Below are 70,497 nucleotides of genomic sequence, written 5' to 3'. Positions count from 1 at the left end.
CCATCAGCAGCAGACTGAATCTGGAGAAAAACACATTATTTGACCTATTGTTTTTTTTTAATGAAGCAGAGTGCTAGTTATTAAACAAGTCAAGCGGTGCATGAGCATACTCCTGTTCCTGAGGGTAACTGAGCATGGGGAACATATTCCTCTTGATTAACATTAATGACACTCACAAGAGGTTGAGGTTCTACTAAGGCTTTCAGGGAAAAATAGGTAGTTTCCTCAGTCAAATAGTATGGCATTCACCTGCAGCTTTTTCTCATTTTTAGTTTTCAGCTTGAAAACATAAAATGCATTGAGCTTATTCTCCCGTGCTCTCTACTCTGTGGCCGTGTCTACACTAGCCCCAAACTTCGAAATGGCCATGTAAATGGCCATTTCAAAGTTTACTAATGAAGCGCTGAAATACATATTCAGCACCTCATTAGCATGCGGGCGGCCACGGCACTTCGAAATTGATGCGCCTCACCGCCGCGCTGCTCGTCCCAACGGGGCTCCTTTTAGAAAGGACCCCACCTACTTCGAAGTCCCCTTATTCCCATCTGCTCATAGGAATAAGGGGACTTCAAAGTAGCTGGGGTCCTTTAGAAAAGGAGCCCCGTCGGGACGAGCCGCGTCAATTTCGAAGTGCCGCGGCCGCCCGCTTGGTAATGAGGTGCTGAATATGTATTTCAGCACTTCATTAGTAAACTTCGAAATGGCCATTTACATTTAAGTTTGGGGCTAGTGTAGACATAGCTTGTGTGTCATCAAACCAGGGCAAAGTGGGTGTAAAATGTCCTCAAATCAGAATGGAACCAAGTAACACCCATGTAACAAATTGTTGCAAACAGCAAAAAGGGTCAACAGCAAATCAGCCTCCCTATGGTCTGAATAAGAATCACAAAGCCATTCAAGTTACCAGTTTTCTCTCTAACACCAGATAACAACATGGGAAGTGGAGTAATATAAATGGCTAAATAGAAATAGTGTGTTTAAACTAAAAGCTATTGTATAAATTTTACTGCTGGACTAAATTCAAGCCACCCTGGTAGAGAACCAAAATTTTGAGTAATCCACCCTTTTTCCTAGGTGCATTGTTTAAACTTTTTCTGCTTCCATCACAGCCCCAGAGTCCTTGCTTTTTAAGTGTGGATATGAGCAGAGCTGCAGTCAGCCCATGGACCTTCATCTGTCTCTTGAATGCTTTGCTGTTCTGTAATTACCAGAATATGCTTCAGACAAGACACCATATCCATTTTGTTTGGTTTCGTTTGCCTATATACTACTCTATTTCTCCTAAGGAATGTATGTCTGTGCAGTGATAAAAATGTGCTACGTGGATCTTAGTATTTTCACAAACTATTGAGAAGTCCTGTGACCCACTTCATCAGCTTTGCCCACAAAAGCTTATGATCCGTAAATCTGTTACATCTATAAAGTGCCACAGGACTTCTCATTGGTTTTGCAGATACAGATTAACATTCTACCCCCGATTCTTAATATTAAGGCTAATTAATAACTTTTCTTTAATGAGTGTCTTGAATTTCAAAGCTTTCTCTTCGGTAAATATTCACAATCAAAACTAATCTCCATCTGGGCCCAGCCTCACATAGGTAAGCTGCTACTCCCATGAGAATTTCCCTGGGCTTCAGCAGAATTAATCATATGAATTGCTGCTGCTATATTTACCTGCACCTGTGCAGGTAGATGCCATTGCAGCTCCTGTTAGTCATGGATTGCCATTCCTGGACACTGGGAGCTGTGGGAAGTGGTGTGAGACTGCTTCCTGAAGCTCCCATTGGCTGGGGACAGTGATCCATGGCCCATAGGTGCTGCAATCACCTATACCTTCAGAGGCACAGGTAAATACAGCAGTGGTGACTTGCTGGGGCTAAACGTGGGGAACCAGATCCAGCCTATAGGCTGGTATTTGCCTGCACCTGCTCTAGTTATACAACATATCCCCTCCCTATAAAATTTACCTATAAATAACACTTTACTATTCTCTGACAAGAAGGGAACCTGTCTCAGTGGGACATATGCATTTTACTGGAGTAAAATTTTGCTCTTCCTGACCTTATATTTCAATTCAATTTACATACTGAGTACCTATTGAAATAAAAGCTGAGGAAATTCCACATGCCAAAAATTGTTAAACAAAAGTTAATGCAGTTTGCATAGTTCAGGTGATGAGTCCTGGTTACCTGCCAGTTGAGGCACGTGGTATGTCTGCTTAGAGGATCACTGATGGGTAGAGAACTGTCTGGCTACCTTAATCATAGAATACTAGAACTGGGAGTAATCTAGAGAGCTCATCAAGCCCAGTCCCCTGCCTTCATGGCAGAACCAAGCACCATCTAGATCATCCCTGAATGGAGTTTATCTAACCTCCTCTTTCAAATATCCAGTGATGGAGAGTCCATAACTTCCATAGGCATTTTATTCTAATGTTTAGCTAGCCTCACAGATGGCATTTTTTCCCTAATATCCAACCTAAGCCTCCCTTGCTGCTCTTGTCCTATCATCAGGAGTTAACAAGAACATTTTTTCTCCCTCCTTTTTGTACCTTTTAGGTGCTTTAAAGCTGTTGTTATGTTCCCTCTCAGTCTTCTCTTTTGCAGATTAAACAAACCCAATTCTTTCAATTTTCCCTCACAGATTGTGTTTTCTAACCACTTTAGTACCTTTTCTCTGTACTTTCTCCTATTTGTCCACATCTTTCTAGAAATGTGGTGCACAGAACCATACACAATACTCCGGTTGAGATCTAATCATCACAGAGGAGAGATGAAAAAATACTTCTTAGTGCGTATAATAGCAAGGCCATCAGGTGATGGGATCCTGAGGACCAGCAGAGCCTACGATGCTGGCATGCAGCAGCACACCCATGAGACTGGAGGGATCCTGGAGACACAGCAGGACTGCCCCGCCCCCAGGTACTTCCTGGAGGCTGAGACACAGGGCTGGCAAAGCCTTTGTTGGGTTGGCAGCAGGACTGGGCCTCAGGTGCAGGGAGGCTGGGTGCGCAACCTGAGAGTGCTGTAGCACCCCTCCCTTAATGGCTCGAAGTCCATCTTCATGTGGGGTATTGGTATAAAGGGCCTCTGCATCCATGGTGGCCAGAATGGTGTTTTCAGGAAGGTCACCAATGAATCATAGTTTCCTAAGGAAGTCGGTGGTATCTAGAAGAAAGCTGGGAGCGCTGGGACCATAAGGTCCGAGTAGAGAGTCCATATATCCAGGCAATCCTGTAGTGAGAGTGCCAATGCCTGAGATGATGGGGGGTCCGGGAGTCTCAGGTTTATGGATCTTGGTTAGTAGATAGAGTAGGTAGTAGTAGTAGATAGTCTCTCAGCCATGCAGAATGCAATACCATCAACAGTCTTAGAAACAACTCTGACATTATCATCCAAGATGCTGACAAAGGAGGTGCTTTTGTCATCATAAATAGGACAGACTACCAAAAGGAGGCTGCAAGGCAACTCTTCAATACCACATTCTTCCACATTTTCTTTCATGGTTTCATGTTGGTGTGAAAAGAGGGCAACATTCTACAACATAAGAAAAATAAATACATATTTTATCTATGAGCAAATTTGGGTTTCCAACACAGAGAACATAGTCAATATACTCCATTATTATGATTATTATTACTCTTATTATTAAACTACATTTTCACGGTATATGAAGTGGTCAGTAAAGAAATACCACTGATGGATAAAGGAGCTAAATAGACACTTTAGAAGGCTAAAACATCTGACATGCAGAAAATCTGTCCTCGTATATATGCATATAGTGGCATAGGATCTGTAAATATACCATTTAATCTGCAATATATTAGACCAACATTTCTTAAAATATACTCTCATGTATGATTTCATGAGTTATGTTTCTGATTCCTTATTGAAATTTAGGCTGGCACTATTGTGCTATGAAAAGGTGGCTGTGCATATGCATTATATTTTAAGTTACAGCATTGACAGAAAAACCTGCTGCATGTGATGTACTTAAAATGTGCACTGTGCAAAAGTCAGCTGTCTAGTTAAAGATTTTTCTTTGTGATTACAGTGGACTTTGTTTTTTTTCAAGGCATAGCATTTAATTAATGATTACTTCTTCCAGCTTGCTTATCTCTTCAGTTGAAGGTCAGAAGAATTAGAAACAACGTACTTCAAGACATGGATGAGTATCCTGAAACTAGAAATGATACGATCCTGTTTTTATTCAGCATCGCCATTCTAATTATTTCTTTCCAACATGCCATCAGAAGGCTTCTGTGCTCATGATAGTTTTGGTTATCATTTAGAATCATAGAATCACAGATGAACCCAACCCAGACCAGCTGCCAGCCCTGAAGGACGTATGCCCAAAGGTAAGAGTCTGGAAGTCGCCCGGGGCATCTGACCCTGGACTGGCTGAGACAGGGCCCATGTGCCGAGTCAGTGTGTTGCGATTTAGAGCAGTCAATAAACGGTGGCCTCTATCAATCTGCAAATCATGGACAATATTGTAAAATTAGCTCTATTTACATGTTTGAAGTCTACATTTCCATTTGTACCTTTAGACCTTGACAACTGTATAATCTGAGTTGTTTTGACTACACCATTTTGACAATTCTTTTCAAAGAAATGGTCTTCCATGGGGAAAATACCAAATTGTCAAAAATGAACTTTTTGTGGAAATGTATGACTTTCAGCTAGGCAGTTTCTCAGATTCAGGACAGAATTTAGGGTCTGTGAGTGGATATCCATCAAAGAATAACCAATACTCTCTATTTACAGGTGAAGTAAGCTGGCCTGGCTCGGTGACCCAAAAGGTGAGGAACCCCTTCCCTGACCCCTGGTGGCAAGCCAAGCCTTGCCCCACACCATCTTCATGGTGGAAGTAAGGAGAGAGGACATGAAGTATAAAAAGCAGGCTGAAGAGTGGCCAGGACCACAAACAGACCCTGACCCATATGAGCCACCACCTGTGAAGGAGGTATGCCCAGAGGTGGAGTTTGGAAGTAGCCGAGGGGTAGCCAACGCTGGTCTGTCTGAGTCAGGGCCTACGTGTTTCTATCAATGGCAGACTGCTCTGTCACCATTACGTTTCTGAGCTGGGGGTGCAATGGAGCAAAAGGCCCTGCATCCCCCCTGCCATTCCCTTCCATGGGTGGCAGTCTCCCCACCCTTCTCTAGCAAACATCTGTGTATGTTGGCTCTCTGCCAGAGCTAGGAGAGCTGACTATTTGCAGTCCTGCCCAGACCTAGGGCCTGGGGTCATTGACTGTTTGCTCTGCCTAAATCTAGGCCTAAGCCCCTGAACTATTCCTGCCTGCCCTGCGTGAGGCCCCAGCCCACTGACTTTGCTCAGCCTGGACATAGGCTGAAGTCCTAAACTATTCCTGCCTGCCTTGAGAGAAGGCCTGGCTTACCGACTGCTCACTCAGCCTAAGTGTAGGCACAAGCCCCTGAACCTATTGCTGCCCACCCTGAGTTAGGGCCTGGGCTTACCAGCTGTGCTTGGCCTGAGTATAGTCCAGAGTCCCTTAAACTGGTTGCTGGCCTGACTGCCCCCAGAGCCTGGACATGCTGACTGTACTGGTGGAATGGACCCTGACAACAGGGTTATACTTGCAACATTAGTCACTCAGCTGATTCCCTGTGTCCTACTGAGCCAGGTGTGTAGTGAGGTAGAGTGGCTGCCCAGAATGGGAAGAACCCCACCCTTCGCCCTGCAGGTGATACCAGGAATGTGCCTCTGCTTGCAGCCACATTTCCATAATGAGATATGCTGACCTGAATTGCTCATTCTCTGCTATCAAACACATCAAAACCTGCTGCAGTTGTCCCCACCCAGACCTGAATGTGGATTAATCCTCCTTTTGCCATACCTAAATGGAGCCATGCTCCAGGGATCTGAACTACAATCTGAGGAGTGCAAAATCTAACTGGGTAGGTCAAGGAATCAAAAGCAAAAACGATTATTTTTTCTGTGTTGCACCCTCAGAGCAGCCACCAAAGAGATACTCCCTTATAGAAAGCTTTAATGAAACCAAGTTGCCATGGAAATATCAAGAACCAAAGCCAAGGCCCAGGCAGAAAGCCACTGTGCACATAGCACTGGATCCTGTGGAACTCTGAAGTTGTGCATGGAGGCTCAGCAGTCTGCCACATTTGGGGATGGTTCCAATGGCCTGTTTTGTAGGGGGCACACATCATGGCTGTAGACACACTGTAGGGAAGGGCCTACTGAAGAATTTTCCATGGACTGAAAAGGTCTAAGTCAATATGTGGAAGTCTGAATTATGAGATACTTAGTTTAAAAGCTCTTTGGGGCTTGGATTATCTTTATATTTGTACAGCCCCAACCCTTCTCCCTGAGGATCCTTCCCTTTCAGGGGGTCTGGAGCCAGCTTCCACAAGGGCAAAGTCTTTTGTCAGCCCTGGGTAAGATGACCATAGAGACATAGTTTGCAGATGGTATAGGCCAGAAGCAGATCACTCTCATGTCTGCAGCAAAGATCAGCAGATACAATTCTTTTCCTGGCACAGTATAGCCACATTCCCACCTCTGCTCTGCACTGTGTTCTACGGTCACAATTTTACCCCAAATGTCTAATTCTTCAGTGTTAAGAAGTTCAGAAATATCCATCCACAATTGGAATACCTTATACTCTGTGTCCCTAAATTGATGTGAACTAGCTGAAGCCTTCAGATATCTAGGGGTGATCTTGGTTCAGAAGAGGTGGCATCTTGGAGGCCATGCCACTCCTGAACAGTGTGTCTTGATCCAAGGATATGTCTAGACTTGAGGGTTTTGTTGACAAAAAGGGACGTTTTGTCAACAAAAAGGGACGTTTTGTCAACAAAACCTATGGAGTGTCCAGATTGCAAAGTGCATTCTGTCGACAGTAAGTCAATAGAACGCTGCACTTTTGTTGACAGCCGTACTCCACTTGCCATGAGGAAGAATGCCGCTGTTGACAGAGATCTGTCAACAAAATGCCAGTCTGGACGTTCCTGGGAGCCTTCTGTTGGCAGAAAATGCCTGCAGGGCACTGCACAGGTGCCCTGGGAGATATCCTGTCGACAGCAAGCAGTGCTGTATGGTTCCCAGCTGTTCTAAAAGCCACAGGAAGCCTGGGAAACCCCTTGGCAGGAAGATGAGTGTGTGTGAGCAGCAGAGCAACGTGCTGCTCCCTAAACACCCTTACAGCCACAGGCACCCACCAAGCTGCAGTGGCAGAGATCTCCCAAGATGCCTCCCAGCCTGAGGGGTTCCAGGACCCACCCCAGAGCTCCAAGAGTTGTACCTCCTTCTGGAGTGGGGCTGAGGTCCAGGCCCTTTTGAACCTGTGGAAGGAGGAGAAGACCCTGCAGGACCCCAAAGCCAAGTGGCAGAACATGTCAATCTACACCAAGATGGCCACCGACCTGGCCAAATGGGGCCATCCCCCTCCAGAATGGAGGGGGCTATCCCCTCCCTCCTCCAGCATGGAGCAGGTCCAGGCCAAGGTAAAGGAGCTGAGGCAGGTCTACATCTGGGCCTGGAACACTGAACGATGCTCCAGGGCAGGACCGGCCACCTGCCCCTATTACTGGGAGCTACGTGGCATCCCTGCTGCGGGGAACACACCCCTCTGCACCATAGCATTGACCCCCACCAAAGTCAGAGCCAGATGCAGAGGCCAGCTGCCTCATCCTAAACCCAGTCTCCAGCAGCCAGGCCACATACCACGCATCTTCAAAGCTGGGCAACGGTCCCTCCGGTAAGTACCCCATGTGTTACACACCCCAGGCCATGAGGAGTGGGTGTAGATGGGGGATGCTGCTAGCATTGGTCAGCTGTCCTCTGTGGGACCTTGTGCTGCAATCCCAATGCATGGAACCACATGGACCAGGAGACAGCCCCTGGGGATGGGCAGCATCCTACTGCCAGCCTCACAGGAGGCCAGACAAGCCACAGGCTGTGGGGGGAAAGGGAAGGCCTCCCAGCACCTACCATGTCTGGAAGCAGGCTAGCCACAAGGGCACCAGCCTGACCCCAGACACACCAAGGAGTGTGGCACCTGGCACAAGGGCACGCTGCAGATGGGCGGCACCACTCACTCCCACAGACAGGGCCAGGAGCTGCAGGGGTGTGGAGGGGCTCCAGGGAGGACCAGGCTGGTCCTGGATCACCCACCAACCATAAGGGAACCCTCTGTGGCCAGACACCCCCCACATGGCCACTAGCCCATCTAGCAGGGGTGGGGGTGCAGCAGTCAGCACAGTCTTGTAGGCACTGCAGAGCCGCCATGTGGCAGAATCTGCTCTGCAGGCCACACAGGGCTCTGCTCCCAGGACATCCCCATCCCTTGGCCTAGGGGGTGTCAGTCCAAGCTCATGGTGCAGGGCATGGCTTCAGGGGCTTCACTACATGAATGACTCACCATCTCTCCTTCTTATCTTCCTTCAGCTACAACTGCACTGACCGAGAGCTGAGCCACCCCCCTGATGTCACCAGGTTCAGTCACCCCCACCTTACCACCAGGCTGACCCTGCAGTCAGAGGGTCTATGAGGACCTCCAGCCAGAACACAATGCCAGCCTGTGGTCCATGATGGGGATAATGTAGAGGTGGCTCAGGGCTGACATGGAGTGGTGGTCAAGGGCCTAGGACCAACTCAAGTCCTGCTTTGACAACATCTTTCACATGCCTTCTTTTGCCCCCCACCCCACCCCCATGCAGAGACTGAGCCCAAGAATGTGTTGAGGAGGGCCCAATGGTAGGCTTCCCCATGCTGAACTGGTTGCCCACTGGGTGGTAGCTGTCAGGGGTTGCGAGCTTCCAGAAGGTGACTGCAACCTGCTTCTCCATGGGGATGGCAAGCCGCAGCCAGGTGTCTTGTCTCCAGAGGGCAGCGATGAGCCAGGCACAGAGCTCCAGGGAGATGGTCTTCCACATTCAGAAGTTCTGGAGCCACTGTTGGTCATCCCACTGCCCCACGACCAGCTGATCCCAACAGTCGTAACTGGTGCGGTGCCTCCTGAGCTGCCTGTGCACCGGGGGGGAAGGGGCAGGAGCAGGAGCAGATGTGAACGTCCTGCAACCATGGTGAGGTTCTTGTAGGTGGTCTCAGATTCGTCCTCCATGAGGAGGAGGATGGCTCTCAGGAGGTTCAGCAGATGTTGTAGCGTCTCTGTGTTGGGCCAGCGCAAGCCCCCAGGGGCAGCGCTGGCAGCATGGCTCCCTGAAATGAGCTGTGTTACCCACCAAGATGTGAAGGCCTGCTGTAGCTATGCTGTCCCTTGAGGAGGTAAGCATGCCCACAGCAGTGGCAGGAAATGGGTGTCAGGGGTGGGAGTGGGCCTTTAAGGGAACATCTCGTCAGGGCTCCCAGAAGGAGCTGGTGACCTGCAACCCTGTCCAAGGTGGTTCCAGGTGGCTGTTTTGCTGGTAGAGCGGCCAGGCAGTCCATCCAGCCTCGGTCGACAGACCACATTGCTCTTTCAATCTGCCTTGCAGTCTGGACTTAATCTGTCAACAGAAGTTTTGTTGCAAGGTATCTTCTAACATAAACTTCTGCCAACAAATCCCTGCAATCTAGCCATAGCCGAAGACATGATACAAAAGGGGTGATGTGGTCCTTTGATAGCTAACTTGACAGTCTGTGTCACCACTTAACATTTCAGGATAGGAGGTACTACAGGGTGATTAGCATCTTATAGAAGAGGTGGAGTCCAGTGGACGTGTAACTTTAACAATTATCTCTTCCCTATTTTGGCTCTACAGTGTGCACTTGAGAAAGAAAGGAGACTCAGAGGCAGACAGGAGGAACATGGAAATGCTGCTGGAGATGGAAAGTAGGGTGCTCAGATACCAAGTGTGAATGATCAGGACAGGATGTGAGAGGTTATGGGTGTCTATATAACAGACCCAAATATTAACATGGTATAAAACTCTATAAAATCAGGACATCTTGTCCTCTTAGTAGAAAGGGAGCAGAAGTAACAAGGAGAGAGCTACAGGAGACCTGGGAGAAAGAAAAAGCTCATGGTGCTAAGAACTGGTTCAGAGAGCTGCTGGACAGAACAGAAGGTGAGGAAGCTCTGACAAGCAGCAAGAGAGCTCATACAGAGGCCCCTGGGCAAAGGGCAAGAACTAGCTTGATTAGAGAACCCGTGTGTGAAAACAGAAGGGCTGTCACTGGCAAGAGGATCCCAGGAGCAGGAGTTGGACTCACAGGCCAGGAGGCCTAGGGAAATAGAAAACCATGAATAGTCCTTTTGCAGAGGGTCTGAATGATGGACTGCAGACAGAACTATCTTGTTTCTGGCTCTTGTTTCTAAGCAAGAAACAAGACAGTTAATTCTGAAGGGCTGGTCCTTGAGCCAGGATAGATATCACAGGAGGGGAGGCCCGGGGCCTGTGACACTCCAGGGAACTCTATTGCAGGAGACCTGACTTGGAGGTGCAGTCAAGTAGCAACTCACGTAACTCTCAAGGTAAATGAGAGAGTGGGGTCCTGGAACAAAGGCAAAAAAACTACAGCCAGATTGTTTACAGCTAGCAGTCCTAAAACAAAGAAATTTCAAAAAATCAAATGGAGAGAGAAGTTTCTGAACTGCAATTTATTTTAAAATTTGACTCCATCAACCAAGGATTAAACAGAGACTGGGAGTGGCTCACCCCTAACAAAAGCAGCTTCTCAGCCCTGGGTGTTAATATCTCCCCATTAGACTCTGACAATGGGCCTGTCTGATCTGACTTGTTTTTTACTCTTTTGATACATACTACTGATAATCAAAACAAAAAAGCAGTCCAGTAAAGACTAACAAAATAATTTATTAGGTGAGCTTTCCTGGGACAGACCCACTTCTTCAGACCATAGCTATATCAGAACAGACACATGGGCATGGTCTGAAGAAGTGGATCTATCCCACGAAAGCTCATCATCTAATAAATTATTTTTTTTTATTTTTTTAAGTGCTACTTGACTACTTTTTTGTTTTGATAGTATATAGACTAGCACGGCTTTCTCTCTGTTACTACTGATAATGGGCCATTTCCACCTTGCTGAATAGACCTTGTCAGCTCTGGCCCTCCCTTTTACTGGGACCCCACTCTTTAAATACCCCTCTGGAGCCTCCCCCACATGTCTGAGGAAGCGGGTCTTTGCCCACGAAAGCTTATGCTCCAAAATATCTATTAGTCTATAAGGTGCCTCAGGACTTCTTGTACAACCAGATTGGACTCTGACAGTCACAGACAACCTGGAAATGGTATCTCTGCAGGAGGCCTGGAAAATTATTGTGAATCTCTTGTGTTTGTGGAATTTGGAAAGAATCTTTTCTATCACAAGAGCTCTGTGGATGTTTGTACAGAAATAAAGTTATGGTCCAAAGTTTAATTTTGAATGGACACCAAAGAGAATCTGTTCCATTTAATAGACAGGCATAGTAGCATGCCGTAGGGGAGTGCTCAAGGTGAAGGTTGCTCTGCTACAGGAAGATTCAGATTTCAGTTTCTGTTTTGGGCCATCCCTAATTTTTACATTTGAGATATATTAGCTAAAGTCATAATATGATCTAAAGTCACTCCATTCTCAGGTCCCATCTTATGGGGTATAAAGTTGCTGTAAGGGGAGCTTAGGAACTGAGTTCCCTGCCTATTCAGTCTTGCTGTCAAAGTATGGTGAGAAGGCATGTGCAGTGTCTGGGTTTGAGCCGTTTCTGCTTTCTTTAGCTCCACATCAGGCAATCAACTGTACAGTACAGAGGGAACACAAATGGCTTCTTGTTTTGCTTGTACTTAGGAGTAGCTATCAGGGCATAATACATGAAACAATACCAAGCATATCAAGGTGAGTGGTTTTATTACACTAATCAAACAAGCCCTGAAAACTGTTGATTGCGATACTCCTGGACAGATAACCAATCTGGTCCCCACCCATTTCTAATTAAAGGATAAAAAGGAAGGAATGTAAAACTGACAACATCGCATCCCAGTTAATTTGTAAATGGGTCTAGTAAAAATAGCTGTCTCTTCCACAGTGTGCTGTCTCTCTGGGTAAAGAATTTGTGAGCATGCATGTTATTAAGGCTACAAACTACACAAACTGCTCTCACTGAAGGTTATTTGAGGATACTTCAGCGACATAAAAAAGTAATGCTTGCTCAACTTTTCCTCTGTGCTCTTAAAAGCATCACAAGCCTAATTTGTGTTTGCCTTTAAATTGTTAATCAGTAGTAAAAATACTTCATGGAACAGCTAAAAGGCATCCACAGTAAAAGGTTTTCATAGAGAACCCTTTTTACTACAGACTTAGGGCTGTTAAGAGGAGACAGCAGTTATATTTAACAGGAGCATTATTAAAACTGTGTAAAAGAAATCTGTATTGCCTTAATACCTGCTTGTGAAAGAGTTCATACATATTTGCAATGCTAGGGCTTCTCTTCCCTTTATGCCATCACGCTAAAGTCAATGGCTGTGTCTACACTAGAGAGTTTTGTTGATAGAAGGGGCCTTCTGCCAACATAACTTGGGGAGCACCAACACCTAAACTACAGTTACACTAATCTGAACTGTCAGCAGCAGTATGCAAATGGGAGGTCTTGAAAATGCAAATGGTTTCTCATTTGAATATTCACTTGCTGGCAGAGGCTGCTGACAGCAGAAAAACAGCAGTGTAAATGTGGTTCTGCCAGCGAAACCCCCTCTTTGTTGGCAGCCTTTTATGCCTGATTTTTTTCTAGGCATAAGAGACTGCCGACAAGGGGGAGACGTCCGGAGGCAGGACAGTCTGGCCGCTCTCTGTTGACAGAGCGGATTGCTCTGTTGGTCTTCTTTTGTGTATAGATGCACTCAGTCAACAGAGTTTATGTCAACACAACTCTGTCGACAGACGCTTCTAGTGTAGACATAGCCAATGGCTTCGCATGGGTACAGCTGAAATTTGGTTTCTAATTTGGTTCTGAAACCCTACCTCTGAAAATGTGTGTGTTAAAAGAAAGTTTGCAGACATACTCAACAAAAGCCCACCGCTTTCAGTAAGCTTTAGATCTGGTCCCATGTTACTAGCGAAGATGAAGTTGAGTCTCCTAACAGATAACAGTTGTGCTAGAGCAGTCATGTTAAAAATTATTTATTTTTATCTCCGCAGTGTGTAGGATTAATGCTTGGCACAAGAGCCGATCCTTCCATTTTATTTCTGTTTGCAGTCACTGGAGTGATCCAGCAGCTAGTTTGTCCTAACATAGCCAACAGTACTTACCTGTCTTCAGACTGACATCTGTGGTTCAGAATCTGCACTGTAGTTCGTAGTTGACCGTGACATGCAATAAAATGTATAGCATTAGTATACAAGATATGCAACTCTATTTATACCATATAGGGAGACCTGGAATAAAATGGGATCAGCCTTTAACAGCATGACAGCTTGGTTATTGTTACCCACATCTTTTACAACTTTCTTCCTGAAGAAGACCAGAAGGGAGAAAGAGGGAGACTGTAATACCTTGAGCATGGGGAAATACAGGTGACTAATCATGGGGCTCTGCACTAAATGGCAGCTTATATTGATGTTATGACTCATTTCATACAGAACAGCAGACAGTGATCTTGCGCCTCCCTTCCTTCCATAAAAACCAACTGAAGTCAAGGGGAGATTTGCGATAGTAGGACTGTGACAAGAGGATTTGTGCCTCCCTTTCTACTCCTAAACTTAAGAGAGATCTGAGCTGAACCCTGGGTGACCCTGTGATATGTCTCTGTCTTCCCCTACCCAGTCCCTCTGTGGTGGTGTACTCATCTGCACTTACATTATAAACCCTTCAAGGCAGATGGGGCTTGAGGATTTGCTCTGTGAAGCATGCTGTATGCCTGTAGAGTTATGCAAAGAACATAAATGAGCACCAGTTCACCAGCCAGTACAACAAATAAAGCCCCTGCAAGCGGCAGTCTGGCAGCATTTGTCATGTTCATCAGGCATAGATTTAATTTTTTAGAAAACAGAATAGTTGAACATAGCTCAAACACCTAAGACTTTCCAAGTGATAGGCAGTAGGATCTCCCTGGCCAAGCGTTCTAACTCAAGAGCATGGAGAAATCCCTTCCCTTTCTAATATGGAAAGACCCTGCTGAAAAAAATGAACCGCTAAATGGGGGCATGTCTCAGGGATCCAAATGGCCTTTTTTGTGTATTCATAAATAATAGCTTCCTGTCTGAAAATTAAAATCTTCCTGCAAGACAGTGTCTAATATTTGCATAGTGAGAGCTGGATAACTGAACATATTACACTCCCCCAGTAAAACTAGATGCTAAAATAAAAGATAACAGCAACCACAAGATGGCAGCCTCTTCATGTTTTAACTACAGCTCAGTACAAAGGTCCTGAGCCATCTCTCAGTGAAGTTAACAAGATATTTGTCATGCATTGGATCATGCCTCATATGAAGATATACTTCTATACCAACTGATAAGACTAGTTTGATCCATTCTGATTCCTATAGGCTGTTTATTTCATAGAGCAGCAAACTGGCTTATTAATAAACTTTTAGACATCATGTGCTGGAACGTTTTTCTGGCTGGCAGCGCAAAGAATGAACACATCATGTTTGTGTTTACCTCCTGCTATCTTGTTTAGTTATTTAATGGCAATAGAGTTTCTCACGCAACGGCAAATGACTCAAATGGCTCATTGCATGTGACTGACTGTTTCTTGCTATATGGGCCTTAATTTTCGCCCTGCTATCTTGGGCTCCCTTTCCCATTTCCTTCAGTTATATCAGCACATACGTTTGGATTGTAAGTGCTTTGGAACCAATACTGGTTGGTCTGTGTGTTTTGTTTTGATTATTAATTATGTGTTGTCACAGAGTACCCCTGGCTCTGGCCAGGGTCCTACGCCTCTCCCTTCAGCTGGAGGGGTTGGCTGCACCCACCTCTGCCAGTCTCGGCCGGCTGGTCAGTCTTTTCCCCTTTTCCACAGCCAGGACTTCAGTCTCCGTGCAGGAGGGGAGCCCAGGCAGTCTCCCATTGAGCTACTCTCTCTCTCTCTCTCTCTCTCGCTGTGTTTTGTAAATGTTGTTTTCTCATCTTCTCTTACCTCAACCACCTCCACTCCCCTACCTTGTGCATCTCCTCTCTCCCCTCTGTCCTGGCTGGGGCACCTTTGGCAGTCTTGCCAGTGCTCCGGGAGTCTGATCAGCTGGCCCTTATTGATTACCTGCCACCACCCCCTACTGCCTCCACCTGGGAGCTTACCTGACTCTTGTTGTTCTTCCCCAGCCCAGACTGTGTCCTGAGCTGCCTTTCACCCTTCCAGCTGGGATCTGCAGGCCTGACCCTGTTACAGTGTACACAGCACCAAGCCTGTCACTGGGAGACGGGGCAAAGGGGCAATTACCTTGGGACCAGGAGATTCAGATGGTGGCAAGAGCAGTCCCAAGCTCTTTAAATCACCACTGGAGTCCTACATGACATGCCACAGAGACCTGGGTTGAACAGCTCTCTGGGGAAGAGGGACGTGGTCTTGGCAGTGCTGAGGGCTGGCTTCCCCAGCCCTTCCACGTGGGGGTCCTCCCCTTCCAGGAGCACAGAGCAGACCCCACACACACCTTGCCTAAGGGCCTGGAGATACCACGTATCGGATCACCTGTACAGTACCCAGCAAAAGTGGCTTTGGTATGTTTCCCGATGGGAACTGCTGAGAGCTGCCCAATGTTTTTGGAAATATTAAGCGTTTAGCACTTTTGAAAATATGGCTCTGATTGTAGGTGTTCAGCTGTTTTGAAAATCTTGCCTATATAATTTAGGGAAAGAAGAAGAAGACTGCAACATCAGCATGTGGGCTGCTAGTGAGACTCAAATAGGCCTTAAAATGGCTGAAAATCAAGTTGGAGCAAATAAATTCAATGAATTGGTCTTTTGACCACAAGGGTTTCTTAGGGAATAACCAGTAAAGTAAAATATGTTTTACTAAATTTTTCCTATATTCTTTCACTTACACGGAAGTTTATTTTGGAAATTTCACTAGTAACTCTACAGTTCTAGTGACAGTATATATTTTACAGAGCCATTTTGAAAAATTAAGGCATCATTTACACACCCATCTAAATAGACTGAAGACAAAGTGATACGTAGATATTTGGTTAGCATTTACCCAGTAGTCAAAGTATGGTCACATGCACAAAACCAGAAAAACAACATAACTTTAATTTTTTTAAATATGAATATTTCATAGGCATTCCCATGTAATAGATTTCAATATGTATGCTAATAGATTTCAGTTTCATAAAATCAATAGCAATGACATGTTATGGATAATGTAAAGATGATAACTCTGTAATATGGTAACACTGTTTAATAGAGAAATTGCATTGCTATATGATGTTCTCTAATGCATGGTTTCCCAGACTAGGAGACAGCCCCCCCCGCCCCCCGGGGGATGTGAAAATATTCCAGGGGGGATGCAAGGAGATCCAGACCCCACTTCAGCTGTTATTAAAAGCAAACAGCCAGCGAAGACCTAAATGCAAGGGTCAGTGAGTGTGGATTGTGGGAGGGAGGGGAGGACAAGGAGGATGGGGTTAGATGGGGGACTGGGGGTGCCCGGCTCAGGTAAGGGGAATGGGGATGGGGTAAAAGCAGGAGGCTGGTGGTGCCTGGCTTTGGGGGAGAGGAGGGGCTTGGGCGGGCAGCTCGCGCGGCTTGAGTGGCTGGCCCCCTTGCAGGATTCACAGGGCTTGGGCAGCTGGCCCTGGCATCACAGGGCTCAGGTAGCTCAGGCTGGCGACTGGCGACTGGCTCCAGTAGCTCAGGGCTTGGACTGGCAGGTGGATGGCAGGCCTGGGCAGTGTGGGGCTTGGGCGGGTGGCTCAGGTGGCTGGCCTACAGCTGGGGCAGGTGGCTGGTGGGTGGGTGGGCGGCTGGCCCCAGTGGTATGGGGCTTGGGCAGGCAGCTCTGGCAGCGCGGGTCTCAGATGGGTGGGGAAGCTGGCACAGGCAGCTCTGGCAGCTGGCACAGGGATCAGGCAGCTGGACAGTTAGGGCTGCACCAGGCACCCACAAGTGGCCAAGGAAAACTATTTGTGCTTATTTTAAATTTTAAATAACATTTTTATATCAAGTCTTTGTGTTTATTGTAAATTACAAATTGAATTTTTTGGTAAAAGTGGGGTTTGATGATGGTAAAGAAGAGGCGGGGGCGGGAGGGTTTTTCAAAAATCAAATGCTGCAAAGTTTGGGAACCAGTGTGAATCAAAAGCTACTATTATAATCGTTATTGTTTTCTCTCTGATATGGACAGGGCAAGGATTTCTAAGCAAGCTAATATCTCCTTAATAGAAAAAGAGGGACTATATTTTAGTTACCAGTTTAAAATATTTTCCAGAGTTTAAATCCTAAAATAAGACTGTGGTAGAAATATTCCATTACTATGAATCAACCGCCACCCATGTCTATGCCTGTTCTGTGTCATACTGTGTTCTGAGACTGAGACAGACAAACAAAAAGAAGCAGATAGGACTGAAAATAAATCTTGCCTGCCTTTACATGAGCGTGGCCATTAAGTAATTATCTGGTTTATATTCTACATTCTTCTTGAATCTGTAGCAATATAATAGCTGAATGTTCCAGTATAGGTGAAATATGTATAATGTCTCCATAACATTCCTCTTCATGGGGAATAGACAAAATCAGCTTGTGTTCTCAGCTATTCCCTTTCCCAGTGTTTTTAACACGTATCTCTATGTACCATTCATAGTGTACAGTAGCATTATCCCAAATCTTTGTTACTCAGTTTGTTTTCTGGTTTCTCAGTCTCCTTTCGTTTTTCCTACTTGTTTTCCAGTGTGTTTGCTTGAAGGTGGGAACTGTCCTTCAAGCTTTTGAGGACCAATGTTTGATTTACACTGTAACATCTGTGGAACACTCATCATCATCATCATCATCAATAACCGTGGGCTCAGCACCCATTGGTGTCTGATGCCTCTCTCACTATTTCTTTCCATCTTTCTCTATCCAGTGCAGAGTGGCTTAGTTTCTGTAGACTAGCTCCATACCAATCTACTACATCATCTATCCATTCTCCATGGTGTCTGCTTCTCCTATTCGAACCATCCATTATGCCGAATAGGCAGGTCTTGATTTTTCATTCGTCGTTCATTCTGCAAATACGTCCAAATAGTTGTAGCTTCCATTTTATAACCTTCTGCATCAGGTTCTGTTTCGGCTGTATCTTCCTGTATAATTCCTCACTGGTGACCTTCAGCATCCATCCTATTCTCAGAATCTTTCTATAACAACTCCTTTCAAATGCCAATATTCTTCTTTTTGAATCTTTTGTTACCACCAGTGTCTCACATCCGTACAACATGCTGCTGAATACACACGTTTTCAAGATGCCTAGCTTCATTCTTAAGCTAATTGCTTTGCTTTTCCAGATCTTATCCTTCGCCGTCAAACTCACTCTTGCTTTCCCTATTCTAGTCGCTATTTCCTTCTTACAGTCTAGATCATACGTTATGTTGCTGTTTTAAGCCCGGGGGGAAGAAATAGTGTTCTGTTCATTTTTGTTTTTATTTTTCATGGTGTGTTTGTCTAATGGCTTTAGGGTGACTGTATTTCCCCATTGTGAATACAGGACACCTGTTAAATTTGCTTGAATTCACGTGAGTTCAGTGGCAATCACTCAGAAATATGTGACAACCCTCACCCCCAACCAGGGCCAATCAGGGAAGGAGAGCAGGAGGAGGGCCATTTGGCCTTAGCCTCAAGCTCATCAGGTTCCTCAAATTTAGACACTTGTTAATATTTTGGCTTGGATGTCTGAGGCAGCTTGCCCCCACCATGCTATAAAACCTCCAGGCCCAGCAAGGGAAGGGGGTTATGGGAGTCTGGGCTCAGGGTGGGGCACTTAGGTATTGGTGTAGTATGACTTTGGTTAGGGGGCAGGGCCCAACAGGCTCAAGCCAGCTCCATATGGCAGGACTAGGAAGGCAGTGCTACCTCCACCTTGATCCCTGCAGCTAACCACCAGGCCTGGCTTCATTGTGGTGTATGCATGTGTGCGGGAGAGCACAACCAAAATTTCTAACCCAAGAGGTGTGGGAGAGAGTTCAGTTCAAAAAGTTTAAAACCAGCTCATGTGTAAAGCGGTAACTAGGGGCAGTGTGTGGGCAAGCAGTTTGCTCAGGGGGGCAAGCAAGGGTAGCTAGGGGCTGCGTGTGCTCAGACAGGTAGGTCAAGGTACAGGGAAGAGGTAGCTAGGGGGCTGTGTGCAACAGGGTGCAGCTCAGAGTCTGTGTCTGGCCAGGGTGTAGCTCAGGGGGCAGGGAAGGGTAGCTAGGTGCTGTGTGAAGGCTGTGGACAGCTCAGGTGGCAAGAAGAGGGTAACTAGAGGCTGTGTGCCAGGAGGGCTCCCCTGCAGTGGGCTCCATCAGTCATGAGACCAAGTATCAACACCTTTGGCTCTTATTAGCTGTATGAGCAAAGGAGCCTGGGAGCTGAGGGGAAGATTCAACCCCCTCTCCCAACAGCAGAGGAGGGATCGCCATAGCTGCCTGTGTCAGAGCACCAGCCAGAGGAGCAGCTGCCTTATGGCATGAGTTCTTGCCTCTGACCTGCCTGGGGCAGGGAGAGAAAGGGCTGTGAAGCTGTCCCTGGCACAACACTGCCCTTGCTAGAGAGCCCCACAACTCTGCCCACAGGTTCTGAAGGCTTCTCCCCCACAGGAAGTATTGAGAATGCAGAACTCAGGACTGCCACTCACTGCCTGAGCCCCACCACTTATGGCTTGGGAGGGGGCTGGATCTGGGTCTGGGATGTGTGCAGGGAATTCTGGGATGCACATGAATCAGGGATTCAGCCTGGGGGAGCTGAGACTTCAGTGTAGGATGGGCCATGGGGGATTGAGATTTCAGCCACCCAGCAGGTGCTGGGTATCGGGACTTCAGTCCAGTGGCCTGAAACGGCCATAAGACTTCCCCCTCCACTGAGAAACCCTGCCTGTCCTGTGACTGGCTTCCTGTGTCTGTCTGCCTCTGTGCCCTGCCAGAGTGCACCACCTGCTAGCCACAGCCTGCCTTACAGTCACCTGCCAGCCACAAACAGGCACTCCAGATACGCTTTGAGGACACCTGCACACTGCAAAAAGGACCCCATGAATGGTAAAGATCTGGCCATTTATTTGGGTGCTTAACTTTGCATTTTTGACCTCAGAACGTATTTTCCATTCCAGGCTACCACAGTCAATGTGCAATCTACAGTACTTGGCCATCGTTTAGTAGCACAAACTGTTAGCGTTCATAATATTGAAGGGCAATTGCTTGTCAAATTTCTTGTCAAATTTTCATTTTCTAGAACTATAAAATGCTCAAAAAACAAATTGTATTACATCAGTGAGAAGAAAGACCAGTTTAAAAGCTTTTTTGCATAAGAAATATTGGCTAGAAAACCTGTGTGTACATGTATTGTCCTGATCATTGGTATGTTTAACTACATTAATGTTAACAGAATTTACATGTGCAGACATTGACAGTTGTATCCTTTATACTCATCCTGACACTATTGGAAATGACTAAGATACTAGACCACTCCAGAGACATGTGACAAGGAATAAAACAATCTGAATGCGTATTAGGCCCCTGCCTGCAAAATCATTTTAGAATTTTATCAGCCCCAGGGAAGGCTTTCAATTTACTGAGGCTCCTGAAGCACTTATAGGGTTGAGGAATGAGTATACTTTGGGGACATGAGGCCCTTAAAGAGCTTGTAGTGAGTGTGTTCATTTAGCACAGTAATTGTGGACCTTCCCTCTAAGTTGGCACATGAAAAACCCATGACTATAGAAATGTGGTGCTGGAAGGGACTCCATGAGGTCACCTAATCCATCCCCCAAACCTGAGGTGATAAGGTAAACTAGGCCCTCCCTGTTTGTCTAACTTGCTCTTAAAAACCTCCAAGCACACAAGCATGTTGTCGCACAGATCTGAAGCCAAATGTTCGGTAAGCTGGAGATTCCTTTTTGTGCCCATCATCAAGTTGCAGGCATAGATAAGAGAGAGAGACAGAGAGAGTCATGAGTGCTCAGATGTAAAACTGCAGTTCATGGCTTGAATATAAACATTTGAGACGTAACTTAGCCTTTTGACAATGCCTTCCTTTCTGCAAGCACAAGTAAGAATTCAGGCAGCTTTTCAGTATTGTAGGATGTTCAGTAGTTGCCATTAAAAGGTGATTTTTTTTTTTGGTCATTTGCCAACAATCACTCCCCAGTATTACCTGAACTCTCGCAGCTAGTTCCTGTTCTTAGTGCAGGGAGCTGTGATCGTATTTCAGATTCAGCTGTGTGGTAACTATTGACGAGCCTGGACCCTTCTTTAGTTTTCACTGAAGTTGAAGACAAATTCCATTTTCTATTCTTTCTAAATTGGAGGGGGTTTTATGCTGTTTTTTAATCCACACAAATCTTTGGCAGGGCACAATGAGGAGCGATTGGGTCACTGCCACATTTAGCCAGGGCACACATGCCATTTTAGTTTCAGTCACTAATGAGAGAGAGAAAGGGAACCAAAAACTTGCCTCTGGACTATTATTTTACAATTTATTGAAGAGTCACTTGTGATCCTACTGGTGGGGGAGATGAGAGTGCGGTGGGGAGAGGGAAGCAAAAAGTGAAGGCCCTAGATTTTCAAAAGTGAGTGGTGATTTTGCGTTCCCAATCTATGACATGTTAAAGGGGCCTGATTTTTAAAGGGATGGCACATTCTGAAAATCAGAGCTCTTCAAAGAGTTTGAGATCGGGCCCCCAAAACCACTAGACACACTTAAAAATCTGTGTCAGATAGTCTGCTTGGAACTTGTGCAGTCTGGAATCAGACACTGTCATCCAGGCAGTGAAGCAGAACGTAGTCAGCTGCAAAAAGTGTTGACTTATTTGGAAAAACATAGTTCATTCCAGTGAATCGGGGACCATACATGATAACAATTATGCAAGATGCCAAGGGTAAATACCTCCTCTAAGCAGAAGTCACTCTGTGAAAGACTAGAAATATAAGATTGTAAAAGGTAATGGCAAAAACAGTCATTATTAAAACAGCTTTCATAGATTTTACTTGAAAGCTTATAAGGCACTCCAATTCCTGATGCACATATTTTATTTCCTTCCCTAATGTGCAGAATATTACAAGTTTCAGGGTTACTTTCTGACTATAATATTTTACAGCTGATACCTGGAAGAGGGACCCAACACAAACATGCCAGTTTCTTATGTTGGTCTGGAAAGCCCATACAGGCAGAGGGAAATGACCAACAAAAAAAATTCAGATTTTTAAAAAGAACCTATAACTGGTTCTGATACTATGAGGGGACTCAGCTAGACAGTGTTTATTTGTTTGAGAAATCACTAAATCAAGATCAGATTTCTACACAGGGACACACATAATGAGATGTTTGCTTATAATAACCTGCTAGAGTGCTGCATTCACATACTTATTTTTGCCATTTTATTATTGTAAGCAAGGTCTGAAGCTACTTGTGACAGTAAGAGATGGGAGGAGAAGATTTCAGGATCAGAAATGAACACACATATTCTATCTAGATAGCCAATCAACAGAGCTGAGCTGCCCAAGTGATTGATTCTGGCTGGTGTTAGTATCACCATCACTTTAGTATGGAATGCAGAGGTAATGAAAATGTTGTTTTCCTTATTGTATGACTAGGGAGCAGAGCTGTTCTTAGCATGTCCATATGTAGGAGATCACCTTTAACTGAACTGACTTTGCTAAATAGAGGGTTCAGATGCCAGATCCCAGTGGACAGTGTGGACAGGCGTTCCTGCCTAAAGGTGTGTGGGCTCTGCCTCAGTCTAAGTCCACATGGTTGCACTATTTCAAAATAACAGATGAAGGGCACATTATTTTGATTCCAATAAACCTCATTTCAGGAGGAATAATGCTTATTTCAAAATAAATGCAGTTTAGAAGGGGAAAAGGGCTATTTCGAATTAAAGGTCCTCCAGGCTCTCCAACGGCTGCCATGCTGACTGCTCTGGCCAGGACCAGGAAAACTCCATGGTTCCCCAGAGCCCTTAAGGAGACAATGCGCTGACAGCCTGAGAGTGAGCCACTGCAGGGCTTACCAGCCACGTGCTGCCAGCTGCTCATACCCGGCTCAAGATGAGCTAGCCCAAGGGCAGTGAGTTGCACCCCCACTCCAGCTCCCCAGGGGGAGCTCTCAGCCTCCCAGAAGCTGTCGCAGGCAGAAGGAGATGGGCACCTTCCTGGTAGGTTGTGGAGATCCAGGACCTCATCAAGGTCTCGGGGGAGGAGGCCAAATTGTAGGATCTCCCCACATGGTGCAGGAATGCAGCCATCTATGGCCACATGGGCACCAGACTGGAGCAGAGGGGCCATATCCACACCCAGGAACAGGTGTGGGTGAAAGTGAAATAACTCCACTAGGCCTACATCAGAGCCAGAGAGCACAGGTCATTCTGCAGGGTAGCACCCATCATCGGCCCCCTACTCCATGGAGCTCCACCACATCCTGCAGGGCAAAGCCATCCCATCCCCACCCCAGATGGTCGATTCAGGGTTGGAGGAGTTGGTCTTCATCTACCAGAGGGGGATCAGTGCCAATGAGGAGGCTGACGACAGTGACCACGAGGCAGATGAGGCCAGTCAGGCAACCCTCAGGACTCTAGGTGATGTACCAGAGCCACCCCCATCGGCATCATGGGCTTAAGGGGCTGGCTGGGCAGGAGCTGGGGGTGGGACAGAGTCTGGGAGCTCATGCCTGGCTTGTGTAGATGTAGCCTAAGAGTGTTAGTCACCATTTAACCTGCCCCATTCTGCTGTTTAAAGATAGAGCTAATTAGATTTGATGGTGCGTCTTTTACTTCAAGTGATCACTAGAGCTGCAATAACTAATAATGAGGTCTAAGTATAGCTTAGATTTGCTGAGGAGCAGTGTTTCTTCAAAAGGCTACCCAGCAGGCATGATACATGAGATTCTGTAACAGAAAACATAGACATCAGGGTGGAACCTCACAAATGGCTCTCAATAGCTGCAGTAAAGAGGAAGGTGGCAGCCAGAGGTGGCGCAACAGGTGACAGTACAGAGGAGCGAATGGCAGCCTGTTGACAACAGTAGTGGAATGAATGAATGCACACCAGCAGCACCAGGCAGCAACGCAGAGTGGCCAGCAATAACTGTGGCAGCAGCAGCAGTGAAGGAATTGCTTATGGACACCTGCATGGGTGGTCAACTCACCTCTTAATTCTGGATCCTCTCTGACCAAGAACCACAGCTCTGACTGGGATGTAGTAGCAAGAGAGGAACGTGGCATCCAGGTGTGGTGTTTAACTTCTCAGTTTACTGAGCTGGAGCAGGTTCTGTACTGTATTATTAAAAGGGACTCCTGCATGTTGAACCTGGGCCTTGTTGCTGCCAACTCCACCTGGCAAAAGGATTACATTATTTGTAACGCTTGTACAAGCATAAAGGACGTATCTGAATGCTCATGCAATTTCACATCCCGACACATCAGAATTAAATTAATCTTAATTTTAATTCATGCAGAATATTGCATAGTAGTAAATATTACTTATGCAATTAAATGAAGTTGATCTCAGTCCTATTGTCATAACTGGGGCCCAGCAGACCTATTTCAAATGTTATTCACACTGGTTAAAACTGGATAAATGTTCATAAGTTGTCATAAAATCCTGTTATATAAATGGTTTAAGAAAAGATGTAAGGAGACAGACTGAATTAATTGAAGTAAAATGCTGCCTGATATAATTCAAGGATTGTGTTAAGATCACGTCTGGTGAATAAATGGGGATCCAGAAATTAATAGCTCAAAACTGGTGGATTGCATGTTAGGACTAAATGGTGAACAAAATAATGAGGAGGAAGATTCTTTCTGGAGTCCTAAAAAAAAGAGACAATGGCGACAGTAACACTACAGTGCTTTGTCAACAGAAGTCACTGTCAGAAGGGATTTCCTGACACAACATCTGTTGACAAAGTGTGGCCACACACTAAAAGCAGAACAAAAGAGTGCTCTGCTCTGTCAATAGGGAGGCAGGACTGCCCGGCCACTCTCTCTACAAAACAGGCACCCAGAAGCACAGCAGACAGGGTTGCTCGTTGGTGTGGATGCCCTCTCCCCTCCCCTGCGCATACGCACCACTTTTTTGTCAACAGAACCTATCAACAGCAGCGTTATGCCTCATGGATGAGAGACAGAATGCTGCCAGCACAAGTGCTGAGTTTTGTCAACAAACCGTCAACAAAACACATTTTGTGTGTGGATGTTCCACCAGTTTTATCAGCAAAACTCGCTAGCGTAACCATGGCCACCAAAGGGGAAAGCTGGCTACTGCAATGATTGATGACTGAAAGATGGAAGAAGGGGAAGCAACTAGCTCCACCGTGGAGGCTGCCAATCATACTATCTCCTGGAATCCTGGATATTTGTCATCATATTCCAGAAAAGTCTGATGCCTAACCACATCAGGACCAAAAAACAAAGGTACAAGTTGGCATTGCCATCCATCCTGGCTCTGTCTAAACCCTGAATACCAAAGTGAGACTTTGCCACCACCATGCCATGTGGCCTTTTCCACCTTATTTCTTTTCTTTCTCATCTGCTTTTCTCTTTCCTTCTGTCTCTTAAGACAGTCTGCTTTAGCCAATCAAGTCTCTAGACTTTACAACTTTGTTGTGAACTTGTGACCAGAGAAAGGCGGTTAAAAGCAATGTCCTAAACAGCCCAATACTTGTACACATTTGTCAGATCACAAGTTGTTGTGCTGATAATATTTTGTGCTGTGACTGTATTTGAAGTTGCAAACAAGAATCAGCATCAGAGACAAAAGCTGGTGTTCTCCCCTGCTGTCTGAGTTTGTTTTGTTTGTTCTGCTAAGAGGGAATCAGACTTAACAATAATAGCTCCAGACTAACTAACTTCTTTTTTTCCCAAAAAGGACAGTTATTACCTTTTTAATACCATCTAAAAAAGCTATCAAACAAAAGATTCTTCCTTATTAAAAATCTTTAAAGTAAAAGTAAAGAAGGATGTTTTTAAAATAAAAGACTGGCTTTACACTTAACATTCTTTAATTATTTTTTCATTTCTTTTCTGTATCTGTAAAAAAAAAACAAAAAAAGTAAAAAAAAAAAGATGGCTAACTATTGAATTTTGGACAGTTTCAGGTCATGTTAAAAGCTCTTACTCTTTAGGCCAGTATATTCCATCTCAGCTAATACATCAGTTCCATGTTAGTAGAATATAAAGAAATTGGGCTTTTTTTTTTTTTGCTACCACCATTATTTATACGAATACAACAATCAAAGGCATCATGCACTCACTATGCATTAATTTCCCATGTAACTGAAATCAGTCACAGAGATCTGAGTGTTTCAAGTTAAACTCTAGTTGCCCAGCACACTGAATGCATCATGAACCACTGACATTAAATACCTCTGAGTTTCTGAGGAATATGATTCCACAGACTACCACAAGGCTCAACAGTCTAGCCTCAAAACTAGTGTAGAAATCAATAACCAGTAGGGTTCAAATGAGAACCAGATCATCCTCAGGTAAAAATGCTCATATTTCCATTAATGTCAACAAGGACAGAGGTCAGTGGAGCTACTCTGATTTATTCCAAGCAGACATCTAGCTTCGAGTACACTGTACTGGTTAAAACATAGCTCAGGAGTTAGGTGTGTCCGTATTTTGTTTAGTTGTTCATGTTACATTAATAATTAAATATAAAACTTGTTTTAGAAACAAAATTACTTCTGGCAGTTTTCAGTTCTGTTTGAAATTTAGACTAGGCATGTTTCACATAGCAAAACGTGCCAAAAGAGTATTTTTGCCTTATTTGAGTTTTTTAGAGGAGCTACAATTACAGATTGGACCATTCTAGTCCAGCATCTCCATGACCTGACCAGTGCCGAACAAGAGAATTTGCAAGACCACAGGAGGTCAATATTGCTTAGCTGCATTGCCAACACTATTTCTGCTTACTGGGTTGTTAGAAAATATTTAGGGGTAAATTTGAGCTAAATAACAGCACAGAACGCTGAGATCCAGAACTGGTAGCTGTAAACAAACTTTATGGTCCCATGGGAAACTCGGCTGCACCCAAGATAAGTGGTCATCTGGCTAACTAAAATCATGCGAGATTACAGATGTTACAGGATGAGAGAATGCCAGACTAGAGACATTCAACTTGTATTTGTCACTGAACATGGCTTTGTTACCACGTCTCTGATACGCAACACACAACTTTTGCAGGTGTTGCAATTTTAGGAGTACTGATGACTAAAAGATGTTCTCCAAAACTTGTCAGATTTTGACTATATATTTGACCTGGGTTATTTTATATCCTGTGTTGCAAGAGCCAAATAGAAATTTGTTGCCCAATGTGAGGTAATGAGAGCTAATCACAACTGTTTGTAGAAACAAAAGCATAACATCATGGAAATATATGATCACTTGTAAAGTAAGAACAGTCCTTCAGGACTTTTTTATTTCAAAGTGAAATTGAATGTTTGCGTCTCAAAGTCAGAGTTGCGTCTCAAGTCAGAGTTGATTCTAAAGTAAAACATTCTTCTGATGTTCAGCCAAAAGTTTCATGCAATCTACTTTTCTTGATCATCCTTCGTGTTGTTTTTGTTTTAAGATTGTTGTGGATGAAAGAACAGAAGGAAAAGTTCTGCAAGCAGCTCTATTCCACCAACCAGAAAGTTCAAGATTTTTTGCCTCCAGGATAAGCTTCTAAAATGTGCAGTAGAATTAAAACATCGGCCTGCAAGAAATAAATGTGAAAACATCTACTAACAGTTGCGAGAGACAGCTGGTAAAATTCTTACTTATACCTGATTATTTATGCTATTTTACATTTTTATTTAATAGCTCATGAAAGTCCCAAGCTCATAAGCACACTGAGAAGTAATATAATGTTTTCCCTCAAAAAAAAATATTGTTAGTGCCCTCTGATAGTGGATTCTAATGCATATACTGCTCCAAAAGGAACTAAAATGACATCATTTCATACAAACAGGTCTCAACTACCAACTACTTTTTACTTTGCACTACCTTGGGCCATATGCTAAAACAATGACCTGTTAGTGATGGTTGTGTAATCCCATCTTCAACGCCCTACATATTCCTAAAATGAGAATCTGGTACTAGCTTGTACTGTCTCCTCCCATCTCACACTAACGATAAAACTAGTTGGACTTATCACCTCTTCCAAATTGTGAAATAAATTGCGGCAAGGGAGGTGTAGGTTGGACATTAGAAAAAACTTCCTGTCACTGTGGTTAAAAACTGGAATAAATTGCCTATGGAGGTTGTGGAATCTCCATTCCTGGGAATATTTAAAAGCAGATTAAATAAACATGTCCTGTGACGGTAGAGAATTGGACTTGATAACTTCTTGAGTTCCCTTCCCGTTCTAATATTCTATGATTCTATAAACTGTGGGTTCATTTCAAGAACCAAGGAGAGCTTTAGCAAATGCTGGGTTTTCTTGTTCTTATTTTTTTGTTTGGTTTTTTTTTTTTTTTTTTGGTCTCATAAAATAGAGAGCTTGGGAACACTGTTATTTGGAAAATTCCAAAAAAAATACCATATTAGTCTCTGAGTTTGTGTTAGATATAATAGAACCAAATAGAACCAAATTTCACCTTAACGGGTGAAATCAGTGCAAATCCCTTATTGAAGACCATGGGCATTACTCCTTATTTACTTAACTGTTTATGAGAGCTACACCTGGCCCAATGTTTGTTCTATTGAAGATCTGGGAAATGTTCTGATTTCATAAAAAGAAACACTATTCCAATTAATTACATAATGGATGTTTACATATGAACTTACAAACCTAGGAGTCACCTTATCCGAAAGCATTGTCAGCAAGATGTAGGCATTTGCCAGAGGAACATGTTGAAAACTATGATTTCCATGCTTTAGTGACAGTGTGCAGCCATAATACAATCCATTCAAATGCATCCTTGTTAAATGCTAGTTATACATGTCACATCTGTTCTTTATTTAAGGTTTGTTTAGTTTTTACTAGCTGTTTGTGATATATTTTAGAACATGCAGTGCAATGCATGACACGTTCAGGCATTAACTCCGCTGGGGCATGTTACAAGGTACTTTAAAAAACATAAAGGAAGTTATGAGCATCTGAAATCTGGATTTTCTGTAGTATTATAATGATGATGATAATATTAATAGAAGCAGCTAATAATGAAGATTTTTGAATCAAACCAAGATGGGACACACTTGGGCCGTGTCTGCACTGCAGTGTTCTGTTGACATAACTCTGGGAGCTTCTTCGAGAACAACAAGAAGTCCTGTGGCACCTTATAGACTAACAGATATTTTAGAGCATAAGCTTTCATAGGCAAAAACCCGCTTCATCAGATGTATGAGTAGGGGGTGGTTTCAGAAGGGTATTTAAAGAGTGGGGTCCCAGTAAAAGGGAGGGCCAAAGCTGACAAGGTCTATTCAGTCAGGGTGGAAAAGGCCCTTTATCGGTAGTGTGTACAAAGAGAGGAAAAAAGAGGTTAGATAAGATGGGGTTGTGGGGGGGGGGGATATGACCCATTCTCAGTCTAATTTGGAGATGTTAATGCCTAGGGCAGAGAAGCTCCTTTTGTAAGGTGCAAGCCACTCCCAGTCTCGGTTTAGTCCTTGGTTAATGGTGTCAAATTTGCAAAGAAATTGCAGCTTAGAGATTTCTCTCTTCATTTGATTTTTGAAATGTCTTTGTTTCAGGACTGCCACTCTTAAATCTGCTCCTGAGTGTCCAGGGAGATTAAAGGGTTCTCCCACTGGCTTCTGTACATTACCCTTCCTGATGTCTGATTTATGTCCATTTATTCTTTCATGCAGAGACTGTCCAGTTTGGCCAATGTAAATTGCAGTGGGACACTACTGGCACATGATGGCATAATAAATTTGAGGCATAACAATGTCCCAACAGAGTTCTGTTTGTACTTCTGTCGACAGGAATTCTGCTTGCTGGGCAGCCCTCTTTGCAGAGCTGCCATTCCACTTTCTGGCTCCAGAGGGCAGTGCAGTCTGGCAGGTCTCTGTCGACAGAGCAAGTGGGGTGAAGATGCAATCTGTTGACAGATGTTCTGTCAAGATTTCCCTGTCGACAGATGCTTCTAGTGTACACGTAGCCTTGAAGAATATTAAACTTTGATGCTTTCACAAAAATCAATCAGTTCTGTAGCACCTTAAAAACCAACAAATTTATTCATTAAGTTTAGTCTTTAAGGTGCTACAGGCCTACTTATTTTTGTGAAGATACAGACTAACTCCTGTACCCCCTGAGACTATTTTGATGCTATCATCCTTATTGTCTCATTGTTTCCTCATGCTCCCCCATCTGTTATCATCTCTTGCTGCAGGTGGCAGGCTCTTTGCGGCAAGAAGGGTTTTTTTGTTCTGGGTCTGCAGGCCTGCTGACAGAGAGGTGCAAAGGGGGACAGTCACACTGGGACTGGTGTTTCAAAGGGACTCAGAGCTCTGGCTGCTGCCACTGCTACTTCCACAGTGGCAACAACCAGAGCTCTGAGCTTCTTCGAACTGTCCCAGCAGTGCTGCTCCACCACTCTGTGCAGCTGTGAGGGAGGCCCCAGCACTGAGGTCTGAGAAATGCCAGGGGCTGACTGCCCTAGGTCCCACCCCTTCCACTCTTGGCCTCACACCCCTCCCATTTTGTGTCTATAGCACGAAACACAATGGAGTCTGCTGGGGCACCTGGGCGCTACTGCACTAGCAAGTCAATGGAGATATTTTCCTGACCCAGGATGTAGTACTGTGCATTTTGTGATCATGAAGCTAGAACTCTAGGGGAAAGTCTAGCACAGTGCTAAGTACCCTTCGCTTCTGTGGAGCTCAGCAGGAGTGGAGAGAATTCAGCACTTGCCTATAAGTGCTTAATATGTCGTTCCCCCCACTTCTGTTCTCTGACATAGTTTATTTGACTCGATTTTGAAAAGAAATCTTCCTGTAGCTCTTGCAGTGTCTAGCTCGCTTCAGCTGCTTTTCTCTATCATGTATCCCTCATGTCTCAGGATAGGAACTTGTGCATTATACAAAATAAAACTGATAAACAATTAGAATGGGGAAACAGAAGTAAATGGTTCCTTGGTACAAGCAAAAGGAGATGTAGCTGCAACAGTGGGGGTGGAAGGGGGGCAGCAGACATTACGTGAGTAAATAAGGCTTTAAAATTTTTTGAAAACATGGCAGAGCTGTGGCTATGTAGTAGATGATACATGACAAGTAAATGATACCCAGCCATGGAAATCAACATGACTCCAGATGCTATTCAACATCTCTAGAGCTGCAAAGGGGTTGAACAACTGCTGCCAAGTTCAACATTACATATTAGGCCAGGTCCGCAGCTGGAGCAAATCAGCACTGGTGCATTAAAGAAGTCTCATTAGAACAGACTTATTGAGGTCAATGGAGCCAAACATGTTCCCACCAACTGATAATCTATCCCTTAATATTTTTTTTTAATCAGCGGATCTTTTAATGGTCTTTGAATCAGGACCCAATGTGTCTTATCTTACTAATAGTATCTCAGATTATTAAAACTAAGGGAAACATACAAATCTGAACCATTACCATGTTAATAGTGATTCCTTGTTGTATAGGTTTCTTTCAACTTTAGAAATTGAAATTAGACTAGTAATGACTATTATTAATTATTATTTGTATTATACAAGTACCCAGAGGCATCTCAAGGGAGGAGAAGTCCATTATGCTTTGTGCTGTACAAACATAAAACAAAACTATCTCTGTCCCAAAGACCTTACAGTCTTAGGCCCTGATCTTGCACCTGGCTCAACACAGATGGAGCCTATTGCCTTAGCGGAGTCCCACTGAAGTCAATGTGCACAGCAGTCACCCACAGAGAGAAATTTGCAGGTAAAGGTAAGTGAAAGACAGAGTAAAGGGGCTAGTGGGAAGATGTGTGAGAGTAATAGAAACTCAGGGTTTACATATATTGGTGAAAGATACAGACTGTTTCCTTTGACAATGAAAAGCTCCTTGAAACATTTCTACAGATTTCATGCTATTTTTACAGAACAAAAGTCTTAGACTAATGTCACTTTAAAGGGAACAGATGATTGCATTGCAACATGTTGCAATGGGGTTCTTTTAAAATGGAAATGCTCATTCCAATGTTTCCTTAAAGTTCTAGTGTGTTTTGGGGGATTTATTGGATCTCTGTAATGAACATGAGTTCGAAAATCTCTATGTATGTCACTACGGTGGCCTGCCAGGCAAGTTCAAAAAAGTCTGCAAAAACAAATAGATTGTTTTGACTCATTTTTTTTATAAAGCCTGCAGCTTAACTGCAATTTAACTGTAAATTAAGTATCTGCTTAACTCCTTCTGCACTACACTGAAATTATACCATGCTTCTTTATTTCTAAAGTATATTTTATACTTTATTTCTAAAGTATTTTATAGTAAAGTGTATTTTATACTTTGTGCTTTATTTCTAAAATATTATATAGTAAAGTAACAATAATGATGGTTTTCCAATAGTCCGATTCAAAATCCTTTGAATAAATTTTCCAGCTAAGGGAAGAGAAATGGAGGTGGGGGGGGAGTTTGTGGAGAGGGTGTTGCTGACATGACACACTATACAGAAGTCACTAAATTGTTTATCTGTAAGGATCATAGAATGGACAGTTCTTCAGGATCTGTCAAACTGCAATACAGACAGTGTTCATCACATGATTCCAAAGAACGCAAGGAGTACCAAGTAAAATCAGATATGTCCACCTAGGCCCCTAGTGACTGCAAAGTTATACCATTGATCAGCTTCTTAGAAAATGAGTTGGTAGCGCCAATCCAGCTTCCAGAGAAAAGGAAAGAAAGAGCATCAGAGATGGCATCTTATGTAATAGTCCCACGCAGAAGCTAAGAATTGAATGGAATAAAGAACAGTTTAAAAATGTCTTTCTCATAGGAAAGATCCAACTTCACGGTTGAAGGTCATGGGCATTGTTTGTGTTTGTTTCACCTGCCCAGTGGATAAATACAAGATTCTGCAGTATTATAAGAAAGGTACCTTTTCTGAGGACTCACATCCTACGGTAATGAGATGGATGGGCACAAGATAGCACTAAAATTATGATGATAAAACAAATAGCATAATGAACAAAAAATACAGAAGAGGTTTTCTAGTGATATGCAGCCATCCTTCTCTGACATACTATCAGGTGTTTGCACATTGAGTTCTTTCCTGGAGGTTTGCTTCGTCTTCGTTGTAATGGATATTATACAGTAATTTTAAGAGAAGGCGGACTTTTGTATTTGTTTTTGCTTTTTTTAAGATGGAAACCTTGAAGTGTCTATTTGGTGAGAAAGACTACATTATAGATCCCTTTGTTCCATTCTTTGTTGTTGTAACAAAAATTCCTAAATTTTATCAAAATGTGGGGTGAGCATCAAAATAAATATTTTGCTGTTGAGATAGTATTATAGTTAAAACCCTGGGGATTAATTAAAGGAAAAGTCTGCGAAGAGACAATTCAATCTACCACAAATTCCTGAAGATGAAAATATTTTTCCATGCTATCATGTTTTGTTCATATAAACAATTCTAATTACTGATCAGTAGACATCAAACTTCTGCCTGGCTCTTTCAGTACAGTCTTTAAAATATCCCTGTTGATGTGCCACTGCATCTTTGTAAATTTAGGCTTTTAAAAATGCCCCAAACAAAATGTTTAGGGTAGCACATGTGTTCAACCCAACATAGATTCTTTTTTCAATTTGCTGATTTTCTTTTACAGGTTGTAAATTTGGTTTGACCTTGACCAACGTGAATTGGATGGAGTTGGGGATTCTCAGCGCCTAGGAGAATGATGATCAGTATAAGCAACCTCTGGAAACCATTCCTTATTTACCGAAATCACTATTGGCTGCACCTGTATTCTACAGGTACTATGACACAGGGTCATTTCCAGTATACTTTTTAATTACTTTCAGAACTCCAAAGACAGACAAAATAATACGGCACAAGATTAGAAGCAGCTTTACAAATTACCTCTCTTTCATGATTCTCCATCTGGAAAACACATTAGGGCAAGCAAACAGTAAATCAGGGATACTTTGGACTTCAGGGACTAAATTTAATGCAAATTAATTGTAAAACAGAGATTATATGTGATCCTTCTTGCTCTGTTAATTTTTCCATGGTCTATTAAATTATTGCATCCCTCCCCCATCCCCAATCTGGAAAACTGAAAAGATGAAGGAACAGATAATTATGATAATAGAATCTGGAAATCTTGACGTGCATGTGTCTCATTGGCGATGTTTCCGTTTACATGCAGCCCTGGTGAGAGATGTGCAAGAGAGAGGCATTTATCAACTCTGTAGCCATCCCCACTGTAATCCTTAACATATCTAAATCCTGCAAATGGCAGTAAGAAATAGCTCTAGTTCCTACACCCAGGGACCTGATTCTCCTGCTATTCAAATTAAAGATAATGGCAGTTTCTCAAATCCTGCTGTGGCAGAATAGAGCTAGTCAAACCATCAGGAATTACCACAGGCTAGCCTTTAGCATACAGCACTTATGCTTTGGTTTGTTTTCATTTATGTGAGTGCGTAAGAAACTGAGTCATAACGGTGCATAGTCTTAGTTAATGACATTCTAATGATTGTTCTTAAATTTCTGTTGACTCCCAAAAGTAGAAATTTAGGTTAAAGGGTTTTGTTTTGTTTTTTTTGAAGAGGAATGGAGGAATTTTCCTCTGTTTTCCTAAACGGAATTTGAAATGTCAGTTCATGTTTTACAACACAGATACTCTTAACCCAAACTATAATTTAAGTTTAGAAGGAATGTGTTTGCTCGATAATATGGGGAAGAGGAGAGGAAAGGAAAGAGAAAACAAGGGAATGCTTTACCAGTTTAAAAATCACATATATATTGCTTATAAAACATCAAAATATTTTCCTAAGGATTATAACATGTATTTGAGAAAACTGTTACTGCCAAAATAAATCAATCCAGTTTTCCTCAGAGATACTCTTATACCTTATTTACATTTTGAGTCAGGATCCTGCAGACTTCTAAATGAGCAATAGAAATCTTATGGGTTTTTTCCTCACCTTTATTGTACAAATAGTTGAGTCAATAAATGAGAATGAGATCTTATACTTTAATTAATTTTTGTCCTTGAACTCATTGAGGGCCAGATCCCTCCTCCCGTAAATTCAGTAGAGCCTTACTTTACCCAGAAGCCAATGGAGGCCAATTGGCTTCAGTACAACTCCTGTCAATGGCTAACCCAGCTGACTAAGGGCAGCAGAATCTCTGGCTCTTAGCAGTTTTCTTTCTCTCTCTTTGTTGTATTCTCTGCATATTTAGATAGTTGGCTCCACTCTTTCCTGGAGTACAAATTGTCCCACACTTAAGAGCGTTTACCAAAACAAACAAACAAACAAAAAAGAAAGAAAGATTTAAAAATGCAGTGGCTAAATAAATTATCCTGGCGTTCAGTTGGCTGCTAATGTGCCTTACTACATTGTGGAAAAGCTATCACCAAACAGTAGCTACAGCTTGTGTTTGGGGTATATGATAACCTCAAGATAAATGAGCAACAGACATACAGAAAGTAAGGGATGCTAAGGAACCAGCATGCTTAAACCGATGTTTATCCTGGTGTTTGAAAGGAGAATGGATTGAGAGCTCATGAGTTGGTGAAAGCCACCATACTCTCCAAGTTCATGTGAGGTTTCAGGAGGTTTAGAAATCTGTAAATGTGGTACCAATATTGCAACAAAGGATGAAGAGCAAACCAGTTTAGAAAACTATAAACCATTAATTTAACATCTGTAGCATACGAAAAGCATGGAAATAATTCTGCGGAGCAAATAAAGAGAGAACATATGTAGCAGTCATGTTGTAAACAACATGGATTTAGAAAAGAAATATTTAGTATTGGCTGATTTGAGTGGCTGCGTATTATACCATATAAAACAAGTGCTGAATGAATACTTCATATTCAGAAGGCTGCAATAAGATATCACCATCAGGCTAAAGCAACAAATAAAACATAATTTTTCTTATTGTTTAATAGTATTGTGTGGCCCCTCAAAATTAAATAGGTAAATCTTCTGTTTCTTTGGGACCAGATTGTATGCCTTACTCACACTGACTCGTATCCTGGAGGTCAATGAGCCGACCTGTGATGGAAGGTATTACTACTTAGAAAGATTTTTTACGTCAAGATCTGAGCCCTAATAAGAAGGGAGGCTTATACCATTTCTGTGAATACAGTGTATTGTCCTATGTGCCATGCCTGGTCCTATTTTATTATTTCTGCTGTCGCCGTACAATGTTGCAAGGGATGGTACATGTAGTACTTAAAGCAACTGGGAAAATTCCTATGAATATGTATTCAGATTTCAAAACAAATGTCATTTTGGTCATGTTTCTAACCTTCCTGTGTCCACTGTCTCAGAATATTAAATGCACCTGAGTCATGCTTCACTGGGAAGAATGCTTATAAGAAACCATTTTTAATTCAAATGCTCAAATATTTGCTGAATGCAAATTTAAATGAGGACATTTGAGAATATATGCTATGTTGACTAGTTACCTAAGTTATATGGTATGATTTCAGTTCTGTCTTTATATGACGTACTGCCTAATGTTTGTTTCGTCATTGCATGTTTTCTGTAATTCACCAAGAGTACGTGAACTGCAAACAGTACTGCTGAGCCACTGCCTTTATCTGGGTACTTGTCGCAGCCCTTCTAGCATGAATTGAAAGTATAGTATATACTTGGGATAAAGTTACAACTGACGCTAAAACTATTGCTAAGACACACTAAGGGGGCACAAAGCCCAACTAATGTATTAACTCAGAGGTCAGTTTTGGTCATGATGAGTTTAACTTGACATGTAGATGTAGGAGAGATGTTGGAAAGAGCAGCTGAGATTTTAGTCTGGACAGAAGTACAGACAAGTCCAGAACAGAGTGATAAATAGTGTTATTTTACTAATAACTGCCTTCGCCAAGTTTATTGTGTTATCTCTTGCCCTATACGTGCCCATGCCTGCCAGTAAAATTCCCTTAATTTTAACCCCATGGACTCAGTAGCTCCTAGAGAGGTTTGTGCATAGGGGCTTTTGCTAGTGTTTAAATGTTCAGAAGGAAATAGAATCATGTTCTTTTTGCTGCCAATAGCACTTGGCAGAACCATTACGTAATACTGATGGTTTTAATAAACCCTTTTCCCAACCCCCACTTGCAGACTTTTTCATGTAATCTCTGCAGAGCAGTGGTCTGTGCTCAAGGGGCTTCTCCACAGCCTGTCCTAGTGCAGAGTTTCAGGGCTTGATTCTCTAAGGCGCAAGAGAGTGGGACATAATGGGAGGAGGAGCATTTGGTCTTAATTCTACCTGAGTTTAACGTGTGCATGAATGTTTGCTCAGAACATCATTGTGCTTGCGGATTTTCTGCTGGCAGTAATATTAACTACCTAAATTATAGAATCATACAGTAAGAGGAGAATTGGCTCATTCAACTGACAATTGGTTAGCAGGTAGGAAACAAAGAATAGCCATGAGCTGAACTTGTTCCAGCTGGAAATATATTTCCATGGGGATTCCATTGAAATTAGTTACTAAACTCTAGTTTTTTATTATTTCCAAAACTGGATCTATCATTGGCCCAATCTCCTCCTCTGCCCCCTGGCTCTGGATGATACCTTTCACAAACATGACTTCAACAATCATTTCTATGCCGCTGACTCCCAGACTTACATCTTTTTTCTGCATTTGTCTTTCCTTCTGTCCAGACTAACATCTCAGCTTCTCTTTCTGACATCTCCTGGATGTCCAGATGTCAGCCTAAACTCATAATGACCAAAATTAGCCTATGAATCTTTGCCCACCTTTCTCTTCTCACTCAATGACTAATCAGTCTTTCTGGTCTTGTCAAGTGCTACCTTACTCCCACCTCAAAAGTCTGCTGTCGAGATCATTTTCCTAGCTTCTCATATCAACCACATTGCAATCTCATGTTGTATCCTTATGTCCAGCGCAATTCAGGTGAGGGCGTGAAGGCTCTACTAAATAAATTATAAATAAAAATAGATCCAACTGTTCGATCTGAATATTAGAGCATGGAGTGAATAGAAAGGGGCCATAAAATCAGTTTGAAGTGTTTGAAACCACCAGAGACTTCTTGATAAAGACTAGGAATAAAGATTTGAAAGTACTTTAGAAAGGACCATATTTGCTAAAATATATGAATATAGAATATGAGCACAGAAAACCAATCTGGGAGCATATGAGAATTAGAATCAGGAAAGATAAGCTTATACTAAAATGCCCTTGTCCTTTTAGAAAAATATCAGGTGAAAATTTTGGGACTTATGCTGGAAATATTCTCTCACTATGGACAAGCAGTTGGGTCACACATGGAGTGTTAATAGGAGCATGTCTTTTACATCCAAGAATAAATGGGGTGATCCAGAATTGTGAGTCCACATAAACAGTTTGCAAAGCCTCATATTAAAATATTGTACCTAACACAGTAAAAACAATTACCAAATCAATGTATAAGGACACTTCTAATACCAATGGCTAACTGAACCTCTGAGCCCAGCCATCTGGCACATTTGCTGTTTGTCATTCACTCAAACATTTATTGCAGAAAGAATAACCAACCTTTCCCCCGCACTATGACAGCCTTATGGCTTACGTTGAGAGTAAGGGAGAAAGGTTGCTCTTAAACATACTCAAACTGAACATAGTCCAACATGACTGAGTGCTGATTTCTCCAAGTTAAGCAAAACAGTCTTGTACTTACAAGCTTTAAAATGAGCTAATGTGTTTTGGAATTGCTAAATAAGTTTTACATTTTACAACATCCCCTGTCTTTTCCTGATTCCTTTCAGACTGCATCAGTGATAGCATTTCACCATTTGGCAGGGGAAAACTTGGGATTTTTCCAATCAAGGACAGTTGGCCAAGATGTTGATATTTTATAGCAACTTGGAAGCATACTTTAAAAACAGTTCAGGAAATCTATCCAGTATAAGGAGACCTCTTACATTGTTTATTATTGGAAAATCCAGCCTGGTGAACTGGGTTTGTGAAGTTCTAATTCACTATGATACAAATCAGCATGGGAGGAGTAGGACAAGGTTATAGCAATCCAATCCACCAGTGAGGTCCATTATGCTCATGGAGCACTATTCACTTGTTGGAAATGAGATGATGGTGTTAAGCTGTTGTCTCGTGGACAGATGCCATGACAAAATTAACATTGTGCTTGCTGCTAATTGCCACCCTCATTTGTAGTCTGTCACAAGGCTGTGGACTGGGCTATGGAAACTGAATGGCCCCCTCATTTCAAAAATAGTTCCTTCAGTTTAGAGTTCAGGCATATTGATAAGAGAATAGGAGGGAGCATCTGCTGCTGCTGTTATGCTTGCTGTAACTGATCTGCAGGTTAACAGGCCTAAACATCAATATAACACATTTCATGAGCGTTAAATAATGACAAACATAATCACTGTCTAGCTTTTTCAGTGTACAGCTTCCATGACTTTTGCAGAAGTTAGGAAAGAGGACAATCTGATGAAATGGCTGTAGCTTTAAATGCCGAAGAATTTAGGCAAGTAAGCAAAGCCCAGTGTGCCTACAAAATTTGTATCTGCATCTGGATCTGCAAAAATGATTCACAGACCCAAGTATGTAAAGTGAAGATCCAGAAACGTGCAGAGTTCTAGATACAAAATTTGTATCTGTGTCTGTAACAGCAACAATCAGCCACAGATAACCTGCATTCACATCGGTGGATGTAGATACCCATGGATGTAAAGGTGAGGTACGTGGATTGGCACAGTTCTATGGATAAGGTCTAGCTCCCTGGTACTATGATTGGTTTCTTCAGCAACTACAGGTAATAAAAAGCCTAAAGCTGTAATTCCACAAGGTGGTGAATAACAGCACTGAGTGTATCTGCTTTTACTGTTCAGCTTGCAGGAGATATAGTTACATTTTCATTTCTATTGAGTTATTTTTACATCTGATAGACACAAAGCAGCACACAGTTTTACTCCTGGCGTGGATTCCCTTTTTCACATTTTCCTTCCGTAGTCCAGCCAGCCAGCAGCCGACTAAACAATTTTTCATTTGTGAGATGAAATAAACAGTGTGTTCAGCAGAAAGACTTTTCTGGTTTCAAAGCCGCAGATTTCTTCCAGCTGACACTAGTGGTAGAAAAGCATCGAGGGTCAGGACAGCCAATTGAATTGAGGTTGTCAGGTGTGACTACAGATCCAAAACAGGCCCTGCCCAGCATACTGTGGTGATGCAGAAACAAGTGTTATGTTCTCTACCACAGGAATGCTGCTGGCCGGGGCAGTTTTACTAGGAGGTGAGCTTGGGGCACACTTTTGCAACAGTTGTTTGACTCCCAGGGTCTTCTATAGCGGCACGCACTGTCTTATCATCATTCCACTGAAGTTCAGTGAGACTTAGTGCCTAAGTCACTTTTTGGAATAGGACATCAGCTGCTAAATCACTTAAATGGTTTTGAAAAATTTACCCCATAATCTGTATTCCTTGAAGATTTTATGTGTGTAAAGAATACAGAATTAAGTGCTTTGTTTTAGCACCCAATGCTGCAATGTCCTCAGTAGCTCTTGCAAAGTGTCTGGTGTCCCTAGCTCACGCGGTGCCTAGGCTAAAACCTCAGAAGCACCTTGAACTGCCTCCAATAAAAGTAGCTCTGGACAGCTTTTGGGGTGTGGAACTGTATGACAAAAGTCCCTGCACTATAAATTGCTCCATTTTTATCTCAGGCTAATTTATTTTCTATAGCATATTTCCAATAAACAATACAAAATTTTGTTCTCATTTTCTTGAGGGGGTGTTATTATTTCTTGGACTGATTTTGTCCTTCACTGATGTATCTAAAGGGTTCTGTTATTCTTTACTATAATCTACTCGTTTTCTCAGACATATACAATGTGACATATAGATCCTCAAAACCAAAGTACATTTTGTATATTGTTCCAAAAGAGTTAAGCAATGACTATATATGAGGAGGTGAGTTATTCTGTCTTGTGTTTATCTTGGCGTTTTCAAGTAGTCTGAGTTTTTCCAGACCTCAGAAGTTCATTAACACTAAATGGAGGAAATAAGTCATTCGTGTAAAAACAAAATACAGAATTTATGTGGAATTAGGTTTTTCTATATAGGTATTTTAGATTACCTATGAAGTTAATTTAGCCAAATTTGCATGGATTAAAAGAAAAGTTCTTTAAATATCATGCAAAAATTAAGTGTAATGGGAAAATTGACACAGCCCTAAAGGAAAACTATATTTGCTTTCACAGACATCTGAAATTTGTAGATAGGGGTAACTGAAATAAACTGAATGCAGATGTTTATTTTAAAAGGGTTTTTTTTTTTTCATTTCAGTGGTATTTTCAGAGTATTGCTCCAAGCTGGCATTTTGTTAAGAAAAAGAGTCATTTAGAACAATGGCAGCCTGTAAATAAAAACATATGTAACCATCAGGAGGAGAAACATGTTCATGGATTTTTTATTTATGAGAAACCTGTATTAATGGAGTGTATGAACATGTGTTCAGACTCTCATATAAGGCTTTTACAGACATTATTTCCTGTGGGCCAATGCACCTCCTTTCCCCCATCTAAGCAAGGTGATAGTCTCACCTTTCTAGTGGGGAACTGCCACTGCTGTGGTGATGAGGCAGAGGCTTTTCTGCCAGACCTCCTCTTACTCCAGTTGGGGACGATGGGAGGTAAGTCACGGGGTTAATACTCTGACTGCTATGGGTGGGCCAATTGGCTCCTCTGTCTTCCCTCTGTGCTCCAAAGGAAATATGGACCCCTTCCTGATGCAGAACAGCATTTAATCCATCCAAATTAATTGTAGATCCCTTGCTGGGTTTCTAGGTTTACTGTTGATCTGCCACAGTAACATTTTGGGCTCAGGAATTTGCTCACTGTATGGAATTGACAGTGTGAATAGGAGAATTTTGACTTTTCCAACAGATTCCTGAAGATTTGGTGGTTAGATAAGGTATGGGGCAGGTTTAACATTTTGTCACAACGTGCCACCAATGTCCAGTGTGATTAGATTAGGTAATGGTGCCAGCTCAACAAACCGGTTCTTGGGGGTTGCACGGTTACTATCATTGACCTCTAGTGGCTTCAGGATGCAAGGTGGCTTCAGTCTTGCACAGACTGAGTCAAACGTCATCCCTTACATAAAGAAGGTGGCTTAGGGTGAATGTGGGTTGAATCCCTGATTGAGGTCAGATTAGGGTGAAGTTAATGTTCACCATCCCCTCACCTTAACTGATTAATTCCAGTGGCCTGTCTTGCACTGCACATACTAATAGTTGATTGGGAGGGAAGTAAAGCTACTTAACACCTCCCTCCTCAGTTAATTGTTAATTTATGTAGTTGCAGCATGCAGTTTAAATCTATTTGTCTGAGTCTCTGTCAAACTAGTGTTTCTTGCACTGGCAAACTCTCATCTCAATATCAACCAGGAGTCTAGGCCCTCTGTGTGTGGGCGGGAGGCGGGGAGTAGCAGGTTTTAAGGAGTCTGCAAAGCAAGGAGCGCATTAGACTTGCTGGGACATAGGGCAGAAAGCTGAAGCCCTACCACAGGGGACTGAAGCCTGGGGCCCTGAGACCTACCACCCAGGGTTGAAGCTGAAGCCTGAGCAACTTAGATTCATGAAATCCACAGTGGCATGGTGTTAGCCGATGGTCAAGTGAGATGCCACTTATGCCCCTTGTATTAATACGAGATTTCAAATGCTAGGGCAGAGCCCACCGGTGACCAGGCTTAGAGCAGCTGAAATGCAGCTGGGTTCTTTGTTTTGTGTTCGGTTTGCACAGTAACAGGAGGAGTCAGGTTGCCACTTAATCAATTACTTTGTTTATTTATCTAACAAGTTAAGCTCTTGTGGTTACAATGTTACTTTGTTTGTTTACCTAGAGAGTTAAGCTCTTGTGGTTACAATTGTTACAAGGTTTATACTTTGATTACAAATAGCTAGCATACACTCGATCTATACTTGTTAAATGCATGCAAAAATAAAAAGTAAAATACCTAGCAGGTCTTATTCTCACCCCTGCATTACCAGCGTGGCTTGGCTAGTTTCTCTCAATCCCTTGGGAACAGGTCCTTTTTCCCTTTTTCTGCAGGAGTTGAGCGTCCCCAGGGACCTGGGGAGACCACACCCTCCTGTCCAGCAGGAAAGATGATTGGAGCTCAAATAGGGGATCTGCCGGACCCCTCTTTTATACCCATTGGGTCACATATGCTTCTTCCTTGGTTTAAAAAAAAATGCCAATTTAATTAAACTGTCTGATGCTGGTTCTCACAGGGAGTTCAAGGGCTTAGGTAGAGACAATTGAGGGAATTTGTTTCTTAATGGGCTGGAGATTTTCCTCATCTGGGACCAAGTGTGCAGGCGAATCAACTGATGGTAATCAGCCAAGGGCAGTCTGAGGCCCGGCTGTTAATTAGCCCGTTGTTCTTATCAGCTTTGCTCCAGAGCTTCAAAGACCATGGCTAAGATAAGCACGTCTGTGCTCTCCAGCATTCCAGGGCTGGGCTATCTCTTTTTAACCCTTTCATGCTCTGAATCACCTAGGGAAGGCAAGATGGAGTAGAGCCAAAGGGGAGGGTTCTGTCTGGCTACACATGGGCTCCTGGCCAGTTTTATGTATGGAAAAACAGTTGTGGCAAAAGTTGGCCAGGGACAGGCCCACCAATGGGGGTGGGGACAAAGGGAGGCAGTTTCCCTGGGGTCTGGCATTTCAAAGGGGCCTGGAGCTCCAGCTGCCACCACTGCTACTTTGGCACGGGCAGTGGCAGGAGTTCTGGGCCCCTTTGAAATGCTGTGGTAGCACTGTTCTGCTGGGGCGAGGACAGCGCCTCAGTCTTAGCAGCACTAAAGACTGACTGTTTGAGGTCCCACCTCTCTTGCCATTGGTCCCATTCCTTCCTTGGGGCATGGACCCGGCCTCCTCACATCTTGCCCTAGGGCCCATGGTAGCTGTCAGCCCCACTGGCCATGGAGTTTTCTAGCTATTGGGAGGTTCTCAGAAAGAAAAAGATTGAGAAGTTCTGATCAGTGAGAGTTGTGTCTGAGTGAACACTAAGACCTCATCTACACTACCAAGTTTTGTCAACGAAACTTAGGCTGACACCCAAAAGTCGACAAAATAAAAATCATCAGAGGGTATTCACACTTGCTCCTTCTGTTGACAGATCATGTCTACACCAGCTCCATCATCAACAGTGTGAGCAATACACTATGGGTATGTATCCCATGGGGCAGAGTTATGGGAAGATGGAGCTGACCGCTGTGCATCTTGGGATTCCCTCCAATTTTTCCCACATGCATCCTCCGCTGTCGAGAATGACATCATGAGCAGCTCTTTGAGTTACTTAAAATAGCACAGCTATCTGTCCGCCTCAGCTTGCAACAGCAGTCTGTTCCTAATGCAGGGCAGAACAGGAGCACTCCAATAATTTGCATTTTGTTCCCCAAAAGGAGCAGCACACTAAGCTGCCAGATAATTCCTCAAGCTTTGAAAGAGGAGGGACATAAACCTGCAGGGCAGCAGAGATGAAAATACTAGCAGAGCCATCAGGTCAGGCATTGTGTAACAGTGGTAGAAACCAGTTCTGTTGACAAAACAACAGTATCTACACTTTGTTTTATAAAACACCTTTGCTTACAATAAAGAGAGGGGAATAGAAAAAGGTCTCTTGTGGGGTGGAAGGGTTCTGTTGCTGGACGTGGGCATTTTCCCTTACAAAAGCTGCATTGGCAGTGTGTATGCTCTCACTGTCTGGTTTCCAAAAGGCTGTTTTGCCAACTAAACTTGGTTGTATAGACAAGACCTATGTTAGAAATTCCTGCAGTAGCCTTTTCTCCTGGTATGTTGCTAGTGGCTGTAAATTTCTGTCTAGCTTGCCTTGCCAAGCTACTTGGATTAATAATTAAAGCCGGTCTATGTTATTTCAAAATATTTTGATACTGATTCCACTTTTTAAATTTCTCAAAGTCCTGCGATTTCAATCATTCAGGAACATTTAATCTGAAGCACTAAAAAGAGCTGGCAGTGACTGACTTGGAATATCCTTGTCCAATCCTCATTACATTCTAGAATGATGAAAATAGGGAACTGCTAAAGAAATAATTTTCACAGATACTTATAGCTTTATGTGTCTACCAGCTTGAATCATCTAAAGTTGCAGCTTCTAACTCACCCAGATGATCATTTCTCTGATTGCAGCATTGTAAGCTCCAAAAATTCACAGTCATGAGTCAAGCCCCTAAAATCTTGATATTGACTTGAAACCCATAAATTTTATTTTAAAAACATAAATTTGCAGTTCCTGTTGTTCGCCTTCTGTTTTCCAAGCTATCAGGGCACTTTTATTCACCTTTTCAAGTTTTTCATCACATCCAGGGGAGGTACAACTACCTTAAAAACAAAAGTGAAACTAAGCACCTGAGAAAACAAAAAGCAGTCAAGTAGCACTTCAAAGACTAGCAAAATAGTTTGTTAGGTGAGCTCTCGTGGGACAGACCCACTTCTTCAGGCCATAGCCAGAGCACCTGAGAGTTACTTGAATTCAATGACTTCAGAAGCTGAGGTTCTAAATATCCCACTAAATTGCTCCAAACAAGTCATGAGGTTGGCAACAGTGTATTGTCTCATGCCTTTAAGGCAACAGAAACACTTAATCAACTGTTACATATTGCAGAACAGTGGAGCCTGGGCACAGGGGGTGGGAAGAGTTATATTATGCATTCATTTGTTCCAGATCCTCTGGCATAAATCAAAGCATATGGTCTTCTGTTATAGACTGTCCTCTCCTCTCTCACCTGAAAAACCAGCTGGAGGCTAGCGCAAAGTTAGTGGTGCTAGCTCAAGTGTGGCTGCAGACAATGCAGTCATTCAGCACATAGGCTATTCCATATGTGGAACACTAAAGCTGACGATCTCTCCATCTCCCACTTCTCGTCCCTCATATCCTGGGACCCAGCATAGCTACAACTCCATTCCATACACAAAATAAGCCTGTCTGTCTTGTTCTGTTCTCAATAATAATAATAGCAGAGAACTACTGTGAATTCTTTTACAAATAAGACAAACTGTATTGTAGAATTTTACATTCATTATACTGAAACTAAACTGCAATTGTTAAAATCAATGAACAATTTTTATCACAATGGTTGTCATAAAATTGAATTTGTCAAGCACTTGGGTGCTCTGCAGATGTATATTTATTATAGCGTTTCTTTATTGTAGCAGAAAGCTATTAGACAAATGCCAGTTCATTTCTTAGCTCTTTACTAAAAGGACGGGAGAAAATTGCTCAGCACAGAATATTACATATTATGCATGAATCAAAGTTCAGTTAAATAAAAGTCTATTAATATTAAAATGAATATGCAGCAAAATGATGGATTATGTGCTGAGGTCAGACTGTTCCTTTCGCATGCCAGCAAGAAAACACAAGAACAAAATATATGTGAGTTTCCCTAGAGCAGTGGATTCCCTAAGAGTGATTCAGTCACAAGTAGACAGCTTCCTTTTGTCACCTAGTACTTCTGTATCTTAAAGGATCAGCTGAAAATACCTGGGTATATATGTGGAGTCCCAGCTCTGGGGTCAACAGCCTTCCCTTAGCCACACAGATCTGCTGGAGGGCGTTCCTCGTCTCCTACTCACCCTGGGTGTCCTCCTGAATTTGGAGGAGGGAGGAACATGCCACAGAGGAGATCTGGGGGGAATATTGATGCAGCCCCTTAATTTTGCTCCTTTTTATTAATGAATAACTGGAAAATGTCAATAACATATTTCAGATTATTTCGTATGGCTGCTTGGAGTAGAGATTCCATTAGGGACAAGGGAACTGTTAGATCTTCATCAGGATATCAAGATGTAATTAGTAATTTTAAATGTTTTAGGTTCCCAATCTGAGGCACTTTGCAGGGAGCTGACCAGTGGGTGCTTAGCACTTTCTGAAAAATAGAGGGTCTATAAGGTATTGTGAGTTTGGACATCCAGGTGCTTAGGGCTACGTCTACACGTGCAGCCAACATCGAAATAGCTTATTTCGATGTTGAGACATCGAAATAGTCTATTTCGATGAATAATGTCTACACGTCCTCCAGGGCCGGCAACGTCGATGTTCAACTTCGACGTTGCTCAGCCCAACATCGAAATAGGCGCAGCGAGGGAACGTCTACACGTCAAAGTAGCACACGTCAAAATAGGGATGCCAGGCACAGCTGCAGACAGGGTCACAGGGCGGACTCAACAGCCAGCCGCTTCCTTAAAGGGCCCCTCGCAGACACAGTTGCACTAAACAACACAAGATACACAGAGCTGACAACTGGTTGCAGACCCTGTGCCTGCAGCATAGATCCCCAGCTGCCGCAGAAGCAGCCAGAAGCCCTGGGCTAAGGGCTGCTGCCCACGGTGACCATAGAGCCCCGCAGGGGCTGGAGAGAGCGCATCTCTCAACCCCCCAGCTGATGGCCGCCATGGAGGACCCGGCAATTTCGACGTTGTGGGACGCGGATCGTCTACACGGTCCCTACTTCGACGTTGAACGTCGAAGTAGGGCGCTATTCCTATCTCTTCATGAGGTTAGCGACTTCGACGTCTCGCCGCCTAACGTCGAAGTTAACTTCGAAATAGCGCCCGACGCGTGTAGACGTGACGGGTGCTATTTCGAAGTTGGTGCCGCTACTTCGAAGTAGCGTGCACGTGTAGACGCAGCTTAGGGTTTCAAACTCACTAGTCACTTTAGAAGATTTTGGCCATACTGGGGTGCAGTGTGGAATAATCCAAAGAGCATCTTATTAGTTTTGTATGAACATTTCGAGAGTCATCCAATGAGATTAGGATGCATTTCTAGCAGGAACTGAGCCATGCCTGCTCTAGCTGGATAAAGCCATGATTAACAAGATATTATTTCCTTGTGACTTTTTCCAAACAGTATCACTTACCACTTACTTGCCATTGGATAGGAAGCACCCTCAATTCTCCCTGACTGACTTCATTTTGCAGGAGCCCTTGTTTAGTGAATAAAATGAGACTCTTAAAAGCAGGTTGTAAAACAAGGTGAAGATAGAGATAATCAATCTTTTTCCTTCAGAAAGTCACAGAAATTTGAACTTGCCATGTTTTCCGTTCTCTTTCAGAAAGTCCCAGGCTTCTGCCAAACTTTCCTACTTTGCCTAATACTTCTGTTTCACCACACAGTTCCAGCTAATCTTCAATACATCAACAGCCTCACAATAAGCTCCAAACAAGACTTCCCTACCCAAAAATCATCTGTGAATAATTGCCAAAATTCAGTTGACAAACTCCAGAGTGACCATATGCCGGTCCCTTCCTATTTGCCAAATTGTCTCTGATAATTTAGAGATTTTAACCCACTTTTCTGCTCTTTCTGTTCAAAACTTATTTTTCCATGATTCCAGAAGTTAAAGGGCTGACACTGGAAACTCAGCCAAATCATTATTTACACAGCCATCGGCAAACTAAAGAAATGTATTAGGCTAGGTTCTTCTGTGGTGCCTGTCCTAATGATGTCTGAATCGCCTATTAATACAGCCCTAATTATTTTCACTTCATTAATATTTGTGACTGGTTTTTTATTGGTTAATTCCTGTACATTTGGGTAGGCTTTATCAGCCAAAATGTTAACAAAAATTAAAGCACCTTGAAAATTGTTTTTATTTGAGATTAAGGCCAATATCAGAATTTCCCTGTGGACAGCAATACCAAGTTTTGAACAACTCTAATTAAATGGGGAAAGTATTAAAATTAATCCTATAAATTACTCAAAATAAATACAGTGATTAAATTCATCCCAGTCACAGGGCTGACTTTCTTCTGAAGCTTCGGACCAAATACAAACAAGATGAGCTGCTGTGAAATACTCTTATCTCTGTTTCTGATGACTGCTGTTTTAGCTGATTCACCTGTGCAGAGTTATTTAACTTTAATTTACTGCTTTTCAACTAAATACAGCCTGAGCTAATTTTCAGCCCATCTTTTACTGTGAAAGAGGGTTAGAACAGATTATCTTAATTTTGTCAAACCACCAAACCTCCTCCTCCTCACATAATGTGGGATTACAAAATACATAATGCCCTTGAAAATCCATTTTGCATTACAGAACATTTTATAAGTACCAGGAACATCTTGATTAGCAAATTTTAAACAGCTCTGCAACTACAGATCAGATATTTTCAATTATGGAGCAATTTATTTTCAACATGGGAGTGGCGAACACTGCAACAGGCTTACTTGGGGAGGCATCCTGTAACCCTCACATTCCTCATCTGTACCTGTGACATTGCATGCCATGTGAGGTGTCAGTGCACCACAGCAGTCCAGTCACAAACACTTTTACTTAACCCTTCTGTTCCACAGTGCAGTCTTGACTTTAAGGCAACACCTGTAGCTGAATTCATTCCTCTTTTTCACCCATTCTGCACTCGAAACACCCAAATATTGGAAATAGATAGTGATCCATTCAGCTTCTGGAAGAGTAGGGGTGCCCTAAGAGCTATTTACTAGTCAGGAACTGCTGGGGTAAAAGGTAGGTTGGCTACTACTACTGCTAGGCATCCTTCAGTCTGCATAGACTATGGATGGTGCCCTTCGTAACACAGTCATTTGCAGCATTGACTGTGACTGTGGAGGCCCACACGAGAGTGACAGTCCTTGCTACATCTGCTGCATATGTAGTGGGTGTCTGACAGGTCCTTGCTGTCCTTTCTACAGGCTCGCTTCTCCTCTGCCAGCTGTCTGATCTTCATCTTGCCCTTCTGAAGGCCCTTGTGTAGTTCCTGCTTCCAGCTGCTGCAGTCGTCTGCCAGCTCTTCCGAACTATCTGGGTCAATGTCTACCTCCTTGAGGTCCCTCTTACAGACGTCTTTGTAGCGCAATTGGGGGCATCCGGGAGGTCTTTTGCCAGAGGCTAGCTTGCCATACAGGATGTCTTTTGGGATCCTTCCATCATTCACCCTGTGGATGTGGCCAAGCCAGCGGAGCCACCGCTGCCTGAGGAGGGTATGCATGGTTGGAATTCCATCTTGCTCGAGGATGACGTTGTTGGGCACTCTGTCTTTTCATGATATCCCAAGAATGTGCCTGAGCCAGCGCAAGTGGACGACATTCAGCCTCTTTTCCTGACAGGCATACAAGGTCCAAGACTCACTGTCATAGAGGAGGGTGCTGAGGATGCAGGCTCTGTAGACTTGCATTTTGGTGTGAGAGTACAGCTTGTTGTTATTCCACACTCTCTTGCTAAGTCTGAACAGAGTTATGGCCACTTCTCCAATCCTCCTGTTTAGCTCAATCTCCAGTGACAGGGTGTCAGTGATGGTAGACCCGAGGTAAGTAAACTCGTGGATGACCTCTAGTGGGTGATTGTCAATGCTGATTGATGGAGGTTCAGCAACGTCCTGACCAAGTACGTTTGTCTTCTCTAGGCTGATGGTAAGCCCGAAGTCCTTGCATGCTTTGGAGAACTGATCCAGCAGTTTTTGAAGCTGGCCTTCTATGTATGTCACTACAGCAGCGTCGTTTGCAAACAGCTTGTCTCTAATGAGCACTGACCGCACCTTAGACTTAGCCTTCAGCCTTGCAAGATTAAACAGTTTTCTGCCAGATCTTGTGTGCAAAAAAATGCCCTCTGTTGAGGATCCAAAGGCGTGTTTCAGGAGGAGTGCAAAGAAGATCCTGAACAATGTCGGAGCAAGGACGTATCCTTGTTTGACGCCACTCCTGATGCTGAAGGCATCCGATGTTGTGCCGTCATATTGGATGGTTCCTCTCATGTCTTCATGGAAAGCCTGGATCATCTTGAGTAGCCGTGGTGGACAGCCTATCTTATGGAAAAATTTAAACAGTCCATCCCTACTGACCGAGTCGAAAGCCTTGGTCAGATCGATGAAGGGGACAGAGTGGCTTCCTCTGATCCCTACATTTCTCCTGCAGCTGCCTCAGGGAGAAGATCATGTCAATGGTAGATCTCTCAGCGTGGAATCCACAGTGGGATTCAGGATACACCCTCTCAGTGAGCTTCTGGAGTCTGCCGAGGATGACACGAGTGAACAATTTACCAGTGATACTTAGGAGGGAAATTCCACAGTAATTGTTGCAGTCACTTCTGTCTCCTTTGTTCCTATACAAGGTTACAATGTTGGCATCCCGCATATAGAATTATAACAGAGAGTAAGCCGTGCTAGTCTACACACTACCTGCTAGTCTACACACAAGTGCTACTTGACTGCTTTTTGTTTTTATATAGAATTATAGAATCATAGAACACTAGGACTGGAAGGGACCTCAAGAGGCCAGCGAGTCCAGCCCCCTGCCCCAATGGCAGGACCAAGTTCTATCTAAACCATCCCAGGCTACGTCTACACTAGCCCCAAACTTCAAAATGGCCATGCTTCGAAATTGACGCAGCTCGCCACCGCATGGCTCGTCCCAACGGGGCTCCTTTTTGAAAGGACCCCGCCTACTTCGAAGTCCCCTTATTCCCATCTGCTCATAAGGGGACTTCGAAGTAGCCGGGGTCCTTTCGAAAAGGAGCCCCGTCGGAACAAGCCCCACGGCAGCAAGCCGCATCAATTTCAAAGTGCCACGGCCGCCCGCATGCTAATGAAGCACTGAATATGCATTTCAGAGCTTCATTAGTAAACTTCGAAATGGCCATTTGTGTGGCCATTTTGAAGTTTGGGGCTAGTGTAGACACGGCCCCTGATGGACATCTATCTAACCTGTTCTTAAATATCTCCAGCAATGGAGATTCCACAACCTCCCTTGGCAATTTATTCCACTGTTTGACCGCCCTGACAGTTAAGAACTTTTTCCTAATGTCCAACCTAAACCTCCTTTGCTGCAGTTTAAGCCTGTTGCCTCTTCTTCTATCCTCAGAGGCCAAGAACAACAAGTTTTCTCCTTCCTCCTTATGACTGCCTTTTAGATATCCTGTGGAACCTCACCCTCTCTCCTGCACAGGCACAGCAACTCATGTAGGGGATCCAGGAGTCTGTCCAAGGCACACTTGATTACCTCTGGTGGTATACCATCCTGGCCTGGGGCCTTTCCTGCTGCTGTGTTGTCAATAGCTTTCTTCAATTCGACCACAGTTGGTTCCTGGTCCAGCTCGTCCATGACTGACAGGAGCTCGACAGCATTGATGGCTGTATCAACCACAGTGTTCTCGCATGAGTACAGCTCGGAGTAGTGTTCAACCCATTGCTCTATCTGTTTGGCTTTGTCAGTGATGACTTCACCAGATTTGGATTTCAGAGGTGCCGTCTTGTTCTGGATGGGTTCCATTGCCTTCTTTGTGCCCTTGTACATTCCCCTGAGATTACCAGAATCAGCACAGGTCTGGATACTGCTGCATAGCTTAAGCCAGTAGTTGTTGGCACAGCGCCTGGCTGTCTGCTGTACTATTTTTCTGGCTACTCTGAGTGCTTGCTGGGTACTCTGACTCTGTGAGCATTTGTACTCCAGAAGTACAGCACACTTCTTTTCAATGTCTGAAATCATCTTATCAGAGTTAGCTTCGAACCAGTCATTTGTGTTTCTAGCTCCTCTTCCAAACACTGACAAGGCCGTATTGTAGATTGTGTCCCTCAGATGCTGCCATCTGGATGTGACATGAGCACCCCCAGGGCTGCTGCACAGATTCTCCTCAAGAGTCCCTCTGAACATTTTGGCTTTTTCTGAGTTTGCCGTCTTTCTGGCATCAGTGTGGGGCCTTCCAGTTGGTTTAGGATGGTGCAACTTCTTGGGTCTCAGCTTGAGCTTGGAGCAGACTAGCGAATGATCTGTATCGCAGTCGGCACTATGGTAGCTGCGTGTCGGGAGGACGTTTTTGAGGTTGTCGCATCTGGTGATGACCAAGTCTAATTGGTGCCAGTGGTTCGAGCGTGGGTGTCTCCATGACACTCTGTGCTGTGGCTTGCTTCGGAAAAATGTGTTTGTGATGCACAGATTGTGGTATGTGCAAAGTTCGAGGAGACACTGTCTGTTGTCATTCATTTTTCCCACACCGAAGTGACCTAGGCAAGAGGGCCATGAGTCACAATCGGCTCCAACTCTTGCACTGAAGTCACCCAAAAGGTACAATTGTTCACTAGCAGGTATTTGCACTATGGTGGCACTGAGCTCGTCATAGAACTTGTCCTTTGCCTCTGGTGTGGCGTTCAGGGTTGGAACGTAAGCACTGATCAGGTGGACAGGACTGGCGCAAGTTTGAAGTTTGACCTGAAGGAGTCTTTCTGATCCACCCATGACTAGTTCCACCATTTGCAGAAGGGTGTTTCTGATGGCAAAGCCGACACCGTGCTCCCTGGGTTCCTCTTGGGCTTTGCCCTGCCAGAAAAAGGTGTAGTCCTTTTCCTTTAGGGATCCCAAAGCTGTGAGTCGCATCTCCAGCAAAGTGGCAATGTCAGCTTGAAGCCTCTTCAGTTCCTCGTTGATGACAGCGGTCTTTCGGCTGTCACTGATGTCCTGAAGGTCTTCAGTCAAACCGGTCAACATGGTCCGTACATTCCAACAAGCAAGCTTGAAACTTTGATGATTTCCTTTTCTGAATAATTTTCTTGTCAGTTTGTCTGGTGCTTATTTCAGTCACTTGTCAGGTTTGGGAACCTTAAGCCTCATGCACCCAGCGAGGCAAGTGAACTGTGGTGAGACAGTACCCTACTGGCTGGGGGCTGCCCAGCTTAAGGCAGGCGGTGACTGGCCAATGAGATGGGATGACCTCTCCCACTGTCGGAAGCAACCCCTGGTGCTCGTTCTCTATGCCAATCGAACAAGAGCTTATCACTGGTATCTGTTGCCTCACGTGTTGGTTCAATGCTGTTAAGCAATGCTGGAGTACCTCTCCAGGAGTGATCCTGGGCAATTTTTATGGAGACCCTGGGCTGCCCAGACACCAGCCCCCCCCCCCCCCCCCCCCCCGTCCCGGCTTTACTAATATAGTCCAAAGGAAAGGATAACCTCTACGTTTGGTACCAGCTCAGCTGCAGGAGTTGCCGGGACAGGGCCAGAAGTTGACACAGAACCATCTTAGGACTCCCCTCCGGATTTTCTGTCAGGGTTTACTCCCTTAGCCTTACTCCTTCTCAGGATAATCCACAAGGCAGTGGGGCGTCTTCCTCTGCCTTCACAGGAGTTGTCGATCTGCAGCACCACACCTCCTGGTCCGCTGTTGAGATTGTGCATTAGAAGGGAGGAGGAACAAGTCCCTCCATAAGGTCAGTATGTGAGACAGACCAGACCCCCCTCACTGTGTTTCGCCTGAAAGCTGATGCAGTTGCCCGGGGGATGGCGTCACTGTAATGCACAACAGCTGCTTGGAGCCAACAGTGAGAGTTGAGTGGTGGGTGAGGACCAGTGCTCCCATCCGCCTGAAAAGGCACAGCTGCCTGAGAGTCAAAGGTACTCCCTCTACCCCAGACACCCGATATCCCCCTCCCATTCACATCCAACATTCAGATGGCTACAAAGCCCAGCTGTGGGCTGCAACATATAAAGAAATTGTAGCCAGGCTCACAACTGAGCACAGAATAGGCTCCTTCACTAAGCAGGGATTCTGCATGCCTGATGAAATTGCCATGTTAGCTCTTAAATTCATGTTGTTATAATTTAGTATTTATATTAATCTCACCCTCACTGACATCTCTGTAAAGCACTTTAGAATCCCGAGACTGAAGGATCATATACAAAAAGCCTTCTCATGCTCAGTCCTCTTTTCTGTTAAATCCCTTATGTTCCTCACCCACACACGCCACATGTGTCATCAGACTCAATATTCTGATGCCCCTCCCAACTCACTTCTTCTGGTTCACCAGCCCACCACTAGCTACTGCTGTCTGTTCTGAGGTCTGGCCTTTTTCTCCAGAAGGGGAAGTGGATGAATGGTAGGGACGGAACCAACCGAAAAACAAACAAAGAGTTTCCAATAACAAGATCCATATGCAAAGCTCAGTGCAAATCAAATGGTCTTTTTTCATATGACACTCCTCTATCCCTTTCCTTTCCCACACAGTTTTATTTATTTGTATAGATTGGCTATAGAGTATCTCTCTTTTAGCTTTTCACAAAAGGGCTTTGTTTTCTTAAACATCAATAAATTACCCAAACTATATTTGTTACAAGCATATGTTCAAGCCATAGTGACAACAACTAGATATTGCAGCTATTCTCTTGCTCCACAAATTCCTCCAAGTGGAAGGGGGTTGGTATTTCATTTTAGTTCCCATTAACTTATCATGTTGCTTCTCAAAGCTCCATTTTTCCACAATGTTCCTTTCATATAAATTCTAGCAGAGATTTTATTTCCTGTAAGAACCTGAGCTACCTCATTATAGAGAAGAGGACCTTTTCTTCCCCATAAACTTTTAATCTTAGAGACAATCAGCAATCAAAACTTTTATCCTGAAGGAAATTCAAGTATTTTTCTATTTGTTTTCATCTCGGATCAGGCCATAAACTGAAAATAACGGAACTTTTGGCAGAATTAAAAAAGTTTTACAAAATCAATTTGGAAATGTCTGAATGATTCAGGTCAGGCTGATGTTAATTTGAATCCACTTGGGTTCCTCATGGGTAATGGGTTAGGTTAGGGTTGCACAGGGCTGCTTTCGGGAACAATATGTGCAGATTTGATCTGTAGAAACCCTTATCCTCAATCAGCCATGACAGAAACTATAACTATCTGCTTAAATGGCTCATCCCAGTATGGATCTGCTATTCTGTCGCAAAGCCATTTTCACCCTGATTTCTTTTGCTGAGTGTTAAGAAGCAACCGCTGAACTAAACTCTGCTCAATGACATAAATAACTGAGTCTCCAGATCTCAATGGGGATATGTGTACACATCATCTGCCATTCAGCTGGAATGAAAAGGCTTGCTGAACCTGGACTAACATGGTCTCTTGCTCCTGAAGACCACATGGGTAAAACAGGTTTGCTGACATACTTCCTATCACAACCTGAACACTAGACAAATCTCCCTCTTGCATATTGATGTTTTCTTGCTTCCAGCTTTGTTTTTGCTCACTATGTGGTCCAGTGCCCTCTCTAGCATTGCCATCTCAAACTAGGAAATATGTGTCTCCTCCAGCTTCTCCTGCCATATCCTGTCACATTCTGCCATTGTAGTGGGTGGGAGGGGAAAGTGGGAGAGCGCACCTGTCTTACTCTCTGTTTTCATTCTAGCTGGTTTGAAAAACTGGGCTTCTTCCTGTGAAAATGTTCAGGTTTTTTTCATTCAGGATGTTTGTAAAAAGTGGTGGAAATGGGATTCCTCCCCTCCCCCCACTCTTTCCCATATTTCCTCTTTTCCAACTGGGACACCTCCTTTGAAAGTGCATATATATTTTTCTCCTCTACTGTTGCATTATGGCCAGTCATCCTTGAAGGCCTCCACACGATTAGACAATAAAGCAATTGAAAGTCTAGTCAATTCCTGCCACTAAAATCTTGAGTTCCCAATAGAAACTGTACATTTTTAATCAATTCTTCCCCTGCCTCTTTGCAGAAGCATGCAGTGTATTCAGAGAGCCAGATTTTCCACTTATACTGATTTTATACTTGAGTTGCTCCTTTGATTGCAGCAGAGGTACTCCTGTGAGAGAAAATCAAGCCCAGCTACTTTTTGTAATAGAAACAAACCAAACGCATCAGACTCCCTGAAAATAGGACAGAGTACAGTGAAAAAACTCAAGGGCATAGATGCTTCCCTCTTCCAACACTTCATTTTTTTCCCAGTATAGCATTTCATTGCACTGGAAAATTATTACAGAGGGCATCTTAATTTAGATATTGTCCATACATATAGGGAATACCTTCTTTGGGGGATGGGGGTTAATATTCCTCTCTGTTTGGTAATGTTGGTATGTGTGTTTCAACTCTATTAACCATAGAATGCTAGAACTGGAAGGGACCTCAAGAGGTCATCGAGTCTCTCCCCCTGCCCTCATGGCAGGAACAAGTACTGTCTAGACCATCCCTGATAGACATTTATCTAACCTGTTCTTAAATATCTCCAGAGATGGAGATTCCACAACCTCCCTAGGCAATTTATTCAAGTGTTTGGCCCTCCTGACAGTTAGAAACTTTTTCCTAAGTACTATAGAACTTTTCTGTAAATGATATTTCGAGAAATCTTTCTCTTATTGATCAATTTTTCTTTAATTTTTTAACATAATTGCCTTTTCTCTTGATACCTGAGCCTTTTCCCTTAAAAGCCTTTTCCCTTAAAACACAAATCTAAAATCCACCTAATTGCCACGAGGAATTAAATCCCTGTGTGCCATGACGGGCAGGAGTATTTAAAAAAGAACATAATTAAATAGCTAGTACATAACTCTTGAAACTTTGCTTAGCTCTGAGGTGAAAGGAACTGTAGTCCATAGATACCCTATAATAATTCAGTGTTGTCAGAAAGGAAATCTGAATAATATGACAAGTATTTTCTGTCTTCCAATTCAGTTATTGCTCTAGAAATATAAGGCCAATTGTGTCCAAATGGCATTTTATTGAGATTATGGGCCCAGATAAAGTCCAGCTCTAACACATCATCAATTTTTCCTATGTGAAATTCCACAATACTACTCATCTTACCAAGAACTGTGAACATCCTCTCTGTTTATTAGGAAAGTGGTTGCACAATATCCTCCCTTGAGTCCACACATAAAACACATCTCCACTGTGTTATCATGTAATGCGTGTGGATTTATCTTCTTTAATGCTCTGAGAACTGCAGTGAGGCCAACTAGGGATGGAGTGGAACACATGGTTGGCATCAAAAGTAGATTTAAGTGATCTGCTGAAACAGGGCCTAAGAAAAGTGAAATGTCTCGAAGGAGACAAATGATAAAGCCTCAAATAACATTTTCTGCATATTGAGTGATATTTTTATGTATAGTAAATGGAGTTTCCTTTGATTGTATTGCAGCTATTTGGAAGAAGTGTTCCCTGTAAGCTGAGTGCTTGGGTGACAGCCCAGGAGAGATTTAAGTACTGGCCAGATGATCATCAGAGCTCCGACAGCTGGTAGCATGCTTCTATTGGTGGTGCACATCCACTAATGCCTTGGTGCACATAACAAAATTTCTTCTGCCCGTGGATAGAAAAAAAAGAGGAAACATTGCTTGTAAGTAGCTTTTATTACAAACACACACACACACACATACACACACACACACACACACACACACACAGATCTAGGAATATGGTTTCAGATTCTGACATGACCTAAAGCCCTAACAACCAGTTGAAGTCTGGAGTGCATGCCAGGGCATAGAGTAGTTCTTAAAAAAAGAATTCCTGAAAAACCTCTTTAAAGTTAGCTTGGTTATAAAATTAACTGTACTTTAATATTACTAGTAGTGCTAATTAATAGTTGCATAATGCTTCTGAGATCCAAAAGTACTTTATATGTATTCTGAGGAAAATTCTGCCTTTAAGGGAGGCTGCCAGCCCAGCACATAGAACATATGCATCTTTTGTTGAGGGGACCTTGCCACAAGAAGACATGAATCATCATTGTGAGCTGGAGAACACACATGGTTCATCCTGCAACAAAGAAAAGAGCATTCACCTGTTGAGGACCAATCTTGCTGGCAGAAGCATATTTTCTAGTCAGGAAATGGGAGTCTGGAGATAGCAGCAGGGCTCACACTGCCTTGGGGTTGTTATATATCCTCTGTTGGTAGCCAGGAGAATTCATTTGGTTGGGTTACATGGTACCACTTGTAAAAGAGCATGGTGCTTGTGGAAATGAGTAACAATAACAGCTGTGGTCCCCTTGCCACCATCCTTCATACATCTGGTCCTGCTTATTAGACATAGTGCTATATGGCTGGAATGTTTCCTTTTGGTGTAAACATCCTGACATCATAAAGAGAAGATACTGTTTGAGTGGTATAAAGCTGAGTCCAGATTAGGTGGTATTTACAATTCAGTTTATTGTCACCAGGCAATTTATAGGAAATACCTGTATAATTGTGGGTTGGAGTCTGAAAGTGCTCCACTCTGGCCTCACTCTGCTTCCACTGAAGTTAACAGGACCTTTACCACTAACTATAATGCATGGAGTGTTCAACGCTGACCACTTTTGAAAACCCTAGACACGTGGTGATGGAGAAAGGGGAGGGGGTGCATGAGTTGAAGGGAAGAAGACACATGAGGGCAGAGGTGAGGGCTGCATGCTATATGGGGTTGTGAGGGTTTTTGGGAGGCACAGGGACACATGGGGATGGTGGGAAAGGATGGCTGAGTAGAGATGCAAGGATGGGGTATAGGGACATATGGAGACAGAAATACATGTACCTGACTGTCTGGGAGAAGCTAGGAGTCAGTCAGGGTCTGCCTAAAAGAAGTTTCCCTACTCCCTAACAAGCATTCTTCCCCCCACCCAAAAAAAAACAACTTGGTTTTAGTGTGTCATAATCTCCAGAGCATAATGTACATGTAGCCTGAGTCTTTCTAGTGATTTTAATGCAAGTGGTTCAAGACCTTAAAAGAATTATTGTAACAACCCTCAATGGCCATTTCTCTTCAAGCCACTTCAGGCAAGGAAACGGGTGTTTCATGTATGAAGCTTACAAATGCAAATCTACAATATTTTATTGTAATTTATTAAAAGATTTAATATGGGAAAATGGGTGGAGCACAGAACTAGGACTGAGAAAAACTGGATTCTATCCCCAGCTCTGCCACTGACCTGCTGAGTGACCCTCAAATGTCACCTCACTTCTCTGTGCCTTCCCTCCATCTTTCAGTTTCGATTGTGAAATCTTCAGGGCAAGCTTTCCCTCTTTGTCCCTGAGAAGTTGGTTTGTGGGATTTACCCAGCACTACAACATACTTCAATAACAATCATACAGCAAAATCATAATTTTACAAACAGCACTGTTAGACACACTTCTGCAAGAAAATACTATTTGTCAGCTTATGATCTTTCAAATGATACTTTACATGGCATACTTTGTACAAAATATATCATAATCCCATAAAAGTGGTGAATGAGGGATATAGGGTTTCACAATGCTGTATACCACTTTCCTGTTTAAGTTCATTCAAGAATGTATCAATAGTCTGATTTCACCTATGTAGTTGCTTTTGTGGCATTTAGGGCACTGGTTGAGGTACCAGATCTTGCAATAAGTTTGTTTGGGACGCAGGGATCTTGAAAGATGTGTTGTGGTTAGCAATCGTAGCTCCAGCAGTGGAGTTATGTCTACTGGTTTTGCATCAGTTGTTCTTGCAAGGCTTGGTGCTGCTTTGAGTCAGTGTATCCTGGATTGTCTGAGCTTGTTTTTGATGATGCACTTGGAGAAGTTGGGGGATTGTTTGAAGCCAGAAGTGAGGGAGAAGGATAGATTTTGTTCATTACAGGGATTGTAGTTGCTTGATGATGGCCCATAGAGGTTTCAGTATGGGATAGTAAGTGACAACAGGAAGTTTATGGTCGGGGACGGGTGTTATTTCTATATTGAAGAAGGTTCTCTCAGGTATGTCTCGATGTTCTCGCATGTTTATAGCTCTATAAAACTTCACTGATAACTTTAAAAACAGACAACATTCTCCCTCTTGGTCTAGTGGTGTAAACATTGGGGTACTACACACCGGGTTTCAGCCCATTCCTCCAACCCTGTACCGTAGTTCAGCAGTCCTTTAACCTGAGCCCAACAAACCTGAGGGAGCTGTCATGGACCAGCCACGGGTTTTTAATTGTCATGAACACATACTGGCCATGTCTACACTAAGCCTGAGTGCCGACAGTTTGATGCACAAAAGCAATCTCGGAAATGAAAATGGTGGCTAATATGCATATTCATGGAGCTAATTTTGATATTTTCAGCAGAACTCAAGCAGTGTAGATGTGGTTCTGCAAGCAAAAACCCCCTTTGTCGGCAGCCCTTTATGCCTGATTTTTTTCTAGGCATAAGGGGCTGCCAACAAAGGGGGTTTTTGTTGGCAAAAACAAGTCTGCATTCTTGATTTCTTCCATGAATATGCAAAACAGTCAATGAATATGCACATTAGTCATATAAATATGCAAATTAATCACCATTTTGCATTTTTGAGATTGCTTATTTGCCTCAAACTGTCTGCACTAGGGTTCAGTGTAGACACAGTCATTGATAAGGCTTTCTAAGGCTACAGCTGCACTACACAGATATTTGGAGATAACCACTCTGTTTGAAATAGCTTTGCTAGTGTCTTCACTATGCACATGCCATTTCAAAATAGATTCAAAATAATGGATGCATAATTTTGAAATCAGTAATCCTCATTGCAGGCGGAATAATCCGTTTTGAAAAAGATATTTCAAATGGGTGCTATTAAGACATGGAATAGTGCTATTTGAAAATAAGCCATAATGGTGCTATTTTGAAATAGTACTAAGGACGCAGAAATGCTATGTGTCCCAGAGAGAGGGAGAGAGCAAGAGTGAGCCCTCATGAGACAGACCATCATGGCACCCTAACAACCATTTACCATTTATTCAATTTATTGCCATTTCACTGAGATTGTCACCAAGAGAAGCTACCCATGTTGTCTTTCTCACTCAGTATCTGAAACTTGCTTTGAACTTTCATATTTCTTGCTTGAAACTACAGTGTTAATAAGTAAATATTATTACTGAAAGTCCAGAGAATCTGATATTTTTTCCAAAAGCATGGATTTCCCAGCCTCATTTGATGAAGTGTTTAAAACCAGATATTTTTCCTTTTCTCTTACCCAGGGATTAATAACATAAAAACTGGCAAGGAAATTGCCGTCTGCAAGCTGCAACTAATATTAGTTGATGTAATCCAGAAATAAAAGCTACTCCCTGCAATCCTTCAGCTTTTGCAACACAGAACTACATAACAGTGCTGTGACCTGTGCAAATGAAGATCAAAGTGATTACTTATTTTTATGCATATGGAGTTTATGCACAGTATTTTCCCCCCACTTTAGGCAAGCCATGTTACATTCTGAACAAACAGGCTCTGAACAATAAAAAAGCATAAGATTTTCTGGGGAAAAAAAATCTGTCTGAAGGCAACTGAATTTGACACTTTCTTGCACATGGTTTCCCAACTCATGTTTACTCTGGACTAAGATGATTCAAGCCTTGTTTGTTGCCTTACTCTTCAAAACCAAAAGCAAAATTTGCAGTCTTGAAAGATTCAGTAGAAGACACACTAGGGTAGCAACTGAAGCCTGGAGACAAACAAGATCAAAACATACATGTGCTATGCATGCTTGCAGTATCCTCCCCCACAAAAAGAAAAGGAATTCTGGTTAGGTGAGGACTGAGACAGCCATGAAGGATTTAACTCCAGCTTTTTCTAATTGCCTGAGGGTGCTCTGTAAGGCTGGAATCACACAGCTCTTTACTAGTCACAGTCAGCATATGAGGACATTCCTTATAGGAACTATTGAGGGGGAAGAAGAGCTTGTGATGGCCACTGTCTACTGAGCTGGGGAAGTGGTGGAACATCTGTAGCCAACTGCCTGCAAGGCTTCAGGTCTCAGGTCCAAGCTCATCCCTTCTTTATCTGATACCCTCTCATGTCCTCTGGTTAGCAGCTATCCCAGCTACCTGCATTCTCCCATCCCTTGGGGAACTGTAAATCACAATAGTTCCACTCTCCTCCGCTTACCCATGTATAACTTACGTCATAATTTGTGCCATTTGGCTCAAGAAGGTAAGCATGCTTTATAAATCATATGTCTGCAGGAGGAAATCTCTGCATAATATGATATAATAAGCTTGGGAATGAATCATGGCACACTGCTTTTGTTCCGTTAGTCTCTTAGCACTGAATAAAGCCGTTTCTTATATTTTGCTGTGGTGGTTGCAACTGAAAGACATTGATGTATGAGTTTCCATACCCACAGCACATTGCCGATGCCTGAAGTATTTGATCAGTAAGTACTAGCCCTTGCACTGGACCTCTGCTAAAGAATTAGATTGCCTCATGCCAGTTGAATACACTTCTAGGAGTTGATATTAAACCTCAGTTTCCATGTACCCCCAAAAAATTGGTTTGATGCATTTCCACATTCACATCACTGTGGGCTATTTTTGATGAAATATTGCAGAATAAAGTTCCCTAATAAAAAATACTCTTCTGCAATTCATCAACCCCATCTGTGAGAACTATCCCATTTAGACAGGCATCAAGTGAAGAGCTGTAAAAATCAGACAGGTAATAAAAGAGAAATTTTCCAGCTCTATCACTTAATAAACATAGATTTTATCCAAAAATTAAGCTAAGGGCACATGAACTCTTACCAGCTCTGGACAACTATAATGTTCATGCTAACAGATTCTGCAGCCTGCACGTTCATATGCGCTCAGCTATTCAAGACACATGTATGCATGCTTTGTCGTGATGTGTGTCATATGATACAGCTAGTAAACAGAGACACCAATGGTGTCTCCTTGAATAGAAGTTTGTGCCACTTTAAAATTAGTCAAATTTTAGTACACTGGCACATATATCACCCTTGCCTAGTTTTCAACCAGTTGTCCTTTAGTTTTTGTTACAAAAACTGCACTCAGTCCCTTTATGAAAGTTCTTGAAGAATTTAATAGAAAATCATCATTTTTAGCCCAACCTATAGAATTTATACCTATCACTGTCAGGTATGTAATTATCTACTGAATGCTACAAGCGCTATAAATTTAAAAGTTCTATAGCTTGGATGTCATTCATTATTAGTATATGCAAGTTATTAGAATAATAACTACAGAATTTGCTTGTTTTCTTATCTGTGTGAGGTTTACTTTAAGATGTTGAATAGATAACTCAATTGGGTATATTGAGTCGTCTTTGCTAAAGAAAGGACAGTATGCATACAGAAAGGCAAAACTTACCATGCCTGTTCACTAGCATAGGACCCATATGGTGTACTATCTACAGATCTATTATACACCATGTCTTACCTCTACACCTGTTTTGTCAACAAAACCATGGAGTGTCCGCACTAAAAATGTGTTCTGTTGACATAGTGGCTACAGAAGTCAGCGCTTTTGTCAACAGCCTTCCACCTCTCACCTACGAGGCAGATCACCTTTCTCAACAGAATCTGTCAACAAAAAACTTTGTGGATGCTTCCATAGACATTTTGTTGTGTTATCCATATGTTATTTTAAAACACAATGCATTTTAATAGAGAATTAGCTACTTTCTACTGGGGTCCTATGAACTATCCTATAGAAATCTATAGTAGGCTAAAAAGCTCTTGAAGATGACCTAATGACCTGTAGAAGAGTATCATTTTCCTTTCCATAGTGTAGGACTTTTCCATCAGGGTTTTGCGCTTTTAAGTTTTTGATTTCATATGGTCATAGATTGGCCACATTTCAGCAAAACTCTTGAGAAAATGTCCATCTGTACTTCACAAAACACTTATGTCCAAATCCCAGCGAATAAAATTGTAAATAATGTTCCAATGACCTCAGTGCCTAAGTCCCACTGACTTTCAAGTCAATCTCAATTATTTTAGGGACAATAAGGCTATTCACATATCTGAAATTGAGCATGAGCAAAGCATTTGTCTTTGTCAAATCTGTTTTTGAAAATGTAGAGCAAATTTATTAAGACTCATACCCTTGTGAGGTTACTACATATTATTGTCATAAACATTTCACAGACTGGGTGACTACGGTATAACAAAGATAATTGACTTCCTCATAATTACAGAAAATTACTGCCAAAATAGGAGGAGAAACCAGACGTCAAGCATCAAAATCCCTGACCCTAGCTACAAGACCACACAGCTTCTCTGATATTCTGCTTCCTCCTTCTAACCATTATGCCAGTGTTTATCATCTTTGGTCTTTTTACTGCTTTCATTTTTTGGCAATAACACTTAGGTTTTTACCCCAATGCAGCTTTCCAGGTTTAAATTTTATTGTCCTCATAAAGCAAAACAAACTATAAATATTTCCTTGAAGTATAACCACTGTATCTAAAAAGCATTTTAATTCATTAATTGGTTTGTGTTTGTTGGGATTCTGTAGCTCAAGCCTCAGTTAGCAAGTGAAATGATAAACGACCTACATACATGAGACAGTTGATGGATGGCTGAAAACAATTTGACACTGGCCTTTCAGTTCTGAGTTCAACTTGAAACCCTAAAAGAATTATTTTTCCTCTTCAGTTTAGTTCCTATAAATCACACCAGTGAAGACAGCAAAGGTACCAAGGCTTGCAGCTGATTTCTTGTTTAATAAACCTGTGATCCATGAACTTGTTATATTTAACAATGTTCCCTCAAATGGAAAAAAAAATAAGAGCTGCCTTTCTGTGCTGCAGTGCTGAGCTTTTAGATGAGAGTCAAATGATCTGGATATAACATTGCTTCAATGCCTCACATTATCTCAGTGAAGTGAACAAAAGCTGAAGTGAGAGTTTTATTGTAAGTTTGCTTATGCCCTGGATATCTTTAGATTTAAGTTATTGAATTACATTAGTGGGATTTTCAATACTTAATTCTAGCTCTTATTATTTTCAAAGTTTGCTGGTGCTATTTTCAAATATTACACCAATATAATAATTAGTTTAGGAGAAAATATTTCCAGAAATATTGCAATACCAATGGCACTGAGAGCACAAATACTTATTTAATCTTCAGGAAGGGAAGTCCAACAACCGAGGTCCAAGTTATGTATGTGAAATGTAAGATCATTGTCTGCCAAGTTTGTATATGCACTTATAATATAGGCAAAAAAGGCAAGAGTATATGCAAATATGTCTACTTGTGCATTCAGTTAGCTGATTTACATACATTTGAGATAGGTGCATGTACAAATTAGGCATGCTTTTGCATATCCAATTTGTTTAAAAATAGGGGCACATGCTAAAAATATCATTGCCATTTTATCAGGGACATGGCTGTACAGAACACAAAAAATAATTGGAATGCCACTGCAGGTCGAACCTCTCTAACCCGGACCTCTCTTGTGTAGCAACATCCATATTCCAGCATGACTTTAGCTGGCTGGCCAACACTTCGCCTTGGTGTGGCCAAGTTTCCTGTTTGTTTAAGCCACCAGTCCTGGCCCTCACTGTTCTGTGCTGTTATTTAGATGTAATTTACCCTTAAACGTCTTCTAAGAGCCTAGTAAGCAACGCAAGTGTTGATAATATGCTAGAAAATATTGACCTCCCATGGTATGGGAAATTCTGTCATCCACCACTGGTCAGGTCCCCGGGGAGCTGGATGAGAGTGGTTCAACCTGTACATAGTGTGATAGATCATAACCTGTTAGCATTGTAAAAATGACTAAGGCTTGAATTGTGCGCTATTAATAACATCAGGTAAAACCTGGCATAGTACAAGTAAACACTGAAAACATTGCCCTCACACCTTTGCACTTGGTCTCAAGGGCCTTCAACTACAATATTTTGAACTCCCGTGAGCTGCTGAATATCATAAATTCCTCAGCTGTGGCCACACTAACCCCTCCTTTCAGAGGAGCCATGGTAATGTGACACTTCAGAATATGCTAATGAGGTGCTATCATGAATATGCAGCACCTCATTAGCATAATGGTGGCCACATGCCGTTTGCGAAATACACACTGCCTGTGTAGCCTTTCAAATTAGCCTCCTGATTGCGAATGCCACTTCTTCCCATCTGGTTTTGGGAAGAAGGGGCTTTTGAAATCAGAGACAGGTGATGGGTTCGATAACAGGTCACCTTGTGACTGTCACCCAATGTGATGATCATACCACTGAGTCCTCCTACCTGCCCTCTCAAGTGCCCCACCACCCTGTCCAGCTGGGCCAAAAGCTCTGCCTGCCCCTCCCCTCCCCACTGCCAGCCCAGGCACAGAGTTGGGACAACAGCTTCAGCAGAGCAAAACAGACATTGAACCAGGAGTTCAGGACATGCAGAACCCAAATATGGGTACAGACTCCCAACGTGGACCAAAACCCATACAAATCTGTCTTACCCTGTGTAAAAATTTTACATGCAAAATCTCATAAAGATGTTCTCCCCCTTTATTAATAGAGAGATATGCACAGTGCTTGCTTCCTTCTCCTCCCCGCTCCCTGCATTCTGGTAATAATTATTTATACTAGGTTTGATAATAAAGAAAAATGTTTTATTGTCTAAAAAGTAGGATTTACGTGGTTGAAAGTAAGTTGCTGTTGCCTTCTTGAATTGATAGTGAATGTTCTAAAAAATTGGGATGCAACTACAATACCAGTCATTCAAGGTAAAATAGGCTTCATTAAAAGAGCCAAGGATAAAGATCACAAATTCTGGGAATGCTTAGACAAAAAACAGCCTAGTGCGCCCTGGAAGTCTCTTGCTGTGTAAGAGATGTATTAACCTCTGTGAGAGGAATGGGTGAAGACAAAACAATGCCAAGGCATACAGGGACCAGGGGATTAAATAGATGCAATATAATTGGTATATTGTATAAAAATACAAAACATTACACTCACCTTTACACCTGTCTTGCTTAAGGAGTTTGACACAACACTGCAAAGAAGTATGTTAAGGTTGATTAGTGTACCTGATATTTGAAAAGTTATATCGTTTCCTTTGGCTCAATAACAGAAACACAATTTGTTCTAGAGATCCCAAGATATGTGACATGATCCCAATAAGTATTATCCTACAAGACTTGATTTCTTCTCTTGTTATACCAGTGTTCAGTATTAAAGGAAGAGGAGATGTTTGTTATGCCAAAAAGAATAGTTGTACTAGAGTCACGGGGATGGCAGAAGTAGAAAAAATGCAAGAGGAGCAGATTTATCAAGAGAGCAAAAGAAAATTAATTATACAATTCAACTATCTTTGCCAATTCCACTTAACAATAGTAACTTGACTGTGACTGTGCATGTAATTCTTTGGGGGCCTGTGGAAATAAATCCTTAGCTGTTGGGAAAAGAGCAATAAACTCAAGGGCAATTGACTAATGATCTGAAGAAGAACAAGAGGGCAATTAAAATATGAGTAAGTGAAAGACCAAAATGTCACTCATTTGAATATGTAGAACCTCTGAGTCATTGGAATGGTTGTGGACATATAGTAACAAAGGCCAGGAGTATGCTGAAATCAGTGGAAAACTTACACTGATTTCAGTGAGCTTTGGAGCAGGTCTATAATGAACTCCCAGAGATTCTGTTCCTACATATAGTAAACTCTTTCATATCCAGCAGCCCTGTGACTGTAAGATTACCGGATATTAAAATATTCTGGATGCTAGAGAGGTATACCTAGCAATGCATAACACGAAAGTTGTGATATTAAGAAACAAACAAAAATGTAGGCAGAGTACTTTATTTTCCAACAACAGTAGTATTATACTCTGTAAACTTGTAGGCTGGGTCTACGCAAGCCCCTTCCTTTTGAAAGGGGCATGTTAATGAGTGGGTTCAAAAGATGCTAACGAGGCACTGCAATGAATATGCAGTGCCTCATTAGCATAATGGTGGCCACGGCAATTTGAAAGTGCGTCTTTTCTAATCGTGCACCGCCTGTGGAGAAGGGACCTTCCAAAAGGCCCCCGCCCCCAGTTTTCAAAAGCCCTTCTTCCTATCTGGTGATATATATGATAGGTGATAGGGAGAAGGGCTTTCAAAAACTAGGGGGGTCCTTTCAGAAGGTCCCATCTCCACAGGCGGCACAAGATTCGAAAAGCCACACTTTCGAATTGCCGCAGCCACCATTATGCTAATGAGGCACTGCATATTCATTGAACAGCCTCATTAGCATCTTTCGAACCTGCTCATTAACATGACCCTTTCAAAAGGAAAGGATTCGTGTAGACACAGGGATACTGTATTTGCTGCATTTACTTTCACTTTACTGTACTTACAGAAAATGTAACTAAAATTAACTTATGGATAAACTGCCACTTACCTGGGAGTTCTGGTTGATGGAATGCCAGATAAGAAAGAGTTCTCTGTATTAGGTATTTAGACTTTAAGGTCTATTTGTGTCCTGAGTGGATGTATGGGCCCATTAGGTGACGGCGCTATTTAATTATCACTCAGAGGGAGGTTTACAAAGCTTCATTTATTAATGCTTCTTGCCTTCATGGTGCAGGACTTTCTGCTTTGTTGTGGAAAGCAGTGTGATTTCACTGATGCTCATTGAACAAGATCAAACTAACTTTAGAACTGTAACCCAAATATCCGTAACATGGAGTTTTGTTTTAGATTAAACAGATCTCTCAAAAATAGTTGTGTAAATTGCATGGGGACAAGCATGCATGCTTTTGGTTATGCCTGAGGTTTGCAGAAAAAGGCATTCATGGTGAGAGATCTAAAGGAATGAAGAACATTAACAAGAGACATTACATTTTGGTCTCTAAAGTTTTCTGGAGAAAGTGACAATTGTTATCACCAGGCTCTAATGAATAAAAAGTAGAGAGGAGACAATGGTAAAAAATATGAAAACAGAGATTGATTCAATTTTGATGTTTGTAAAACATACTATTTCTACTTTCTTGGCCAGCACCATTTAAAAATAAACAGGTCCCTGGTTAGCATGCCCATATCCTTTTAAATTTATCTTGTCTTTCTTTGTGGAACAGAAGTCAAAGCTATTGTACTCTAGCAACATAATCAATGAAGAGATGTATGCCCATAGTTGTACCTTCTTTTATAATACACAAATTAAGTTGTTTCCAAAATAATGAAAGCAGAGAACATATCTTCTTTCCCGTCTGGAAAACACCTAGTCCATAACAACAAGAAGTCTTGCGGCACCTTATAGATTAACAGATCTTTTGGAGCATAAGCTTTCACGGGCAAAGACCCGCTTCATCAGATACATGAGTAGGGGCATGGTTTCACAGGGGTACTTGAAGAGTGGGGTCCCAGTAAGAGGGAGGGCCAGAGCTAACAAGGTCTATTCAGCAAGGTGGAAATGGCCCAGTATCAACAGCACTTATCAAAAGAGGAAAAAACAAGTCAGATCAGACAGGGGGATGTGAGCCTCCCCATTAGACTCTGACAAAGGCTCACATCCCCCTGTCTGATCTGACTTGTTTTTTCCTCTTCTGATAAGTGCTATTGATAGTGGGACATTTCTACCTTTCTGAATAGACCTTGTCAGCTCTGGCCCTCCCCTTTACTGGGACCTCACTCTTTAAATACCCCTCTGAAACCACCCCACCCCCTCACTCATGCATCTGATGAAGTGGGTCTTTGCCCACGAAAGTTTATGCTACAAAATATGTTAGTCTATAAGGTGTCACAAGACTTCTTGTTGTTCTTGAAGCTAGAGATTAACACGGCTGCCTCTCTGATACTTGTCACCTAGCCCATAGAGGATAAAACAGGGAGCAAATAATTAAAAAAAGTTATTAATGACAGATAACATGTCCCCAGAGCATTCATTCGT

General features: G+C 42.7%; 1 long non-coding RNA gene across 1 annotated transcript; it reads left to right on the top strand.

The window, feature by feature from the left end:
* Positions 1-9,790: 9,790 nt before the first annotated feature.
* Positions 9,791-31,902, top strand: LOC142015472 (uncharacterized). Its single transcript, XR_012646159.1, has 3 exons — positions 9,791-9,814; positions 27,654-27,830; positions 31,812-31,902. It is a non-coding gene; the product is annotated as an uncharacterized LOC142015472 (long non-coding RNA).
* The last annotated feature ends 38,595 nt before the right edge of the window (positions 31,903-70,497 follow it).

This window comes from Carettochelys insculpta, chromosome 6 (assembly GCF_033958435.1).
Source record: "Carettochelys insculpta isolate YL-2023 chromosome 6, ASM3395843v1, whole genome shotgun sequence".
In the NCBI taxonomy this organism is placed as follows: Eukaryota; Metazoa; Chordata; order Testudines; family Carettochelyidae; genus Carettochelys; species Carettochelys insculpta.
Note: the sequence above shows the minus strand (reverse complement) of the source record. Positions and strands in the feature narration are given on the sequence as shown.